This window comes from Lynx canadensis, chromosome F1, assembly GCF_007474595.2.
Source record: "Lynx canadensis isolate LIC74 chromosome F1, mLynCan4.pri.v2, whole genome shotgun sequence".
NCBI classification, from domain to species: domain Eukaryota; kingdom Metazoa; phylum Chordata; class Mammalia; order Carnivora; family Felidae; genus Lynx; species Lynx canadensis.
Genome location: NC_044319.2, coordinates 28,066,661 through 28,138,749, shown reverse-complemented (window position 1 = coordinate 28,138,749; position 72,089 = coordinate 28,066,661).

Genomic DNA, 72,089 nt, shown 5'->3' with positions numbered 1-72,089 from the left:
AGTTTCCCAGACAAACAAAAGATAAAGGAGTTTATCACCATTAAACCAGTGCTACAAGAAATGTTAAAGGGACTTCTTTAAGTGGAAAAGAAATGGCCATAATTAGACATAAGGAAAGTATAAACAAAAAGATGTAAAGTATGACAACATATACATAAAAGGTAGAAAAAGAGTCAAAAGGGGAGGGGAGCAAAGAAAAAAAAAGTTATTTCCTTTTTCTGATTTTTTTTTTCATTTTTTTGGGGATGTGTTTCAACTTAAATGACTATGCAATCAATGCAGACTGCTATTCACTTAGGATGTTACTTACAAACCTCATGGTAACCACAAACCCAAAACCTATGATAGATACACAAAAAATAAAGAGAAAGAAAGCCAAGCAACACACTATAGATACTCATCAATCACAAAGAGACACTATAGATACTCATCAATCACAAAGAGAGCAAGAGAAGAAGAAACAAAGAACTACAAAACAACCAGAAAACAAATTTTTTAAATGGCAATAAGTACATACCTATTAATAATTACTTTGAATGTAAGTGGCCTAAATGCTCCAATCAAAACACACAGAGTGGCAGAATGAATAACAAAAAAAAATGCAAGACCCATCTATATGCTGGAGGCAAAAGACTCACGTCAAACCAAGAGGCCTGCAAACTTCAAGCCTACAAAAAAGTAAAGGGATGGAACACATTTACCATGCAAATAGAAGTGAAAAAAATAGCAATACTTAACATCAGATAAAAATAGACTTTAAAACAAGAACTAACAAGAGACAAAGAAGGGCATTATATGATGACGAAGGGATCAATCCAACAAGAGAATGTAACAATCGTAAACATCTATACACCCAACGTTGCACTTGATCTTAGCCAAAAGGCCAAGAAGTGATTTTGTACCCAACATTGGAGCACCTACATGCATAAAGCAAGTATTAACAGACAAAAAGAGAGAAACTGATGGTAATACAATAATAGTAAGGGACTTTAACACTCCACTTACATCAATAGATAGATCATCCAGACAGAAAATCAATAAGGAAACAATGTCTGTGAATGACATATTGGACCAAATGGATATAACAGACATATACAGAACATTCCATCCAAAAATAAGAGAGTACACATTCTTTTCAAGTGCACATGGAAACATTCTCCAGAATAGATCACACACTAAGCCATAACACAAACCTAAGTAAATTTAGGAAGATTAAAATCATACCATGCATCTTTCCCAACCACAAGGGTATGAAACTAGAAATCACAAGAAAAAAAATGGAAAAAAACACTAATACATAGAGACTAAACAACATTATTAGAAATTATAAAGAGCAGAGCAGAAATAAATGGTATAGAGGATAAAAGAATAATATTAAAAAAAAATCAATGAAACCAAAAGCTGGTTATTTGAAAAGATAAACAAAATTGACAAGCCCTTAGCCAGACTCATCAGGAAAAAAAGGGAAAGGACCCCAATAAGTAAAATAAAAAATGAGAGAGAAATAACAACTAATACCACAGAAATACAAAGGATTATAAGAGAATACTATGAAAAATTATATGCCAACAAACTGGACAACCTAGAAGAAATGTAAAAATTCCTAGAAATACTCAATATTACAAAACTGAACCAGGAAGAATTAGAAAATCTGAATAGACCAATTACAAGTAACCAAATCGAATCAGTAATAATAAAAAAAAAAAAAAACACTAAAAAATAAAAGTCCAGGACCAGATGAATTCACAAATGAATGCTACCAGGCATTTAAAGAAGATTTAATACCTATTCTCCTCAAACTATTCAAAAATAAATAAATAAATAAAAATAGAAGAGGAAGGAAAGTTTTCAAATACATTCTATGAAGCCAGCATTACTCTGATACCAACACCAGACAAAGATACCACAAAAAAAGAAAACTACAGGACAATATCTCTGATGCACACAGATACAAAAATCCTCAACAAAATATTAGCAAACCACATATAGTAATACATTAAAAAGATCATTCACCACAATTAGATGGGATTTATTCCTGGGATGTCAGGATGATTCAATATTCACAAATCAATCATGTCATACACCACATCAACAAAACAAAGGATAAAAATCATACGGTCATCTCAATAGATGCAGAAAAAGCATATGACAAGATTCAGTAGCCATTCATGATGAAACCTCAAAACAACAGAAATTAGAGAGACCATACCTCAACATAATTAAGGCCATATTATAAAAACCCATAGCTAACATCAGCCTCAATGGTGAAAAACAGAGTTTTCCCTCTAAGGTCAGGAACAAAACAAGGATGTCCACCCTTACCATTTTTATTCAACACAGTACTGGAAGTCCTAGCCACAGCTATTGAATAAGAAAAAAAAGAAGAGGCATCCATATTGGTAAAGAAGAAGTTAAACTGTCACCATTCACAGATGACATAATCTTATTCATAAAAAATCATAAAGATTCCACCAAAAAACTATTAGAATAAACAAATTCAATAAAGTGACAATATACAAAATTAATATCCGGTAGCATTTTTATACATAAAACAATGAAGAATCAGAAAGAGAAATTTGAAAAACAACGCCATTTACAACTGCACCAAAAAGAATAAAATACCTAGGAATAAACTTAACCGAAGAGGTGAAAGACCTGTACTCTGAAAACTATAAAATGCTGATGAAAAAATTAAGAATGACACAAACAAATGGGAAGATATTCCATGCTCATGAACTGGAAGAATTAATACCAACAAAATGTCCATATTACCTACAGATTCAATGCAATCCCTATCAAGATCCCAATAGCATTTTTCTCAAAACTAGAACAAATAATACCAACATTTGTATGGAACTACAAAAGACCCTGAATAGCCAAATAAATCCTGAGAAACAACAAAGCTGGAGGTATCACAATTCCGTATTTCAAGATATACTTCAAAGATACAGTAATCAAAACAGTAGGAGACTGACATAAAAATAAACATAGAGCAGTGGAAGAGAATAGAGACCCCAGAAATAAACCGACATATATACGGTCAATTACCATATGACACAGGAGGCAAGAATACACAGCGGGGAAAAAACAGTCTTTTCAATAACTGGTGCAGAGAAAATCGGACAGTTACATGTAAAAGAATGAAACTGGACCACTTTTTAACACCATACACAAAAATAAACTCAAAATGGATTAAAAACCTAAATGTGAGACCCAAAACCATAAAAATCCTAGAAGAGAACACAGACAGTAATTTTTCTGACATTAGCCATAGCAACAATTTTCTAGATACATCTCCCAAGGCAAGGGGAAAAAAAGCAAAAATAAACTAGTGGGACTACATCAAAATTAAAAGCTCCTGCACAGCAAAGGAAACAATCAAAAAAACTAAAAGGCAACCTACTGAAGATATTTGCAAATGATATATGTATATGATAGGGGTTAATATCCGAAATATATTTCAAAAGTTCATACAACGCAACACCAAAAGTCAAACAATCCAATTTAAAAATGAGCAGACGAGGGACACCTGGGTGGCTCATTCAGTTAAGCATCCAACTTCGGCTCAGATCGTGATTTCATGATGAGTTCTCTCGTGAGTTTGAGCCCCAAATCAGGCTCTCTGCTTTTAGTACAGACCCCCTTTGGATCTTCTCTCCCCTCTCTCTCTGCCCCTCCCCCATTCTCTCTCTCTCTCTCTCTCTCTCTCTCTCTCTCTCTCTCTCTCTCAAAAATAACATATATTTTTAAAAATGGGCACAGGACCTGAACAGGCATTTTTCCAAAGAAGACATACAGATGGCCAACAAACACATGAAAAGATGTTCAACATCACTCATCATCAGAGAAAGGCAAATCAAAACCACAGTGAGGTATCACCTCACACTGTCACAATAGCTAAAATCAAAAACACAAGCAACAAGTGTTGACGTGGATATGGAGAAAAAGGAACCCTTGTGTACTGTTGGCCGGCATGCAAACTGGTGCAGCCACTATGGAGGACAGTATGGAGTTTCCTCAAAAAATTCAAAATAGAAATACCATATGACCCAATAATTCCACTACTGGGTATTTACCAAAGGAAAATGCAAACACCAATTTGAAAAGCTACATGCAGCCCTGTATTTATCTCAGCATTATTTACAATAGCCAAGACATGGAAACAACCTAAGTGTCCACAACAGACAAATGAATAAGGAAATATATGTGTATGTATATATGTGGACTATTACACAGCCATAAAGAAGGGTGAGATCATGCCATTTGAGACAACATGAATGGACCTAGAGGGCATTATGTTTATTGAAGAAAACCAGACTGAGAAAGACAAATACCATATGATTCTACTCATGTAGAAACTAAAAACAAAAAACAAAACAAACAAAAAAACGGAGGGGAGGGAGGAGGGGGACAGACAACAAAGAGCAGAATCAGAACTATAAATACAGAGAACAAACTGATAGTTGCCAAAGGGGAAAGAGGTGGGAGACTGGGGAAAATGGGTGAAGGGAAGAGGAAGATACAGGATTTCAGTTATGAAATGAGTAAATCAACAGGAATAAAAAGCAAATGTAAGCAACATAGTCAATGGTATTATAATAGTGATGTAATGGGACAAGTGGTAGCTATACTTGTGGTGAACATAGCATGAGGTATAAACTTGTTAAGTCACCTAAGTTGTACACCTCAAACTAATGTAACACTGTACATCAACCATACTCAAATAAAAAGGGGAAAAAATCCAGTGATAACTTACAACCAAGGAAATTTTAATTTGAGAAAAAAACCATGCTTTGTCATTGTAAGTATTCCAAGAGATAAAATATCCTCACTAAAGAAAAATAAATCATTTGAAAGTAACAAAAATATAAGTGCCTATGTAAATATGAAACACACTCTAATTCTGATGGACCTATTAAGTGATTCAACGAATATAAAAAAGGATTATTGAAAAATAGCAAGTAGGGCACCTGGGTGGTTCAGTTCAGCTGCCCGACTGCAGCTCAGGTCATGATCTCAGTTTGTGAGTTCAAGTCCTCTGTCGGGCTCTGTGCTGACAGCTCAGAGCCTGGAGCCTACTTCAGATTCTGTGTCTCCCTCTCTCTCTGCCCCTCCTCTGTTCACCCTCTGTCTCTCTCTCTCTCTCTCAAAAAAAATAAACATTTTTTTTTTTAAGTAGCAAGCTAAATACTAACATAAGCTAATGTAATAAATACTAAAAATCTTAAAATGAAACATTATTTCAGCTGTTTTTTTAAACAATGCACCCCTTAGGGGCTCCTGGGTGGCTCAGTCAGTTGAGCACCTGACTTCGGCTCAGGTCATGATCTCAAGGTTCATGGGTTCAAGCCCCAAGTCAGGCTCTGTGCTGACAGCTTAGCGCCTGGAGCCTGCTTCAGATTCTGTGTCTCTGTCTCTCTCTGCCCCTCCCCTGCTTGCGCTCTCTCTCTCTCTCTCTCTCTCTCAAAAATAAACACTAAGAAAATTAATTAATTAAAATAAAATTAAAAACCTAACCTTAAAAGACAAAGTGCAACAAGCATGCAATTTCTGCTATTTTGTGCAAAATATTTTAGCTTCAGTTAAAAATTCTGATTCTTGGGGCGCCTGGGTGGCGCAGCCGGTTAAGCGTCCGACTTCAGCCAGGTCACGATCTCGCGGTCCGTGAGTTCGAGCCCCGCGTCAGGCTCTGGGCTGATGGCTCAGAGCCTGGAGCCTGCTTCCGATTCTGTGTCTCCCTCTCTCTCTGCCCCTCCCCCGTTCATGCTCTGTCACTCTCTTCCCAAAAATAAATAAACGTTGAAAAAAAAAAAAAAATTTAAAAAAAAAAAAAAAAAAATTCTGATTCTTTGCCCTGTAAGTAAAATGCTGGGGAGACAGAGTTATGTCAATTCAAACATTTACCTCTCTTTCATCTTCAAATAATCCTATATCTTGTCATAGTTTTAAAGAAATCCTTTTGAAGACTTTTACCTGGCGGGGAAGGGAAATAGACTGAAATCTTTATACTGAGAGTCAAATGTTCTTGTTTAAAGAAAGCATTTCTAGGGGCGCCTGGGTGGCGCAGTCGGTTAAGCGTCCGACTTCAGCCAGGTCACGATCTCGCGGTCCGTGAGTTCGAGCCCCGCGTCAGGCTCTGGGCTGATGGCTCAGAGCCTGGAGCCTGTTTCCGATTCTGTGTCTCCTTCTCTCTCTGCCCCTCCCCCGTTCATGCTCTGTCTCTCTCTGTCCCAAAAATAAATAAACGTTGAAAAAAAAAAAAAAAAAGAAAGAAAGCATTTCTAGGGGCGTCTGGGTGGCTCAGCTGGTTGAGTGTCTGACTCTTGATGTCAGATCAGGTCGTGATCTCATGGTTGGTGAGATCCAGCCCTGCATGGAGCTCTGTGCTGACAGCCAGAGATTGTCTCTTCCTCCCCCCCCCACCCCCCCTTCCTTGCATTCTCTCAAAATAAATAAACATTTTTTTTAAAAAAGGATTTCCAGTTGGTCTTCCTCTTCTTTAGCAGCATTACATATAGATGGAGAATCTCACTTACAATTACCTGTATCAACTTTGATACTATGATATTTCATTTGTTTGAAAGGTTTTCTAAAATAAAACTTATCCTTCCTTTTTTCTTTTTTGTTTTTTTTTTTTTTGGAGAAAGAGAGCACAACAGAGGGGCAGAGGAAGAGAGAGAAAATCTCAAGCAGACTCCATGCCCAGCAGAGCCCGGCGAGTGGCTCAATCTCACCAACTGTGACATCATGACCTGAGCCAAAATCAAAAGTTGGACACTCAACTAATGAAGCCACCCAGGCGCCCCCACTGCAACCACTTTTGTCTTCACACATGTCTCTTTTCATTCTTCTTTTTTTCCCCCTCTTGTTCCTGGGGGAAAAGCGCTTTTGCTTCTCACCTGCTTCCAACTCCTTTTCTTCTGCCTCCTGGAAGCATCATCCCATTAATGCTCCATCCCCCTTCCCAATTTCCCGTCATCTCTAATTTGTATTTCCAAATACGTTAGTTCTCATATTTTAAAAATTACCCCTGACTCTGTCGTTTCCTCTCCATCTTCTTTTTCTCTTCCAGAAGCAGTCCTGGTGGTCCTGAGTACATAGCCTGCTGCCCATCTCCCCAGGCTCGCAGCCCAGCTCCACTACCTACTAGCTGTGTGACCTCCGGCAGATTCCTTAATCTGAGTGTAAAATGCTGTGACCCTGCTGTTTTTATTAGCTGTTTACATTATTCTTATGTTTAGAAAGATTAACCGTATTTCCTTTTCTTCTGTGGTCTCTCTTCCTTACCAAGTATAGAAAGTTTGAAATGTGAAGCCACAACACAGGCAAAAATGCGACTTGATTTTCTTGTAAGTGAATGTAACTTGCTCATGAGCCCCATCTTTACGCCACAGTAGATAACACTAAAATTATCCCGGGAGGAAAACGAGGCGCAGCTAATTTTAAAGGTTGTCTGATGCATCAAAGCTCAATTTAAGCCTCCTCCATTTTGTGTCTAATTATAGAACCTTCTTGGTGAAAAAGCGTGAAGCGGGCTTAGCCTTAGAATCAGAGACTGAAATCTTTATCCTACTGCTCAATTTCAATTTCACTGACAAAGGCAATGAGGTATAGGATGTGAGGGGATGGTTTTTTGACCATAGCATTATATCTGAGAAAATAATTTCCCTGTGCAACTACTGTGTCTATCTTCCCGAAGGGTGGAGAACAGGAAGAGTATTGGGAACAGTATTTCATTGTTTTAATTTTTTTAGCTGAATGACCATTCTGTAATATTCTCTACTATACATTACTGTAACATTCATCTAGAAAAAACACACACACACATATTGACTAAAACAAAAAGCTTAGAATTTTTCAATAAAAATTCTTCAGGGAATTGTGGTATTAAGGAAGCTTTAGTTATTAAATGCACTCTACACAGTAGATGCTAACTAAATTGACCCACACCAAAAGAACAGAAAAACAATCTTGGAGAGTTACTTCCCGACTGTCTGGCCTTTTCGAACAATGAGGTGTGAAGGGACCAAAGATTGCATTCCTCTGACCCTGCTTTTTCTGATGCATCAAGTCTTTCTCTTGCAACACTGGTGCAATGCCTATTTGAGCCTGAATTGCAGGAGGAAAAGTCACTTAAATTAGAGAGATCAGTCTGATTAGGTGAGACTTCTCACCAAATCCATCAAGTCTAAATTAGACTGAGGTTCTAGAGTGAACGGGGGAGGTAACTAAGCAGACTGTGGATGGAAGATTATTTCTACTCCAAGGAAAAATGTACTTCAGAAATTTCTTCCCTCCTAAGGTTAGCCAAAACTCAACTCCCTTCCTCTTCACTTTTTCCTATTACTTTCTACAGAAAACAGTATTCACAACTACCAATTACATAATTATTTAATTATACGGATGGCCAACTTCCCTGAACAGAATAACAGTAGCAGGTGCTGAGTCAGAGTGCAGATTATGCATGATTATCGTGCATATCCAGATTATCCTCTGGGTCACTGTGACACAGAACTCAGATTCGGGAACTGTGCATACCTCGACACCAAGGCAAACTGATGCGTCAGCCAATAAACCACAACTGAGAAAAGACAGCATTTTAGAATTGAGTTGTGATTATTGCATTTTCCTGTGGGCATCTGAAAAGAAACAAATGTGAAGTAACCTATTCCTGACAAAAGAATGGAAAATAAACGAACAATACACGTACTAAAAAAAAATTGCTATCCAGATGGCCAACAGGCACATGAAAAGATGTTCAGCGTCGCTCCTTATCAGGGAAATACAAATCAAAACCACACTCAGGTATCACCTCACGCCAGTCAGAGTGGCCAAAATGAACAAATCAGGAGACTATAGATGCTGGAGAGGATGTGGAGAAACGGGAACCCTCTTGCACTGTTGGTGGGAATGCAAATTGGTGCAGCCGCTCTGGAAAGCAGTGTGGAGGTTCCTCAGAAAATTAAAAATAGACCTACCCTATGACCCAGCAATAGCACTGCTAGGAATTTATCCAAGGGATACAGGAGTACTGATGCATAGGGGCACTTGTACCCCAATGTTCATAGCAGCACTCTCAACAATAGCCAAATTATGGAAAGAGCCTAAATGTCCATCAACTGATGAATGGATAAAGAAATTGTGGTATATATACACAATGGAATACTACGTGGCAAGGAGAAAAAATGAAATATGGCCTTTTGTAGCAACGTGGATGGAACTGGAGAGTGTAATGCTAAGTGAAATAAGCCATACAGAGAAAGACAGATACCATATGGTTTCACTCTTATGTGGATCCTGAGAAACTTAACAGGAACCCATGGGGGAGGGGAAGGAAAAAAAAAAAAAAGAGGTTAGAGTGGGAGAGAGCCAAAGCATAAGAGACTGTTAAAAACTGAGAACAAACTGAGGGTTGATGGGGGGTGGGAGGGAGGGGAGGGTGGGTGATGGGTATTGAGGAGGGCACCTTTTGGGATGAGCACTGGGTGTTGTATGGAAACCAATTTGTCAATAAATTTCATAAAAAAAAAAATTGCTCCCTTTATTATTGGAAAAAATATGTCCATTGCACTAAATAATTCACTACATTATCTCTCTGATGAATATTCTAATGAGATAGATTTATTAGTATCTTAAAGTATGACACAAATTCTCAAATGCATTACCAATTCTCAATACATTAACAAAGTCCACTTGTTTATTTATACAAATGCTGAACATTTTTCATTACAAATAGAAATTAATAGGGCAGGGCACCTGGGTGACTCAGTCCGTTAAGTGTCCGAGTTCAGCTCAGGTCATGATCTCACTGCTTGTGAGTTCAAACCCCATGTCTGGGCTCTGTGCTGAGAGCTCAGAGCCTGAAGCCTGCTTCAGGTCTGTGTCTCCCTCTCCCTCTGCCACTCCCCCTCTCGCGCTCAGTCTCTCTCTCTCGAAAATAAACAAACATTTAAAAAAAATTTTAATAAAAAGAAAAGAAATTAATAGGGTAAGACTATCCTATGAGCATGGCTAACACGAGATGTTAGAAAGTATACCCTACTTATCTTTTTAAGGTTTTTTTTTTTAAGTGTAACATACATGCAGGGAAATGCACAGAGTACACAGCTCAAAAAGATTTTGCAGAAGGAAACACACCCAGCCAACTACTACACGGGTTAAGATATGGAATATTACCAGCATCCCAGGACTCTCCTTTGTGCTACATCCCAGTAACTACCACTCCAAAGAGATCTGCTTATCTGATTATAACTGTCATCGACTCGATTTCACTGTTTTAGAACTTGAAATAAGTAGGATCATACAAAGTGCACACACATGTGCTCCTAGGTGTTTTGAGTTCTTTCACTCAATAGTCTGTAAGATTTATCCACGGAATCACAGTTTTCATTGTTGAATAGCTCCCTTGTGGAAATAGATCCAAATTTATTCATCCATCCCATTTTTGGGCATGTGAGTTGCATGGGGCTATTATGAACAGTGGTGCTCTGTACATTCTAGTACATGTCTTCTGGATCACATATTGGGATAAACACATACTGTGTTTATATTGGGAACAAACATAGGAGTAGAACTGAGTCATTGGTTAGGTGCACTGTCAGTTTTCCAAAGTGGATTTGTAAATTTAAATTCCCTCCAACAGTATACAAAAGTTCCAGGTGTTCTAACATCCCCACCAATCTTGGTATTGTCAGATTTTTAATTTTTGCCATTCTGGTAGATGTGTAGTAACATTTCATTCTAGTTTCACTTACGTTTCCCCGATGACTCTGAGCTTGCTCTCTGTCTTTTATTGTTTTTTTAACTGCTTTGGTCATTTAAATACACTCCTTTCAGAAGTTTTGGTCTAAGACTTTTCCTATCTATTAATTCAATTGTTCTTACTCTTATTGGTGTGTTAGACATGTTAAGTAATTTGTAGAAGCAATTTATTGTGTATACTATATACTGCAAAAATCTCCTATGGTTTTCTTTCATTCTCTTCATGGTAATTTTTATAAAGAGGAGTTCCTAATTTTAATTAAGTTTATTAAACTTATGGTTATTGTTACTTGTTTTCTGCTTATCAAACCTTTAACAAAACTTTGTCGTAAAAATATTCCCCCTCCTATACTACCTTCTAGAAACTTTATTGTTTTTAATTTTCTCAGTTTCACCTGAATTTGATTTTTGTGGCTGGTCTGAGGTAAGGATCAAGTTCTTTTTTTTTTTTTTTTCCACATGGACATCCAGTTGATCAAGCACCATCTGTATGAGACCATCTGCTGCAGTAATATTTTCCAATTATGTGTGGATTTGTTTCTGAATTACTCTGTTTTATTCACGTAGTTGTCTATCCTTGGGCCAGTATCATACCCTTGATCATTATAATTCTTAATAAGACTTAATATGTAGTAATCTAAGTCTTCCAGCTTTGTTCACATAGATTACCTTATCTATTCTCAATTCCTTGTTCTTTGATATAAATTTTAGGATCAGCTTTATATCTCCTCTAAAAAAAAAACTACTACTTGGCACAAAAACAGACACATAGACCAATGGAATAGAATAGAAACCCCAGAACTAGACCCACAAATGTATGACCAACTAATCTTTGACAAAGCAGGAAAGAACATCCAATGGAAAAAAGACAGTCTCTTTAATAAATGGTGCTGGGAGAACTGGACAGCAACATGCAGAAGGTTGAAACTAGACCACTTTCTGACACCATTCACAAAAATAAACTCAAAATGGATAAAGGACCTGAATGTGAGACAGGAAACCATCAAAACCCTAGAGGAGAAAGCAGGAAAAGACCTCTCTGACCTCAACCGTAGCAATCTCTTACTCGACACATCCCCAAAGGCAAGGGAATTAAAAGCAAAAATGAATTACTGGGACCTTATGAAGATTAAAAGCTTCTGCACAGCAAAGGAAACAACCAACAAAACTAAAAGGCAACCAACGGAATGGGAAAAGATATTTGCAAATGACATATCGGACAAAGGGCTAATATCCAAAATCTATAAAGAGCTCACCAAACTCCACACCCGAAAAACAAATAACCCAGTGAAGAAATGGGCAGAAAACATGAATAGACACTTCTCTAAAGAAGACATCCGGATGGCCAACAGGCACATAAAAAGATGCTCAACGTCGCTCCTCATCAGGGAAATACAAATCAAAACCACACTCAGATATCACCTCACGCCAGTCAGAGTGGCCAAAATGAACAAATCAGGAGACTATAGATGCTGGCGAGGATGTGGAGAAACGGGAACCCTCTTGCACTGTTGGTGGGAATGCAAACTGGTGCAGCTGCTCTGGGAAACAGTGTGGCGGTTCCTCAGAAAATTAAAAATAGACCTACCCTATGACCCAGCAATAGCACTGTTAGGAATTTACCCAAGGGATACAGGAGTACTGATGCACAGGGGCACTTGTACCCCAATGTTTATAGCAGCACTCTCAACAATAGCCAAATTATGGAAAGAGCCTAAATGTCCATCAACTGACGAATGGATAAAGAAATTGTGGTTTATATACACAATGGAGTACTACATGGCAATGAGAAAGAACGAAATATGGCCCTTTGTAGCAACGTGGATGGAACTGGAGAGTGTAATGCTAAGTGAAATAAGCCATACAGAGAAAGACAGATACCATATGGTTTCACTCTTATGTGGATCCTGAGAAACTTAACAGAAACCCGTGGGGGAGGGGAAGGAAAAAAAAAAAAAAAGAGGTTAGAGTGGGAGAGAGCCAAAGCATAAGAGACTCTTAAAAACTGAGAACAAACTGAGGGTTGATGGGGGGTGGGAGGGAGGGGAGGGTGGGTGATGGGTATTGAGGAGGGCATCTTTTGGGATGAACACTGGGTGTTGTATGGAAACCAATTTGACAATAAATTTCATATACTGAAAAAAATAAAAAATAAAAAAAAATAAAATGCATATGTTCTCAGGCTCTAAAAAAAAAAAACTACTACTTTAACTGGAATTTACAGAATACAGAGACAATATATTATTATATTTAATAATTTCCAATGTTTAATAATTTTATCCATGAAGACAACATATTATTCCATATACTTAGGTCTTTAATTTCTCTAATATTTCAAGTCTTCCGTGTTCTTTTCAATATGAAATTCTTGTCAAACTGGTTTCCATACAACACCCAGTGCTCATCCCAACAGGTGCCCTCCTCAATGCCCATCACCCACTTTCCCCTCCCCCTACCCCCCCATCAACCCTCAGTTTGTTCTCAGTTTTTAAGAGTCTCTTATGGTTTGCCTCCCTCCCTAACTTTTTTTTCAAGTCTTCTGAGTTCTTGTTCTTTCATTAAATTTATTCCTCAGTCTTTAGTATTTAAATTTTTCATTTAAAAAATCAAATTTGTAATTAAAAATTTTTTTAACTTCATTACTAATATATAGACATATCACTGATTCTGAATATCAATTTTGTATCACTGACCTTTCTAAGTTCACTTAATAATTCCAATAACTCACTTATAAATTATTTTGAATTGTCTACATATATAATCCTAACAAAAAAATGATAATGTATTTTATTTCTTTTTTTACTTTACCTTTGATTTCCTTTTCTTACTTTATTCAACTATCCAGGACTTCCATTAAAATGTTGAATAGGAGGTATAGTAGCAAATATCCTTGTATTATAGATCTCATAGGAAAATCTTTTAATAAATGAATGTGAAGTTGCTGCATGTATTTGCAGATATCTTTTACCAGGTTGAAGAAGATATTTTCTATTCTTAATTTTCCAAGAATCTTATTTGTAATGAGTAACTGTTATGGGTAAATGTTATCAACTGTCTATATATATATGGTTGGATGACCATATGGTTTCCTTCTTTAGTCTCAATATAGCAAATGGCATTGATTGATTTTCATATGTTAAACCAACTTTGCATTCGTGGAATAAACCACCTGGATAATGATGTATTATCTTTATAATATGTCAGCAGATACTACTTGCTAATATTTGATTCAATATATTTTCATCCGTGTTCCTGAGATTTTCTTGTAATTTGATTTTCTTATCATTTTCTTATCAGATACTGGTATCAAGATTATGATAGCCTTGTTAAAACAAGCTGGGCATTGTTTCATATTTCTTTATTCTATTGTCTGGAGGAATTCGTACAAGATCAGTGCCATTTCTGTCTTAAGTGTTTGGGGTTATTTACCAGTAAAGCTTTCTGGGTTGAATGGTTTTTTTGTGGGAGGTTCTTACTCATGGGCTCGGATTCATTAATAGATATTAAATTATTCAGGCTTTAAATTTTTTCTTATGTAAACGTTTGTATATTATGTTTGCAAAGAATTTTGTCTACTTTAAGTAAATTGTCAAGTTTATTGGCAAGGTGTTGTTTAAAATAACTTTTATTTTAAAATTTTCTGTAGAATCCATAGTGATCTCCCCTTTACCACACCTGATATTGGTAATTTATACCTTTTCTCTTTTATTTCTGAATAATTGTCTAGGATTTATGATTTAAATTTTTTGAACTTTGTTGAAACGTATTTTGTGGGCACTTGAAAAATGTATATTCTGCAGTGGTTTTGGTTTTGGTTTTTGTTTAACTAGGTTCTATGCCCAATGTGGGGCTTGAACTCACAACGCTGAGATCGAGAGTCTCATGCTCCACCAACTGAGCCAGCCAGATGCAGTTTTAGTACAACATTCCATATATGTCACTTACCATTAAGTTTTAACGTTTAGTTGTTTAAATCTTCAATCTCCTATATTCATCTGACACTGTGGTGGGGGGAGGTTTATATATTTGTTACTGAGAAAAGTGTGTTAGCTCTCCAACTCTAATAAGTGGATTTGTATATTTCTATTTTTCTTTTTACCTCGATGTCATATACATATTCTTAGCTCTATATCTACACAGACAGAGAGAGACAGACAGACAGGGAGAGAAGGGAGAGGAAAGCAATAAGCAACATGTTCTGGATACAAAGGTGAAGTTTGTTGTATCTTCTTGATAACTGACACTTTATCACTATCAAATGTTTTTCTTTGTCCTGAGTTAACATTTTCTGTCAATATTTACTTCATCTACATTTAGCATGCCTAAACCAAATTCATTTTTGCTAATGTTTGTATGATATATATTTTCCACCTGCTTTTCTTTCAACATTTCTGTGTCCTTATTTTAAAATGTGTCTCATAAGCAGTAAATACTTAAATTTTGTTCTTTAATCCAATCTGAACAGCTTTGCCGTTTTATTGCATTATTGACTCAATTTACATTTAATGGTGCAAGTGCTCTACTTGAGTTTGTATCTTACATTTTATTATTTGTTTTCTACTTGACCTACATGTTTTATGCTTCCTATTTGAAAAATGTCTTACATCGCTTAATGAAGTATTTCTTTTTTAATTGCTATTAACTTCGTAATGACCTATGTTTATGTTATTCTTTAGTGTTTACCTTACAGATCATAAGAGGCATCCTCTACTTAATCTTCTTAAATTTTACTTTCACCCATTTTTCCCACTCTCAAACTGTTATAGTTTTCATATATTTAAATTTTACATATATTTGAAACCACATGAGACCAAGTTTAATCATCTTAGAAAGTCAATATTCATATAGATTTACTAACATATTTACATTTCCCAGCGTTCTTCACTCCTTCCTGCACTGCCATGACTCCCTTGGGGGATCACTTTCCTTTAGTATTTCTTTTACTATGTTTCCTTTAGTATTTCTTTTACTATGTTTCTTTTACTATGTTTCTACTATTCCTTCAGGGTTATTTGTTTATTTCACCTTCATTTTTGAAAAATGTGTGTATGGGTCAACACTTTTTAAGGACTTTTAAAAGTTATTTCTGTTGACTTCAAGCTTTGATAATTTGTGCTGAGAAGACTTCTCTCAGTCTTATTATGTTCCTGTGACAATGTATCTTTGTTTTCTTTGGAATGGATGCTTTTAAATTTTTCTTTTCTTTTTTAGTGATGTGCTTTGGTGTGCTTCTCTTTGATTTCGTTCCCTGTGGAATCTGTAGAGTTTTTTCAGTCTGTCTTGACATTTATATCAGGTTTAGAATCCTAAACCATTACCTATTCAAATTTGGGTATGTCTCATTTTTCTTTTGTGGGACTCTTGATATGTTAGATCTTTTCACCATATCCCATTTGTCCTTCATTTTTCCTGATGCTTCAATATGGATATTTTCTATAAACCTATTCTCCAATTCACTAATCATTTCTTTTGCTATGTCTACTAAATCCATCTACTAAATTTTTAATTTCAGTTATTATAAGTTCTAAAATTTTTATTGATTCTTTTTTTATAGTTTCCAGCTTTCTGGCTATAGTTTCAATATTTCCCCTATCTCTATGAACATACTGATTACCATTATTTAAAGACCATCAGGTGGGGCGCCTGGGTGGCGCAGTCAGTTAAGCGTCCGACTTCAGCCAGGTCACGATCTCGCGGTCCGTGAGTTCGAGCCCCGCGTCGGGCTCTGGGCTGATGGCTCAGAGCCTGGAGCCTGCTTCCGATTCTGTGTCTCCCTCTCTCTCTGCCCCTCCCCCGTTCATGCTCTGTCTCTCTCTGTCCCAAAAATAAATAAACGTTGAAAAAAAAAAAAAATTTAAAGACCATCAGGTAATTCCAATATCTGGATCACTTATGAGTCTATTTCTACTATATTTTTTCACTTGGCTTTCATTCATTTGTCCTGTTTTCTGACGCACCTATCAATTTTGGATGGGGACACTTTATGTAAAACTTTCAGGCATTACTACCCCCAGCGAGGGTTTAATTTTCTTCTGGAAATCAAACAGATCATGGGTAGGTTACTTTGATCCAATCAGGAGTGAGATGATTCAAAGTGGTAGTTCAGATTTTGTGAGGGCTCTTCTATTTACGTTTTCCCTTACATTCCAGGGTCCAGCGCTTCAGACATCTCAACTGAATACCTGGGGTGCTTGTCAGGCTCTTCCTTCTCCAGCAGCCCTGAGGTCAGATGTCTCCTCAGCAACATGAGACTTCAACAATAACAACAAAACTCTGCTTAGAGGTTTTAGCCCCTTAGCAGTAACTGTGCTTGTTTCTTGACCTCTCACCTCACATGCACAACCTAAGAATTGGTACATTCCTTGAAGGGAGACTTTATGTAGAATATTGAGCTTACTGATCTACAGGTCCCTTACTTCAAGGCTTAGTTGCCTTGATAGCCTTAAACTCCAGTGATTGCCTTTCCAGACCAACTAGTTCATCACAAGCTCTAGGCCACCATTTCCTACTCTGCTTCTATATTCCTCAATATCAACTGGCAAATAATTTGATGACAGAAGCCCCTAGGGCTTAAAGGCTTATTTCAGTATCTTTTCCTTCTCTCCAAAATCTTCACTGCACAAGTTCTCTCTGTTCACTTGTTCTATAAGACATTTAAAGAGCTGGGATGTTGCTTATGATTTTGTATTCCTTTTATGAATTTTATCTATCTGTTGTAGTTATTCTAGGTGGGAGGCTTGGTCTTATCCAACCTATTCTCCGTAGTCAAAATCTATAATTAACTCAATATGCCCTCTTTCCCACAATATCTTTAATAGTAATAGATACTTACTGAGAAATAAATTCCATATTTATTTTTAGAGAATATTTTAGTACTGCACATGAAAACCCCTATGTTGTTCAAATCAAATAATCAAATATTTGGTTTTTCTATTGGATCACATAGCAGAGATAGAATATCAGTGGATCTGGAATGAGAGTCTATCTCATTTTGATATCAATGCAAGTAATAATTTTCTATTCATTTATAATATTAACTATTAAACAGAAATATTCTTAGGATGAAAATACAGTTAGGTTGAATATCTGCTGATGTGGAAATCATAAAAGGAAACCAATTAAATGATCACAAAAATCTCTGCCTTAAATTTTCTGTAACTTTCTTGGGGTGACAGGCACTAAAGAAAAACAAATGAATGAAATCTTCTATTGCTTATAATTTTCGTGGAGAAGCAGAAAAGTTGCACATGAAAAAAATCTCAAGCAAGTCTTAAAAGCAACATAAAATGTAGTAGAAATTAACATATTGCAAAAGGAATCTGAACACCATTAAGAAGAGTGAGTAATATGTAACATCTTTATGGAATGCAAACAATTTCACCTATACTATCTTCTCAGATTCTGGCAACAACCCTCAGAGCAAGGTATCCTCAACACTATTATAGATGAGGAAACTATCACTGACACAGCCAATGAGCAGAGAGACCTGGGCTCAAATACAGGTCGTTTTCTACATTCACTCAATCTCCCAATATTTAATGACTATTTACCAATGGTAGGTATTAGCTGTGACAGGAGGCATAATGAAGAAAATAAAACTGACGTAGGTGCTGCTTTCATGGAGCTTATGAATCATGACGGAGGCAGAAAACAAATCAAACAGTCACAATACACAGTGATAAAGTCTATAATGGGGGCAGCATGGGGCCAGATGAAAAATTAGGGAAACAAAAATCAGATCTGAAACACAGAGAGAAGGTCAGGGAAGTCTTTTCAGAGAAAGAAATTTCTAAGATGAATGAAATAAAACTTACAGATGGGAAAGGATAGCCTGTCTGAGCAGCTGAAAGGAGATCACCGTGGCTGCAATATAGAATGTAAGGGCCTGGTGGCCATGGATAAAGTCAGACATTTCCAAGTCTGTATTGTTCCTCTATACTACAGAATTAGTAAAAATAAAAAATAAAAATAAAAAAACTACCAATCATTACAAGTGTTTAAAAGATCTGTAAGAATGCTAGTAAGTATATTAGATTGTATTAATCAGTTGTAGTTCTAAAGGAAGATCTACTTAATTTCTAAATACAAGCTTGTTGATAAAAATTCTAAAAAGGCTGCTTAACTCAGATGTGTTGGATGTCCTGCAGAGATTAGCAGAGATGTGGTGGGTTCTTGATATGTATTTGTGATGTTGAATTATCAGAGGTTTCAAATGAGCACAAGAAGTAGGAGATGGAACATATGACACACCCTTGAACGATCGGGTGAGGCTCAGAATTGGCACAGTTGGAGCATGTAGCAAGCACATTTCTAGAACACTATCTCAATCCGTCAATGGGAAGCTAACCATGCAAGCATCAAAACTCAAATTCCAGGAAGCAAGACTGAAGTTGAAAAAATTAAGACTCGGACAACAACGAGAGGCAGACGTTGAAACAAGGACAGCTCTCTGCCTCTTTATAACAAAGCTGCACAATGCCCAAAATACCTGCAACCCCTTTAAGAGATTGCTTCGGATTCAAAGACAGTTTGCCCTTGGCATGTAGACTCTGTTTCTAAGGCACAAAATATCCAAAGCTTTTTTGCCCATTTTCAGTCATGTTGCCAGCCCAGAGAACTCTTCCGGTCAAAGCGTGCTCCTGGGAGCAGAAATGGTCCCTTTAAGTGGGCAGCTGTGGAAGTGCATTATGCTGGCCTACCTGGGCCACTTTAACCTGAATTTCATTAATAACCCCGAGTGAGCAAGCAGGGCCTTGTGGGAGGAAGACAGACTGTTCCCAAGGCAGAGAAAGAAAACCATCAGCCAAGCCCGTGTTTTAAATCCTGTTCATTTACTTTAAATTCATAATCTATTATCAGTTTCCATTGCTGAATAGAGCTCATTGTGATTTTTCAATTATCTTCCAGGAAATCTATACTGAACTTCTTCCATCATCATCCTTCCAGCTTCCCAGAATGGGTGCAAATGTCACTGGCAATATTCATTTTATTCCATTCCAAAGTCTTACTTTAAATGTTACTTCTGAAATTTACTATGAAATAATGCATGGCTTGGGTTTAGAAAATATAACCTATTAGAACAAATATAACTTTGGATCTACAATTTCAGACCCTGAAGGTGATCTTAATAAATCAAGATAATAAATGTTTTCCAAAACTTTAATTCAGCCTCAAATCCATGACTTGGTAAATCTCTCACTGTCATGCAATATATGCTTACATCCTCAAAGGAATCAGGATAGTTCCAAAAATGATAATTTAAGCAATGCAACTGCTCACACAGTGGAAGTTTCATATCACTTAATTCCCTCATCACTGGTTTTCACATCAGGGAGGCTGTACCTGAATGATACCTAAACAAACAACCATTCAAATCGCTTAATATCATGAACCCAGATTGTTAAAAACTGGTGAGTTGACTTCTCCATAACAGTTAGTTCACTGGCTCACTTGCTCCATTTTTAAACCTTGTTAAAACTCTTTTGGTGTCTCTGTGAAGGTACTGAGTGCACATGCATTGACAGATTGCTATCACTGGACATAGGTAGTGTGACGTGAAGGGCACTGACAGGCAAGCTGATTTAAAGTCTCCAAGACAGCTGACGTGATTAAGTGCCTTAGGTCTCTCCCATCACATTACTCTAGTGTAGATCAGCATGGAGTCCAACAGATCAGATCTGAACCTGGTTCTGCCCCTTACTAGCTGTTCAACCTTGATAAATTACTTCACCTCTAGGAGTCTGCTACTTTATCTATGAAATAACAGTGATCTCAGTAAGTACTTGATAGAATACTGAGTGGATTAAATGAGACACTTGTGAGTGCTCCAACAAAGTATTTGGTTACAAGACAGACAATATATACTACTATTTTCTGTCAATGCCTAGAATCTCTATCCTAATCTCTCCTCTTGATGCTTTTTCCACCTCCCTTGCCTTAAATACAACAAGCATTCTCACTTGAATGCTTATTCCTACTTATTCCCATATAATCAAATAAAGAGAAGAAACCATTTTCCCACCTTTTTTTAAGTTTATTTTGAGAGGGACAGAGAGAGAGCATGCAAGCCAGGGAGGGGCAGAGAGACTGGGGATAGAGGATCCAAAGCAGGCTCTGTGCTGAGAGCACAAGAACTCCAGCACAAAGAGCACAAAGCGGGCTCGAACTCACAAACAGCAAAGCCAGGGAGCCAGCACAGAGAAGAAACCCTATAACATTTAGTTTTGAAAATGAGAGAGGCCTAATTTCATGAGTTCTTACAACCCACAGGTCTTAAAACCTGGAATTGTAAAAATCAGTGGGCTCAGCTCTAAGAGTTGGGAAGATAAGAGGAAACAGATTCCTTGCCCTTGAGGGAACAGCACACAGAGACACGACATAGAAGGAGCAGTTTGAAAATTGCCTGGGGCATATGGGAAGGAGTGTTGTGAGAGATCATTGGACAATTCCTCTAGAAACAAAGGATCTGACAGGCACTGTTTCCCTCCCCCCACCCACAGACCACCTGAGGGAACCAGCACAGCTCTGACACTCCTACATAACTGGTTAACACTGCGTCCTGCCACCCCAACCCCCTACTTGTTGGGAGATGTGCCGTCTCCAGCCAGACCTGCCTCAGTCCTGGCACTGCAGGTCTCCTCCGGCAAAAGACCAGAGCAAACCTTGCTAATACCTGGCCTCCCTCCACCCCACACCTTGTGGATCCACCACCTCCAACCCAACCAGCCTGAGTCATAGCAGCAGCAGGTCCCCTCTACAGGAAACAGATGCACAAAACTTGCTAACATTGCATGTTATGGATCCATCCCATCCAATATGCTCTGAGCCAGAGCCCATCCAAAGCAATGCCATAAGACTAGCAGTGTGCGGGCAGACCTAACAGAAGCCAGGACCATTCCAAAGTGATTCCTGCTCCAGGGAGAGGGAAAGATAACCATAAACCCAGTCAGACTGTGGCCCCAGCAGTGGGCTCAGAGTAGACAGTATGACCAACTGCCGGCCTATAGTCTGGTGCTACTGCATCTCTGGCAAACACCTGGTCTGACTCAACTCAAGCCCAAGTTGGCCCCAGACTGGCCCACAACAACGCAGGGACCAAATACTGCCCACAAGAAGCAAAGAAAGCCACTGCAGATGACTTGAATGAAGGAAAAGTGACGCAGCCACAACAGTAGGACACACACAACCCATACAGGAGAAGCCTCTTAAGTACCAGGTTCCAATGAACAGTGACATTGCACTACAAGGCACTATAGTACCTCTTCTTCATAAGGCCACTACTTTCAAGAGCAGGATAAGTAGCTGACATTCTTAACACACAGAAACAGACACAGAGAGTTAGACAAAATGATAAGACAAAGGAATATGTCTCAAAGGAAGTAACAGGACAAAATCACAGAAAGAGACCTAAATGAAATGAAGATAAGTAATATGGCTGATAGAGAATTTAAAGTAATGGTCATAAAAATACTCACTGGACTTGAGAAAAGAGTGGAGGACATCAATGAGACCCTTAGCAAAGAAATAAAAAAGAACAAATCAGAGATGGAGAAAACAAAAAATGAAAATGAAAATACATGAAAAGAATAAACAGCAAACTAGAGGAAGCAGAATAAATCAGTGACCTAGAGGACAGAGTACTGGAAAGTAATCAAGCAGAGCAGGTAAGAGAAAAAAAAAAAAAGTTACACAAAATGATAATAGACCTAGGGAACTCAGCAACATTATCAAGCTTAAGAACATTCATATTATAGGCATCCCAGAAGGAGAAGAGACAAAAGAGGGCAAAAAAATTATTTGAAGAAATAATAGCTGAAAACTTCCCAAATCTAAGGAAGAAAAAAGATATCCAGATCTAGAGGGCACAGAAATCTCCCAACAAAATCAACCCAATAAGGGACACACCAAGACACATACTAATTAAAATGGCAAAAATAGGGATAAAGAGAATTTTAAAAGCAGCAAAAAGGAAAAAAAAATTACAACAAGGGAAACCCCATAAGGCTATCATCTGATTTATTAATAGAAACTTTACAGGCCTGAAGGGAATGGCACGATATATTCAAAGCTCTGAAAGGAAAAAAAAAAAAGATAAGAATACTCTACCCAGCATGGCTATCATTCAGAATAGAAGGAAAGATAGTTCCCCAAACAAAAGTTAAAGGAATTCATGACCACCAACCTAGCCCTCTAAGAAATGTTAAAGGGGAGTATTTGAGTGGAAAGGAAAGACCATAAGTAAGAGTAATAAAAGTAGGAAGCAGAAAAGCAGTAAATATATCTGCAAAAAATAGGCAAAGGGCTCACAAAATAAAAGGAAGTAAAGTATGACACCATGTATCTAAAACATAGGAAGGAAAAGGAAAGAAAAAGGAAGGGAAACAATGGGTTCAAACTTAAGTGACCATCAACTTAAGATAGACTGCTATATGCAGATATATAGCAGTGTATATGGTTATATACAAACCCAATGTAGCAACAAATCAAAACCAGTAATAGATATACAAAAAAAGAGAAAGGAATCCAAGTACATAACTAAAGAAAGCCAACTAATCCTAAGAAAAGAAAGCAAGAGAAGAAAGGAACAGAGAAGAACTACAAAACAACTATAAACAAGTAACAAATGGCAATAAATACATAGCTATCAACAATTACTTTGAATGTAAATGGACTAAATGTTCCAAACAAAAGACAAAAGGTGGGAAAAAAAAAAAAAAAGACATAGGGTGACGGAATGGATGAAAAAGCAAGACCTATTTCTATGCTGCCTACAAGAGATTCATTTCAGACCTAAAGACACACACAGATTGAAACTGAAGGGATGAAGAAGGATTTGTCATGAAAATTGAAGTGAAAAGAAATCCAGGATAGTAATACTTATATAAGACAAAATAGGCTTTTTTAAATTTTTATTTTTAATCAAGTTATCTCTACACCCAACATGGGGCTTGATCTTACAAACCTAAGATCAAGAGTCACATGCTCTACTGACTGAGACAGCCAAGTGTCCCTCAAACAAAATAGACTTTAAAACAAAGACTACAAAAAGAGACTAGGACATTATATGATCATAAACTAAACAATCTAACAAAAAGATATAACAATTCTTTTTTTTATGTATTTATTTTGAGATAAAGAGAGAGTGCACATAAGCAGCGGAGGGACAGGGAGAGGGAGAGAGAGGATCCCAAGCAGGCTCCATGCTATCAGCACAGAGCCCAACACGGGGCTTGAAATTCACAATCCATGAGATCATGACCTGAGCTGAAACCAAGAGTCAGACACTTAACCAACTGAGCCCCTCAGGCACCCCAAAAATATATATAACAATTGTAACAAACAAAAAATATATATAACAATTGTAACAAACAATTGTAACAAACGCATCTAACATGGGAGTACCCAAATACATAAAGCATTTAATAACAAACATAAAGGAAGTAATCAATAGTAATACAATAATCATAGGGGATTTTTTAACAACCCACTTACATCAGTGGGTAGATTATACAGAAAATCAACCAGCCAACAGTGGCTTTGAATGACACACTGGACCAGATGGATCTAACAGATATATTCAGAACATTCCACCCAAAAACAGCAGATTACACATTCTTTCCAAGTGCACATTGAACGTTCTCCAAAACAGATTACATATTAGGCCACAAAACAAGTCTCAACAAATTCAAAAAGATCAAAGTCACACTATGAATTGTTTCTGACCACAACACTAGGAAACTAGAAATAAATGAAAAAATCTGGAAACAGCACAAAAAATATGGAGGTTAAATAACTTGCTACTAAACAATGAATGGGTCAATCAAGAAATCAAAGAGGAAATCAAAAAATACATGGAGACATATGAAAATGAAAACACAACTTTCCCAAACTTTTAGGATGCAGCAAATGCTCTGAGACCAGAGGTTACAGTAATACAGGCTTATCTCAAGAAGTAAGAAAAATCTCAAATAAATGACCTAACCATATACCTACAAGAGCTAGAAAAAGAACAACAAACAAAACCCAAAATCAGTAGAAGGAAAAACATAATAAACATTAGAGCAGAAATAAGCAAAATAGAAACTAAAAATAATTTTATATTTTTAGAGAACAGATCAATGAAACCAGGAGCTTGTTCTTTGAAAACATCAACAAAATTAACAAATATTAAGCCAGATTCATCAAAAAAAAGGGGGGAGGGGGCCTCAAATAAAATCAGAAATGAAAGAGGAGAAAAAAAACAACAAACAGTACAGAAACGCAAACAATTGCAAGAAAATATTATGAAAAATTAAATGCCAACAAACTGGACAATCACCTATAAGAAATGCATAAATTCCTAGAAACATATAAGTTCCCACAACTGAATCAGAAAGAAATAGGAAAAAAATTTATGTCTTACTTATTTTTTGAGAAACAGAGCATAAGCGGGCAAGGGGCAAAGCGAGGGGGGACAGAGGATCCAAAGCAGGCTCTGCACTGACAGGCTGACAAGCCCCGATGTGGGGCTTGAACTCACAAACTCATGATCTGAGCTAAAGTCGGACGCTCAACCGACTGAGTCACCCAGGTGCCCCAAGAAATAGAAAATCTAAATACACCAGTTACCAGCAACAATATTGAATCAGTAATCAAATCACTCCCAACAACAAAAGTCCAAGAGAAGACAGCTTCACAGGTGAATTCCACCAAACATTAAAGGGGACTTAATACCTATTTCTCTCAAACTATTCTAAATTATAAACAGAGGAAGGAAAACTGCTAAATTCATTCTATGAGACCAGCATTACCCAGATACCATAACCAGGTAAGACACTAAAAAATAGGGTACTATAAGCCAACATTTCTGGTAAAAACATATGCAAAAATCCTCAAAAAAAAATAAGCAAACCAAATCCAACAATACATTAAAAAATCATTCACCACAATCAAGTGGGATTTATTCCAGGGATGCAAGACTGGTTCAATATTTGCAAATCAATTGACGTGATACGCCTCGTCAACAAGAGAAAGGATAAAAAACATACGATCACTTCAATTATTGCAGAAAAGGCATTTCACAAAGTACATCCATTCACAATAAAAACCCTCAACAAAGTAGAGATAGAGTGAACATACCTTAACATTATAAAGGTTATATCTGATAAACCCACAGCTAACATCATACTCAATGGTGATAAACTGAGAGCTTTTCCCCTAAGGTCAAGAACAAGACAAGGATGTCCACTCTCGCCACTTTTATTTAACATAGTCCTGTAAGTCTTAGCCACAACAATGAGACAAGGAAAAGGAATAAAAGGCATCGAAATTGGTAAGGAAGAAGTTAAACTTTCACTATTTGCAGATCACACAGAAAACCCTGAGGACTCCACCAAAAAACTACTAGAAGTAATAAATGGATTCTGTAAGTTAACAGATATAAAATCAATGTACAGAGAAATCCATTGCATGTCTATACATTAATAATGAAGCAGTAGAAAGAGAAATTAAGAAAACAATCCCATTTACAATTGCATCAAAAATAATAAAGTACCTCAGGATAAACTTAACCAAGGAAGTGAAAGATCTGTGCCCTGAAAACTGTAAAATATGGATGAAAAAAGTGAAGATGACATAAACAAATGGGAAGATATTCCATGCTCATGGATTGGAAGGACAAATATTGTTAAAATGTCCATACCACCCAAAGCAATCTACACATCTAATGCAATCTCTATCAAAATGCCAATAGCATTTTTCACAGAATTGAAACAAAAAATCCTAAAACTTGTATAGAATCACAAAAGACCCCACATAGCCAAAGCAATCTTGAAAAAGAAAAACAAAGCTGGAGGTATCACAATTATGATTTCAAGTTATACTACATAGCTGAAGTAATCAAAACAGTATAGTACTGGCACAAAAAGAGACATAAAAATCAGTGGGACAGAATAAAAAACCCAGAATTAAACCCATGATTAAAATGAAAACCCACAAGGAGCGCCTGGGTGGTTTAGTCAGTTAAGCATCCAACTTTGGCTCAGGTCATGATATCACAGTTTGTATGTTTGAGCCCCGCATCCAGCTCTGTGCTGACAGCTCAGAGCCTGGAGCCTGCTTTAGATTCTGTGTCTCCCTCGTTCTCTCTGCCCCTCCCCTGCTCACACTCTGTCTGCCTGTCTCTCTCTCAAAAATAAACATTAATAAATTTTCTTAATATATATATGAGAAAACTGGACAGCTCTATGCAAAAGAATTAAACTGGACTTCCTAAATATGAGATCTGAAACCATAAAAATCCTAGGAGAGAGCACAGACAGTAATGGGTCTGGCATCAGCTGTAACAACTATCTAGATGTCTTCTGAGGCAACGGAAACAAAAGCAAAAATGAACTATTGGGACTACATCAAAATAAAAAGCTTATGCACACTTAAGAAAACAATCAACAAAACTATAGGCAACCTACTGCATGGGAGAAGATATTTGCAAATGACATAGCTGATAAAGGGTTAGTATCCAAAATAGAGGAAGAATTATACAACTCAACATGCAAAAAAAAAAAAAAAAAAAAAATTCCATTTTGAAATGGGCAGAAGACATAAACAGACATTTCTCCAAGGAAGACACAGATGGCCAACAGACACACGAAAAGATGTTCAACATCACTCAACATAAGAGAAATGCAAATCAAAACCACAATGGCTAAAATTTTAAAATTTTAAAAAGAAACGAAAAGTGCTGGTGAGGATGTGGATAAAAAGGAAAACTCATGTACTGTTGGTGGCAAGCTGATGCAGCCACTGTGATTAACACTGTGGAGGTTCCTCTAAAAATTAAAAATAGAATTACCATATGATCTAGTAATTCCACTATTTGGTATTTACCCAAAGAATATGAAAACACTATATCAAAAGGATATATATTTACTGCAGCATCATTTACAATTGCCAAATTATGGAAGCAGTCCAACTGCCTGTCAATAGACAAATAAGCAAAGAAGAACTGGTATAAATATATACGATGGGATATTATTCAGCCATGAAAAAGAATGAAACCTTGCCATTTGCAACAATATGCATAGATCTAGAAGGTATGATGCTAAGCAAAATAAGTCAGTCAGAGAAAGAGAAATACTATATGATTTCACTCACATGTGGTATTTAAGAAACAAACAAACAAACAACAAACCACAGGGAGGAAAAAAAAAGAGACAAACCAAAAACAGACTCTTAACTATAGAGAACTGATGGTTACCAGAGGGGAGGTGCCTAAGAGTATGGGTGAAATAATTGAAGGGGATTAAGAGTACATTTATTGTGATGTAAGCACTGGATGTTGAAGAGAATTGTTGAATCACTATATTGTAACTCTGAAACTAATATACCTCTTGTTAACTATAGTGGAATTAAAATTGCTTAAAAGTGATGAGTGGACATCCTTGTCTTGTTTCTGCTCTTAGAAAAAAAGCTTTCACCTTTTCACTGTTGAGTATAATACTGGCTGTGGGTTTGTCATATATCCCCCTTATTATGTAGAGGTATGTTTTCTATATACTCACTTTTACTCACTTTGTTGAAAGTTTTTACCATAAATGCATGTTGAATTTTGTCAAAAGTTTTTTCTGCAACTATTTTTATCCTTCATGTGGTATATCACATTAATTGATTTGTAGATATTGAACCATCCTTGCATCCCTGGAATATATCCCACTTGCTATGGTCAGTGACTCATTTAATGTATTGTTCAATTTGGTTTCGTAATATTTTGTTGAGGATTTTTCCATCTATGTTATTGGCTTATAATTTGTGTGCACATGTGTGTGGTGTCCTTGTTTGGGTTTGCTATCAGGGTAAGGATACCCTCATAAAATGAGTCTGGGAGTATTTCCTGGTCTTCAGATTTTTAGAAGAATCTAAGAAAGATAGGTATTAAATCTTCTTTGAATGGTAGAATTCACCAGTGAAGCCATCTGGCCCTAGACTTTTGTTTGTTGGGAAGTTTTTTACTACTGATTCAATTTCCTTACTAGTAATCTGTTTATTCAGATTTTCTATTTTTTCATGATTCAGTCTTGGAAGATTAAAAGTTTCTAGGACTTGATCCATTTTCTAGATTGTCCAATTTTGTCATTGTATAATTGTTCGTGGTAGTCTCTTACAATCTTTTCTATATCTATGGTATCAGTTGTGACTTCTCTTTCCTATCTGAATTTTTAAATTTGAGCCCTCTTTTTTTCTTGAGTATAGCTGAAGCTTTGTCAATTTTTTTAATCTCTTCAAAAAAATCAGCTCTTCGTTGTATTGATCTTTTCCATTGTTTTTAAATCTTTATTCCTTTTCTAAGCTTTATTATTTCCTTTATTCCTCTTTTTCTAGTTCCTTTAGATGTAAAGTTAAATTGTTTGAGATTTCTCATTTCTTGTTTCTTGGAGTAGGCCTACATTGCTATGAACCCTCTTAGAACTGCTTTTAATGCATCCTATAATTTTGGGGATAAAATTTTTTGTTTTCTGTATATATCTATTAAATCCATTTGGTCTAGGGGTACCTGGATGGCTCAGTCAGTTAGGCCTCTGAGTTTGGCTCAAGTCACGCTCTCGCAGTCCAGGAGATCAAGCCTCACGTTGGGCTCTGTGACAACAGCTTGGAGCCTGGAGCCTGCTTCAGATTCTGTATCACCCTCTCTGCCCCTCCCCCACTCATGCTCTCTCTCTCTCTCTCTCTCTCTCTCTATCTCTATCTCTCTCTCTCTCTCAAAAATAAACATTAAAAGAATAAAATTTAAATCCATTTGGTTTAATGTGTCATTTAAGACCTATGTTTCCTTACTGATTTGGATGATCTAGCCTTGATATAAGTAGGGTCTTAAAGTCCCTGTTATTATTTTGCTGTCAATTTTCCCTTTAGGTCTGTTAATATTTGCTTGGTACATGTTGGTGCTCCTGTGTTTGGTGCCTATATATTTATAAATATTTTCTTGATTGTCCCCTGTGCCCCTCTGTCTTTTATTATAGTCTTGTTTTAAACTCTTTTGTCTGATATGAGGATAGCTATACCAGCTTTCTTCTCATTTACATTTGTATGAACATCTTTTTCCATCCCTTCATTTTCAGTCTATATGTATCCTTTTGAAGTGAGTCTCTTATAGGCAGTATATAGATATGTTGTGTGTATTTTTAGCAGTTCAGCCACTCTTTAAATTTTTTTTTACATTTTATTTATTTTTGATAGACAGAGAGAGACACAGCACAAGTGGGGGAGGGGCAGAGAGAGACAGAGACACAGAATCCAAAGCAGACTCCAGGCTCCGAGCTGTCAGCACAGAGCCCGACTCGGGGCTCGAACTCACAAACCGCGAGATCATGACCTGAGTCCAAGTTGGACGCTTAACAGACTGAGGCACCCACGTGCCCCCAGCCATTCTTTTGATGAGAGAATTTAGTCCATTTATATTTAAAGTGAATATTGATAGGTATATATTGATTCTCATTTTGTTAATTGTTTTCTGGTTATTTTTATAGTTGCTTTCTGTTCCTTTCTTCTACCCTTTCTCTCTCCCCTTATAGTTTGATGATTTTCTTTAACCTTATGGTTAGATACCTTTCTCACTCTCTTTGTGTATTTACCAGAAGTGTCTGTTTTGTGGTTACTGTGAGGTTTACATATATCATCCTGTGTAAATAACAGTCTTATTTTTAAGTTGGTAGTAACTTCAACTTGAACACATTCCAAAACTCTACATTTTTATTCCCCTCCCCCATATTTTTTGTTTTTGTTTTCACACTTTATATTTTATGTATCCTTTAATAATTATCTTAATTTTAGTTAATTTACTACTATTGCCTTTTAACTTTCATAGTAGCTTTATAGTGATTAATCTACCACTTTTACTTTAAATTTGCCTTTTCCAGTGAGATTTTTACTTTTGTATATTTTTGTGCTGTTAATTAGGGATTTATTTTCAGCTTAAAGATGTCCCTTTGGGGTGCCTGCCTGGCTCAGTCAGTTAAGCATCTGACTTTTGATTTCGGCTCAGGTCATGGTGTCATAGTTTGTGAGATTGAAACCCACATGGGGCTCTGTGCTGACAGCACAGAGCCTGCTTGGGATTCTCTCTCTCTCCCTCTCTCTCTGCCCCTCCTCTGCTCATGCTTGCTCTATCTCTCTCAAAATAAATAAATACTAAAAAAAAGTTTTTAAAGATGTCCCCTTAACACTTCCTTTAAGGCCAGTTTAGTGGTGATAAACTCCTTTAGCTTCTGCTTGTCTGAAAAATTCTTTATCTCTCCTTCCATTCTGAATGATAATCTTGCCAGATAGAATATTTTTGTTTTTTGTTTTTATTTTTTTATTTGAGTATAGTTGGCACACAATGTTACATTAGTTTCAAGTATACAACATAATGATGCAACTTCTCTACATGTTATGCTATGGTCACAGCAAGTGTAGCTGCATCTGTCCCCATACAATTCTATCACAGTAACACTGTCCATATTCACTATGTTGTACCTTTTATTCCAATGCCTTATTCATTTCATAATTGGAAACTTATATGTCCCACTCCCCTTTACCCATTTTGCCCATCCCCACACCCCACCTTCCCTCTGGCAGCCATCAGTTTTTCCTCTGTATTTATAGGGAAATAAATTTTGTTTATTTATTCATTTTTTTTTTGAACTCCATATATGAGTGAAATCATATGTATTTGTTTTTTTCAATCTGACTCATTTCACTTACCACACACACACACACACACACACTCACAGTATCACATCAGGTAGAGTATTTGGGGTTGGAAGCTTTTTCCTTTACGCACTTTGTATTTATCATGTCATTCTCTTCTGCCATGCAAAGTTTCTGCTGAGAAATCTGCCGGTAGCCTTATGGAGTTTCCCCTGTATGTAACAATTTGTTGTATGTAACAATTTGTTTTTCTCTTGCTGCTTTTAAGAAATTTTCTTTAGGGGCGCCTGGGTGGCGCAGTCGGTTAAGCGTCTGACTTCAGCCAGGTCACGATCTCGCGGTCCGTGAGTTCGAGCCCCGCGTCGGGCTCTGGGCTGATGGTTCAGAGCCTGGAGCCTGTTTCCGATTCTGTGTCTCCCTCTCTCTCTGCCCCTCCCCCGTTCATGCTCTGTCTCTCTCTGTCCCAAAAATAAATAAACGTTGAAAAAAAAAAATTAAAAAAAAAAAAAAAGAATTTTTCTTTAGGGGCACCTGGGTAGTTCAGTTGGTTAAGTGACTTCAGCTCAGGTCATGATCTCATGGCTCATGAGTTTAAGCCCCACATGAGGCTCTTTGCTGTCAGCACAAAGCTCACTCAGATCCTCTGTCTCCTCCTCTTCCCTCTCTCCCTCTCTCTCTCTCTCAAAAATAAATATTAAAAAAGGGATCTTTCTTTATATTTAACTTTTGACATCTTATTTATAATGTGTCTTGGGGTGGATTGCTTTGGGCTCATCTTATTTGGAACTCTGTACCCAATTGTCTATCTCCTTCCCTAGGTTAAAGAAGTTTTCAGCCATTATTTCTTCAAATACGCTTTCTGCCCTTTTCTCTCTCTTTGCTCCTGGGACCCCCTGTAACACAAATGATATTCCACTTGATGTTGTCCTACAGATCCTTTAAATTATCTTTATTTTTTTAATTCATTTTTCTTTTTCCTGTTCTGTATAGGTGAGTTCCATTGCTTTGTCTTCCAGCTCACTGATCTATTTTTCTGTTTCATCTAGTGTGCTGTTGAAAACCACCCCCAACCTCAGCATTTTTTTCAGTTCAGTGAATTCATTCTTCAGTTCTGTGACTTCAGTTTGGTACTTTCTTATATTTCCTATTTCTTTGTTGAAGATCTCACAGTGTTTATCCATTCTTCTCCCAAGTTCAGTGAACATCTTTATGACTATTATTTTGAATTCGTTGTAAGATAGATTACTTATCTCCATATCATTAAGGTCTATTTCTGAGGTTTTATCCTTTTGTTTGTTTGGAATGAATTTCTCCATTTCCTTATTTTGCTTTGCTCTGTGTTTGCTTCTATGTATTAGGTGAAACAGTTACCTCTCTCAGTCTTGAATGAGTGGTATTGAATAGATGATGAAACTTCTTTAAACCTCACCCTAGCTCTTGGTTGTCTCTCCAAACTTTGTATCATACAAACAGCCTGATTTATTCTATCAAGGATTCTTTTTTTTTTTCATTTTTTCAATGTTTATTTATTTTTGATAGAACACAAGGAGGGGAGGAGAAGAGTGAGAGGGAGACACAGGATCCAAAGCAGGCTCCAGGCTCGGAGCTGTCAACACAGAGCCTGACGCAGGGCTAAAACCCACAGACCATCAGATCATGACCCTGAGCTAAAGTCAGTCGCCCAACCGACTGAGCCACCCAGGCGCCCCAAGAGTTCTATTATCGATAGAATAAATCACTGTTGAGGATGTGCCAGGTTATGTCAGTGTTCCGATGTGAGGAATCTTATTTAGCACCCAGTTTCAGACTAACTGGAAAACTTACCCTCAGGCAGAAGCTTTTAAAATATGCAAATACAGTAAAACCCTGGATTGTAAGTAACTTATTCTGCAAGTGTTGCAAAAAGAAGCAAGCATTTCTAAAAACTTTAACTTGATAAACGAGCAATGTCTGTCTTACAATACGAGTAGTACATGATGCCAACTGTTATATATTCACAACTGAGCCAATGGTTCCCCTCTCTCTCTCTCTCTCTCTGTCTCTCTCTCTCTCTCACTTGCTGTGGCGTTGTGGGTGATCTTCTCTCAAGCCGTGGTGTTTGGCAGAAATCAGTGATTTTTCAGAATGTTGGAAGGTGCCCACAACTGGCGTGAGTGTATTTTTTGTCACTTCAAAGCACCTATGGACAGTCCTCTGCTTTTCCATACAAGGCTTAGGAATGCTTTGCTTCATCCTAGGTCAGGCTGCCTACAGATAGAGACCCTTTCCTCTGCTGCCTTATTGCCCGTTACATTCAATACAGTAAATGACAAGTTTATTAATACCGTACTGTAGTCAACATCTGTGCAAGCATATACAATGGCCCCCAAACAGAAAAAGGTTGAAAAGAAAGGCAGTAAGGAGGAGATGATTACAGAGGAAGTTAAGAAGGAAATCACTGAGAAGTATGAATGAGGTATGCAAGTGGCTGAAATTGCAAGATTTTATAAGAAGTCTATATCTGCATCTCATCTACAAAGGAGGAGGAGAAAAAGGCAGAGGAACCCCTCACTTCAAATGAGATTAGGGAGATGTGTAAGATGCGGGAAACAGTGCAGAATTTTGTAGAAAAACACCACCCAAATAAGGCTGTAGCAGTGTAAGTGATGAATCTGCTTAACGACCATGCAACGTCACATTTCCCCAAAATCCTCAAAAGGAGGCAGGAGCAAGTGTCATTGGATTGGTTCCTTGTTAAAGTTGCACAAAAAGAAAAAAATTCCATTGAGTCAATAGGTATCAGTGATTCCATTAGTGATAATGAAAGTTATCCTACCCAATAACTCTTCTTTCTCTTCTCTCCCTCACACCAGCCACAAAGGTTTTCAAAGGTAAGTGCAAGTTAATTTATTTTTCTTTATATTTTGTATTTTCTTTATTTTTGAGTTGTGGAATGAATCATCTGAGTTTCCATTATCTCTTAAAGGGAAATTTGCTTTAATATACAAGTGCTTTGGATTACAAGCATGTTTCTGGAACGAATTATGCTTGCAAACCAAGGTTTTAGTGTATATTCAGGCCTGTGAGACCACAATTATGATCCCTACTAGCCTCCAGACAAGATCTGAGAGCATCCCCTTGCGTGGCAGTTTCAAAAATCAGGGCTCCTGACAAGTACATAAGCTCATTTCTGAGAGGTTTTGCTGAGCTGTGGCCAAGAGGGTATCATGAATAGCGTTTTCCTGCTAACATTCCCTGGGGGTGCCTCTGTAGCCTCTAGTTGTGTGGAAAACCTGAAGCCTATCCCTCAAGCCAAAGTGCCAGGCTTAGTAAACAGGCCTTTTCCACAAGAAGACTGGGTTGTGTTTCAGTCCACTTCCGTGCAGGGCCATATCGTGGCCTGTCAAGAACTGTCTTTCCAATTGTTACATTCCCATGGAACTCAGAAAGGCCTGCCCCAGTCTCTCTTGTTCCCATCCCTCTCGATGTGGTCTTTTTATCCTTTGTTTTGCAAAAGCAGTTCACCTAGTTCTCAGATATTTTTCAGAGGGAAATGACCATATGTAGCTGTAGATCTAGTGTGTCCAGGGACAGAGGTGAGTTCAGGATCTTCCTACACTACCATCTTGCCAAAATCCACCCCACTCCCCATCTTCCACATTTCTATACACCTTACAAGTGACTTACTGTCTGCCCTTTATTCTAGACTATTATTTCAAGATCTTTGTCTAGCAAACAACCTTGGAAGGTAGAGATAATGTCTTCCTCCAGAGCTAAGCAAAGTTTTGCTCACAGCCTAATAAGATAGAGATAACGCTCTGAAGCAAAGGGCAGGCATGACTAATATTCAGCATTAATAAAGGTAGTATCTGGGGCGCCTGGGTAGACTGAGTCCGTTAAGCAACCAACATCGACCCAGGTCATGATCCCACAGTTTGTGGGTTCAAGCCCGGCGTTGGGCTCTGTGCTGACAGCTCAGAACCTGGAACCTGCTTCAAATTCTGTGTGTGTGTGTGTGTGTGTGTGTGTGTATGTGTGTGTCTGCCCCTTCCCTGCTTGTGCTCTGTCTCTCTCTGTCTCTCAAAAATAAATAAAAGCATTTAAAAAAAATTTTAAAGGTAATATCTAACTTGAGATCAAAAGTGAAGCATCCTTACTGCCTTTTCTAAAAGATTCAAGGGCCTAAAGTTTAGGATTCCTCTCCTATAATGCAACCGACTGGATGTGTACGTGTCATTTGGCTCTCTTCACATTACTCTATGGGAATAGGGCCTCAGGAAATCAGCACAAAAATGCAGATACCTTGGCTACTGCTACTGCTATGAGTAATAAAGGGGATTTCATCTCTGACCCAGGAGTCTCATGTCTTCTGCCAGCATCCATGGAGCTGTACCAGGTCAATTTGTGAGCTTATAAGTAGAGTAAAATCTCAGACCCTTCACAGTTCTTGACAACTCTCTCCAGTAAAAATGTGCATTTTTGTTCTGTGTGCATTTTGCTGTTAGCTTACTTTGTTTTGCATGACCTTTGTACATAAAGCTAAAAATCCAGCTCCAAAAACAAAATGGTTTGCAAATCTCTGCTGTTCTTGATTCTTGTTTTGCAGATAACTATAAAAGCAGTTTCCTGTATTTATTTACCAAAAAATACCCATCTTGTTATTGATATAAAAAAATTGTCATGCTGCTGACAATTATATATTTTTGAGGTCTAGTAAAAGCTGTTGATGTCATTATTACCCTCTTGCTAAAGTTACAAAGGTTCCTGTTCACAAAAGGCATTAGCAGACATTCTGATTAGAATGATCTAACACACAAGAAGGTCTGTTATACATGGCATGCTCCAAGCAGTTTGGAATGTTTCAGAATGTCTTTCCGCCTCCCCTTTGTTCCGGTGAACAAAATCTTTGCTAGAGTGCAGGTGTGTTCCTGAGATGGTCGTCCTTGAAGTGAACAAGAACTGTGCCAGAAGCCAGTGGAAGCATTTTTCCAATTTCCCAAAGGAAAAATCAAATGGAATGGTAAATCGTTTCTAAAGCCAGATAAAAGTAATGCATTAATGCATGGACTTGTACCATTCCTTGTTCTCTTAGACGCCCACTAATTTGTCTTTTACCACAAACTGCCCGCTGGAGCACTAGAGTCAAGACAATAAATACATATTTCTAAAGAATCAAATGAGTTTCCATTGGCTGACAATGATGAATAGTCAGTCTCTAAGGAGTTCTTCAAAACGAATTCTTCCACATTGATTCTCCCAGAACCTTATAGAGTAAAGTCTTTCTCTGCAGTCCTGGTAAAAATGGAAAGTTTCAAGCTGTTACCTGAGAAAGCAGAAGAGGGATGATGTTGTTCCCTCTGAGCCACTAGTGAGGAAGACTAAACAGTGATTTATGTTATAGTTATTTGTGTGTAATAGAAAAACAATTTCCTTCCGCTTAATGGAAGATTTTTAATGGATTCATCTACTTGTTAATTTCCAGCAATAGCAATGTTGTTTTCCTAAAGGAAATTGGATCAAAGTAGCCATAAAACCTAGGATTTGGAGGTTATAAAAAGCTTTTTTTCTATTAATTTAAAATAGGAACATACATCTGTAATGTCCTAAAAGAGTCTCAGAAACAAACAAGTAGCTTAATTTTTCACAGGTTAAGTTTCTTAAGATGGTGTAAGAACTCATGTTTTTATCAACTACTTTTGATGGTTCAAGGCACCAAAAAGTTTATAATACACAAGTAATACAGACAAGCTATAGTGTTTGATCTCTGAGTTTACTCTTTGAAAACTAATCAAGATTAATCCATATGCATACGCATAAGCATACTGATCTTTCACAGCAAGAATCTTTTACAAGCTGAATACTATCTCCGTCATGTTCTTGCTCTGTGGTTTGGACCAGGATGCCAGCACGCCTGCCTGGTTCCTCACTTAACTACTGAAAGACAATCACATTGTTATATTACTCAAGGATGCTACTTAGTAAATAATTATAAAATTGTGTTAAGATGTCTAAGCAAAACGCTTGCTGCTTCCTGCATAGCGCTTCTTCTCTTCCAGGATGACCATCTGAGGAATACATGTGCATTCTAGCAAAGATTTTGTTCACTGGAACAAAGGGGAGGCAGAAAGACATTCTCAAACATTCCTTCCCACTCTCCTGTTTGCACAAGTGCACTCTCTGAGACCTGACTGGGAACAGCGTGTTGATATGTGACGGGGGATGGAGGGCAGGAAATAGGTCTTCACACATATTCTCCTAAGGCCCAGAAGATACAGAAAACCACTCACTGGTTCTTTGTGCTCTTTATAGCTACCACTCAGTACAAATTATTTTGGGGGTCATTTATTTACTTATATAACAAATACATACTTATTATACGACGTAAAAACACATAGAAGTAAAACTATCTGACACCCTCCTCAGATCATTTGATTATTGTGTTGGCATAATAAGAGTAGTTATGGGGCGCCTGCGTGACTTAGTCAGTTAAGCGTCCCAATTCAGCCCGGGTCATGAACTCACGGTTCGTGAGTTCGAGTCCCACATCAGGCTCTGAGCTGTCAGCCTGCTTCGGATTCTGCGTCTTTTTCTCTCTGCCCCTCTCCCGCTCATGCTGTCTCTCTGTCTCTCAAAAATAAATAAATAAATAAATAAATTACTAAATAAGTAAGAGCTCTATAGTTAGTTTGGGCTGCAGAATACCAAAGACTGGCTGGCTTTTAAATAATAGAAACTGATTTCTCACCATTCTGGAGGCTAAAAGTCTGAGATTGGGATGCCAGCATAGTTGGGTTCTGGTAAGGGTCCTCTACTAAGGTTGCAAAAAGCCATTTCCTCACTGTATCCTCACATGACAGAAGGAGCAAGGGAGCTCTCTGGAATGTGTTTTATAAGGGCACTAATCCCATTCCTGAGGGCTCCACCCTCAACCTAATCACCTCCCAAAGGCCTTGCTTCTTAATACTCACACACTGCAGAGTAGGCTTTAGTTATGAATTCTGGAGGAACCCATTCGGTCCCTAGCAATGAGTAATCAAATCTTATGTGGTTACAGAGTGGCAACAGCCGCATACTCCAGAAAATTCCAGGCCCCACTGAAAACACACTTCTCTACTTACACATTCTTCCGATTTTCCTTTTTATTTCCACAACCCCTCAGGAACAAAGGGGGAAAATGTCAGGGAAATATCATCCTGCTGACCATGTTTAGGGAGAGCTGCATGGAGCAAAAGTCTGTCCTTTAATATGGATCCCACCTGGAGATGAGAGAACCAGGCTCCTCCTCTGTGGTTAAGTGAATGGACACTCCCCTGCCATTTTTATAAGTTCAAGATTTCCCTCTGCTCAGAGATTTGATAGAACAGAAGCCAGACTTAAATGGGTGACTGAAATTCAAGAATTTGCTTCCTGCCTCAAATTCCCTCCTGTTAGCTATGGACAGGTGAATACCAAATGATACACCAACCACTGTGCCCTACAGCATGTTTGGCTCAGAGCAGATGGTGGTGCCAGACAGGGGAGATGACTAGGTTGAACTAATCCCCTCTGGCTTCTGGGTTAGAGTCCAGTGAAGCTTCTCTTTCCATCATGACTCTCATTCTATGCCAGGTATATGTGCCTGATTCTAAAATACCTCTTTTATGAGCCCCTTCTTGCTACCCTTTCGATACACCCTCATTTCTCACCCCCTACTCCTTCCGGGGACATTGTTTCAGCTCATAGAACTAAACCAGGAGTTTCTCGCCAGCACACAGAGCCAGAAAATCAATTTGGTTTAGGACAAGCTGAGCTGGACTCAGCACCACCCTCCGCCACTCTGTGGCTCTGCATTTTCCATCAAAGCACAAATGACGATGGCCTTGCCTGTTTAAACAATGCTTCCTGGCCAGGCTGCCCAGCTTTCAACATCACTGACCTCTGACCAAAGACATGCACCCTCTCCATCTTTGCTTCTGTCTCTTTGGTTCCGTCTTCAGGTCCCAGAATATCTTCCCCGGTGATAACATGTGTTGATTTTTCCTTACAAATTAGCAGCAGCAAAGGTAACACATCGCCCTGCTCCACCTCATCACAAGCTTTGTTTGGAGCAGCTCCCGTTACAGTGGCAAAGTTACTGTGCCAGGAAGGCAGGAGACGATGTCAGGGAGTCGGAGTCCTGGACTGAGCCATCTGCCACTTTGAGGCCAAAGTCACTGCGGGGGCAACATGCGGTTCTCTCCTGCTAGTATTCAACACAAGGTGCTCACACTCTAGGCCCGGTCGGGTATTATTCAAAGAAAAATGCATTCCAACTTAAAAATTCTACCTATGGAACGTGGTCTTGTCTTTAGAAAATGTTACCTGTTCTTGTTGATGTCTCTAACAATGCCTCTAACAATGCATGCATCACCAACACGTCTGTCTACTATAATAATTGGTCTGAATGAGGCATGTTTGTGCAACTCCACCTTAAATACAATCATCAAGACTGGTAGAATGCTCTGGCAGTTTAAACAGACCCCAAAATGTAGCTCTTTCATGTGAATACTAGAACAGATTTCGAAACAGACAAGCCCAGATTTGGATATCAGCTCTGCCACTTCGTTCCTGGACCTTGGGCGAGTTTCAGATTCAATGCGACATCTCTAAAATGGGGATGAGGAAAATAACCACAACTAATAAGCACAAAGTCCTACTGCATCCCAAATACAATGGTAAGTGTCTTAGACCCGTCATGCCATTTAATCCCCCTAGTAAGCCCGTTAGTTGGACAGCTATCCCACCCATTTTACAAAGGAGGACACAGAGGCTCAGAAACATTAAGTGTCCTCCCATAGTGGACGCGAGGATTAGGTGAAGTGAGCCATGTGATGTGCTTCACACACACTCTAATCCTTACTCCCTCACAGCTCAGCTCACTGAGTTTTTCATCTCTCTTTCTCTGCGAAACTTCCCTGAGTTGCTTGGGGGCAAGACAATCAATGTCTATAAAACAAAAATATAACATATATTCTTCAGCTTCACATTCTTCAAATAAAAGTCATCTTCTCTCTTAATTGAATGTATGGTAGGTAGGGAAACACTTAAGCGATTATGGAGACAATCACTGTTAATATAATGTAACATATTATATCCCTTCATCTTTTCTCTCTATATATACTAATCTATTATTGCTATTATTTATTTATACACAAACACACAAGTGTAAATGTACTTCATTCTTTTTAACAACTGTTTAGTGTTCTACGGTGTGACTACACCTAATAATACATGTAATTATCATGAATTGCCTCTAAGGAGGCCAAGTATCTCTGGAACTCATGTGTACATGGGCGCACACGTGCACACACACACACACACACACACACACACACACACACTCACTCACTCACAGATGAAACCTGTCACCCCAGAAACCTGTGACTGCTGCTGGAGAACTCTACTGTCATTTCTTTGTTATGAAAATGCCTTATTTCTGGATGTATTCTATTCAAATGCTGGTACCCTACTTAGGTGCTCTGAATCAATAACTCAATAAATGACACCCTTAGAGCTTGATGCCTGGGTAAACTGAGAAAAAAGAAGCAGAAAATGGAAGTGGAATGTGCAAAAGAGAAAGCTTTGCCATTACAGTTTGTTTTCTGAGTGGTTGCCGTCACTGGTGTTATATTATCTCTTTTGTGTCATCAGCCCTAAAACACATCACATGGCACCTTCTACAACCATCTTAGTGCGTCACTCAGCAGTTGCTGCCACTCGCTTACATGCTGTCTTGAGGAAAGTTTCCTTGGGTGTCACAGGGACCTCGCAACCCTGGTGAATATGTACTGCCTTTTGTAAATGAATGGATGCTACTTATATACCTAAAACACAGCCTGAGTATCCATCGTTCAGAAAGAAGCTCTAAAAGGTACTAGGGAATAAAGGCATTGCCTTGATCTCTGGAGCACTACTGTCTATGCAAATGTCTATGCTTGGCCCGAGCTCTTTAAAAGAAGTCCAGAGAACAAACTGAGGGTTGATGGGGGGTGGGAGGGAGGGGAGGGTGGGTGACGGGTATTGAGGAGGGCACCTGTTGGGATGAGCACTGGGTGTTGTATGGAAACCAATTTGACAATAAACTTCATAAAAAAAAAAATAAAAAATAATAATAATAAAAAAATAAAAGAAGTCCAGGTCTATTATTTTACACCCCTTGTCTCAGCAAGATAGGTTAATAGGAGAAATGTCTCTATTGCAGAAGATAAAAGGACAGACCAAAGCCAGGATGCTCACAATTTTCCAGACCTAAGAACCATATAGGATGCTTTTAAAATTGGATTTCTAGATCCAATTTGGGAGTAGACCCCAAAAAGCTGCATTTAATAGGTTATTACTCAAGAGATAAAGATGTAGGTAATTTGTGGACCATACTTGGAGAATCACTACAGGGTATGTGCTCAAAAAAAAATAATTTTAATACCCTACATTACAAACCTGTGTTGCTCTCTGATTCTGCCAATGTGAAGTGACTATAATTATATTTAATCTTCCCCATGTAAACACTTGAAAAACTAGACAAAATATGTTAAACAACCTTTTTCTTTTTCATACAATGAACAGTGTAGTACAGACAGCACAAGAACAAAGAAACCAGTGAGGCGAGCCCTATGATCATCCCAGCTTTCTTCCCGGAAGCTATTCCTGGATCACAATACCAGAAGAGGTACCCCATACAAAAAATAATTGTCTTGGGGCACCTAGGTGCCTCAGTCGGTTAAGCTTCCAACTTCAGCTCAGTTCATGATCTCGCGGTTTGTGAGTTCGAGCCCTGCATCGGGCTCTGTGCTGACAGCTCAGAGCCTGGAGCCTGCTTCAGATTCTGTGTCTCCCTCCCTCTTTGCCCCTTCTCTGCTCATATTCTGTCTCTCTCTCTCAAAAAAAATAAACATTAAAAAAACTTTAATAATAATAATTGTCTTAATGGGTTGAAAAGAAGAGATTGAAGTGACTGAATTTGCAGGGAGGAAGGCATCCTCAACAAAATGCTCCCTAAGTCTGCACAGCATTCCCCTTGGGCCTGCTGCTAGAGCCCAAGTCATGGATGAGTAGAATAAAATTCAAGAAGGATGGGCAAAGCTCATCCCAGCTCAGGGCTGGGAGGAATTTGAGCAGAGGGGTTTTCAGTGAACCCTGAAACATTCAGTACAAACTCCAAAAGAGTTATGTCTTAGTAGGAAGACTAAACTAGCCCTAGAGGAAAAACCTATCCAAACAAAACATGAAAGTATCAAGCTGATCCACAAGTAACTAAACTGCCTGAATAGTAAAGTCCAATATACTTTTAAGAAAGACAATGTATTATGCGGAGGGAAATAAGTCAGTCAGGGAAAGACAAATACCATATGATTTCACTCCTATGTGGAATTTAAGAAACAAAACAAACAAGCGAAGGGGAAAAAAGAGAGAAAGAGGCAAACCAAGAAACAGACTCTTAATTATAGAGAACTGATGGTTACCAGAGTGTAGGTGGGTCGGGGGCTGGGTGAGTGCACTTGTGATGAGAACCGGTTGTTGTATCAAAGTGTCGAGTCACTAAATTGTACACCTAAAACCAATGTTACACTATATGTCAACTGGAATTTAAATAAAAACTTATAAATAAAAAAAGACAACAAATTTCAGCTCTCAATAATGTAACATTCGCAGTGTCCAATATGCAATTTGAAAAAATGACTAGATAAGCTAAGAAATAAGAAATAGAAAATGTATCATCCACACCCAGGAGAAAAATCAATCAAGACAGACAGATCCAGGAATGATGGCAATGATAGAAATCGCAGACAGGGGCGCCTGGGTGGCGCAGTCGGTTAAGCGTCCGACTTCAGCCAGGTCACGATCTCGCGGTCCGTGAGTTCGAGCCCCGCGTCGGGCTCTGGGCTGATGGCTCGGAGCCTGGAGCCTGTTTCCGATTCTGTGTCTCCCTCTCTCTCTGCCCCTCCCCGTTCATGCTCTGTCTCTCTCTGTCCCAAAAATAAATAAACGTTGAAAAAAAAAAAAAAATTTAAAAAAAAAAAAAAAGAAATCGCAGACAAAAATATTAAATTAGTTATTATAAATACACTTAACTAGTAAAAGAAAACATGAACATAATACAGAGAGGTGTGAAAGATAAAAAAAAAAAGCAGATGAAAATTCCAGGGATGAAAAAATACAATAAACAAGTTGGATGGGGAAAACAGATTAGACACTATGAAAAAAAATTGGAGAACCTGAAGATACAGCAATAGAAAATACCCAAAATAAAGCACAAAGGAAAAATGACTGAATAAAAAGAACAGAGACTCATATGACACACTATCAAGCAGTCACAGAGATAGGTATCTGAAGTCCTAGAAAAGGGAGGGGATAAAAATCACTTTCAAAATGGATTCTAAAATTTATTTTTTTTTTAATTTTTTTAACGTTTTTTATTTATTTTTGAGACAGAGAGAGACAGAGCATGAACGGGGGAGGGGCAGAGAGAGAGGGAGACACAGAATTGGAAGCAGGCTCCAGGCTCTGAGCCATCAGCCCAGAGCCTGATGCGGGGCTCGAACTCACGGACCGCGAAATCATGACCTGAGCTGAAGTCGGACGCTCAACCGACTGAGCCACCCAGGCGCCCCTAAAATGGATTCTAAAACTTATATGAATATTCAAAAGACCTAGAATAGACAAAACAACTTTGAAAGAGAGAAAAAAGACTTAACCTACCTTATTCCAACACTTATTATAAAGCTATGTTAATCAGGACAGTATCATAGTAGTATAAGGGGACACATAAAGATCATTGAGTCCAGGAATTGACCGACACTTATGTTTTCAATTCATTTTCAACAAAGGTGCCAAAGTAATTCAATGAGGAATGAGGAGTAAAGAGGAGAATGCAAAACTGAACAAAATAGGGGAGGCTATCAAACTGCAACATACACCTGGAAGTCTCTGTCAACCCAGCACAGAAATCTGAGCAAAGGTTTTCATTGGTGGAGTCTTATGTTGAGTGGAAATACCTACATCACTTTGGTAAGTCATTGGCTAAGAGATCGTCTTAAGAGCATGGCCCTGACTCTCACTGCCTAACTCAATTATTAGCCAATAAATAGTTGGAGAATAAGATATTCTTGGAGGAAAAAAAATGAACTTCAATCCTTACCTCACACCATACACAAACATTAAAACAAATGACTCACAATTCTTAATATATAAACTGTAACTATAAAGTCTCTAGAAGAAAACATAAAAGAAAATCAAAACCTTGGAGAAAGGTTTCTTAGACCACAGAAACTACAAACCATAAAGGACAAGTAGAACTGACTTCATCAAAGTTAAACCTTTTACTCTCTGAGTGACACTGTTAAGACAATGAAAATATTGCATATGTGGCAAAAGACTTGATGCAGATTACATGAAAAACTATACCACTCAGTAATAAGAAAACAAATCAATTTTAAAATGGGCAAATGATTTGAACACTTCAGTAAAGAGACAAATGGCCAATAAAGCACATAAATAGCTGATTAATACCATCAGCCATTAGAGACATTCACATTCACATCACAAACCACAGTAAGATACCACTATACTCCCATTAGAATGGCTAAAAATAGGAAGACTGAAATATGATGTACTGTCAAAGATGTAGAATGTAAACTAGTAGAACCACTTTGAAAAACAGATGGCAGTTTCCTTTAAACTCAAACAAGTACTTACTAAGATCCAAGAATCCTACTCCTATGTATTTAACCAAGAGAAATGAAAGCATATGTCCACCCAAATACTTCTATGCAAATGTTCATAGCAGCCTTTTAAATAATATCCAAAAATTTTTAACAAACTAAATCAACAAGTGGATGGATATAAATAGTGGCATATTGATATAGAATATTATTCAGCAATAAGTAGGAAAGAACAAATATTGCAAAAAATATGGATAACTCTCAAAATCATTATGCTATGGAAAGACATGAGATAAAAGGAATATATATTTTCATTAATCCATTTACATGAAATTCTGGAAAAGTAAAAACTAGTCTATAATTATACAAAGCATATCAATGGTTACCTCGGGTCAGGGTGCAAGAGAATGACTTCAAAGGGGCGTGAGGGAACTTTTTGGAGTGAGGAAAGTGCTGTATACCTCGACTGGTGTAGTGGTTATAGAAGCAGTTATACATTTGTCAAAATTTATCTACTAGTTTACTTAAAATGGATCTATTTAATTGCATGTAAATAATAATTTGATAAAAAAAATTTTTTTGAGTGATGTGTTCTCTGTAATTTTCTCATCCATCCTGGGCTCATCTTGTCTTTGTTGTCTATAACTATGTAAGTCAGGGGCTGCTTTATAAACCTTTTTAAAAAGATATTTTTATAACTTCAAATGTTTGTCAATAATGACTTTTCTCCTCTGTGGGCCCACTCACCATTTCCATATACTTCTCTACGAACAAATTCACACACAGCATTTCTCTCTGTAATCAATCACCTAATGACCAGTAGTTCTTTACCTTAGAATGTGGTCTTAGGATTGATCTCTCCCCACATCAGTCATGAGCATTAACATACTTGTCCTTGGCAATTAGGCAACATATCCTGTTTACAAGAAGTGAACATTTCTTTGTTTGACAGAGAAGCTGAATGTGCTTTCCCCTAGGCTTTCTGAATATTTGGAAACTGCTCTTTGTATATTAGTCCCCATGTGACTTTAATTGAGATTGCCTTAAATTTATCATTTTATTCAGGAAGGATTGCCAGCTTTTCAGTTTTAACATATTTAGGCTTCCCATCTGGGAATCTGGTTTGTCTTTCTCCTCAAGCTTTCTTTTATGTGACTTGGAAATTTTTCATTAGCTTTCTTAAGTACTTTCAGAAGTATTTCTAAGTACTGTATATTTCTTACTGCTATTGTACTTGAGGATTTTTTCTATTATACTTTTGAATTGAATGTTGCTAATATGGAAGAAACTATTGTTTTATGACAATATATTTCTTGTAATTATTGATGTTTTTGTTAGGATTGGTTTTCATATTATCTGCAAATAATATAATAATAATAATAAAATAATAAAATTTCCATTTACCCCTCCAGCATTTTTGCCTCTTATTTAATCTGCTTATAACATTAGCTAGAATTTCCAAAACAGTATTAAATAAAAGTGGTGATGTCATTGCCTTGCCTCTGACTATAATGGTAATCAATACCTAGAGTGTTTACCATTAAATAAATGTTAGCCATTGATTTGGAGTTATTTTCCTTACCAAAACAACTTAATGCCTTACAAAGCCATTTTATCATAATTGAGGTTTTAGAAATACTGTCAGCACTGAAGCAGATAACAGTTTCACCCGCGTGCCAAAACAGCTCTAGTACCTTCCCAGGATAACTGAGAAGAAAATCCCAAATTATTTACCAGGGTCTATCCAACCTGAAGCATTCTAGTCCCTGATAAGCCCTCCAAACTTACCAATCCCTCTGACTCTGACTCATTACCTCTATCTTATTGACTTATTTCTGTTCATAGAACATGCCAAATTTGTTCTTACCTCAAGGCCTTTACACCTACTACTCTCTCTGCCTAAAGCAAATTACCTCCAGATTATTTCATCCCTGAATCTCCCTCTTCATTTAGATCTTGCCTCTAACACCCTCTCCTTGGAAACAACCAAATACAGCAACAAACCCTGGTCTCTTTAACACATTATCTAGTTTTATTTAAGTCACCTGACACAATCTGATATTATCTTATTTATCCACATTTTTTCTGCCCCAACAACTTCCCAACTCATCCCAACTAAAATATAAGTTCTGTGGTCTGGTCCAGGGTTTGGCAAATATTTTTTAGAAAAGGCCAGATAGATTTTGTAGTAGTGTGGGCCATGCGGTCTCTGTTGCAACTAGTTAACCCTGCCCTTGTAGAATGAAAGAAACCAACAAACAATACATAAATGAACAGTCATGGTAGTGTTCCAATAAAACTTTATTCAAAAAAACAGACGGTAGAACAGATATATCCCATGCACCACACACAGTTTGCCAACTCCTGTCCTGTCAGTCTTGTTCTCTGCTTCATTCCCAAAGCCTAGAAAAGTACCTGGCTTACAGCAGGTAATCAATAGCAGGTAACCATGAGAAGCATGAATGCTTCCCATAAATTTCTAATTTTATACAGTTACTTCATCTTGCAAAATCTGGTATGTTTACCATTTTTATTTTTAATTAATTTTTTTTATTTTGGAGAGAAAAAGCACGAGTGGGGGAGAGGCAAAGAGGGAGAGACAGAGAGAGACAGAATCTCAAGCAAGCTCTATACTCAGCACAGAGCCTGACACAAGGCTCAATTCCACAACCCTAAGTCAAAATCAAGAGTCAGAAGCTCAACCAACTGAGCCACCCAGGTTCCCCTAATTAATTTTATTTTTTAAAGTATAATTTTAACATTTTTTTACTTGAAAATTCTATTATTGTGAAAAAAATGTATTTTACATTTAATTTCAATAAAAATTTTTATTTATTTATTTAGTTTTTAATTTAAATTCAAGTCAGTTAACATATGGTATAGTCTTGACTTCAGGAGTAGAACCTGTGACTCATCTCTTACATATGACACCCAGTGCTCATCCCAAAAAGTGCCCTCCTTAATGCCCATTACCCATTTAACCCATCCCTCCACCCATCTCCCTTCCAGCCACCCTCAGTTTGTTCTCTGTATTTAAGAGTATCTTATGGTTTGGGGCTCCTGGGTGACTCAGTCGGTTAAGCGTCCAACTTCATGTCAGGTCATGATCTCGCAGTTAGTGAGTTCGAGCTCCGCGTTGGGCTCTTGCTGACTGCTCAGAGCCTGGAAACTGCTTCAGATTCCGTGTCTCCCTCTCTCTCTGCCCCTCCCCTGCTGGCACTCTCTCTCCCTCTCTCTCTCAAAAATAAGTAATAAACAGGGGCGCCTGGGTGGCGCAGTCGGTTAGGCGTCCGACTTCAGCCAGGTCACGATCTCGCGGTCCGGGAGTTCGAGCCCCGCGTCGGGCTCTGGGCTGACCGCTCAGAGCCTGGAGCCTGTTTCCGATTCTGTGTCTCCCTCTCTCTCTGCCCCTCCCCCATTCATGCTCTGTCTCTCTCTGTCCCAAAAATAAATAAACGTTGAAAAAAAAAAATTTAAAAAAAAAAAAAATAAGTAATAAACATTAAAAAAAATTTTAAGAGTCTCTTATGGTTTGCCTCCCTGTTTTAATCTTATTTTTCCTTCTCTTCCCCTATGTTCATCTGCTGAGTTTCTCCAACTCCACACAAGTTAAATCATATGATATCATCTTTCTCTGACTGCCTCGCTTCGCTTAGCATAATACCCTCTAGTTCCATCTACATTGTTGCAAAAGGAAAAATTTCATTCTTTTTCATCACTGACTAGTATTCCATTGTGTGTATGTATGTATATATATATATATATATATATATATATATATCACATCTTCTTTAATAAAAGTTTTTAAAAAACAATGCCACTGTGCTAAGAAAATTTGATAAAAGCAAAAGCACTTAAGCAGTGTTTAGTTGTTTACAGATTTAGCTGCTTACAGCTTATTTTGTACAGAATTGTGCAAAATCACTGATGGAATATTTTTGAATGAAGACAACAATAACTGTTATTAATATTAATTATAATAATTACAGCTCAAAATAGTTTATTGTGCTCATTGTGTTACACCCCGTACTAACCAATTACAAGTCTATCATTTTACTATAATTTGTTAAAAGCTCTTAAGAAATAAAAAATCAAATTTGATGAATATATCCCAGTGTGGATTTTATCTGTTAGGCTATCTTCTTTCAAGTATACCTGTTACAAATGTAGTTGAAATTGCCTCTACTCTAATAATTCTTGGAGGATAGAAAAAATAAAATATAAATCAATATAAATTTAGCTATCCTACTGTTACCATTTCATAAAAATTAAATACTAAAATAAGTTAAGTGGCCATTCTACTTAAGACAAACACTGAGTGTGCAGTTTGTGGATTATCCAGGTCCATTATCCCCTCCCTCCCTTCCTTTCTTCTTTCTACCTTCCTTCCCTCTTCCTTCTCTCTTTCTTTCTCTCTCTCTCCCCTTGCCCCAACCCTTCCCTTTTATTTCGCTGCTGGAATTGATCAGAAGATGTAAAACATGTGAAGAGAATACGAGATACTTGTCAATATGCAGGTAGTCCTGACAAGACAGTAGGTAGGCAGAGGCCTCAATAAGGCCTTAAATGAAATTTTATTTGCATGTATTCCCACTATCTAATGTGCATTTCCATTATCTCATCTGACTCTCCATTATGAGTTGATATGTGAGGCCACAAGGCAAGAAAACTATGTAATACCATATATATCAAAATAAATTTTTAAAATTAAGCATATTTTTTTTCACATTTTAATCTTGAAATTTATCAAGAGAAAAAAATACTGTTAGAAAGTAAAACTAACCTGAGTAACCTTCATAATGTGACAAAGGAACAACGGGCATGAGTCAGATTAGCTACATTTGTTACTAATAAAAATTTTTTTTAATTTTTTTTTAGCATTTATTCATCTTTGAGAGAGAGAGAGAGCACAAGCAGGGGAGGGGCAGAGAGAGAGGGAGACACAGAATCCGAAGCAGGCTCCAGGCTCTGAGCCGCCAGCACAGAGCCCGACACGGGGCTCGAATTCACGGACTGCAAGATCATGACCTGAGCCGAAGTCAGAAGCTTAACTGACTGAGCCACCCAGGCGCCCCACTAATGAAATACTTTTATTTTTATTTTTTTTTACTAATGAAATATTTTTAATTATATATTTAAAGTAACTAACTTAAGAGTATATAATATAGCCTCTTTTATAATGTATGTATATTTTGCAAAATTTTCTCCCTAAAATAATTTTTATATACTTGTATATGAACAGCAATCCTACTCCTAAATATTTACATAGGAAAAATAAAAACTTGCTTCCATTCAAAAACCTGTGTATGAATGTTTATAGTGGCTTTATTCATAATCACCAAAAACTAAAAACAACGAAAATGTCTTTCAATGGGTGAATGAATGGCAAATAAACAACTGAGTTACATGCACATAATATTGCTTAGCAATTAAAATAAACAAATTGCTAATATACTTAACAACATAGATGAATCATTAATGTGTTTTGCTAAGTAAAAAAAAGCCAGATTCAAAAGGCTAAGTACTGCATGGTTCCACTTACATGACAAAAATATTTGGACATAGATTCAATGTCATCCTAACCAAAATCCTAGCATGTTTTTCCGTGGATATCAACAAATTGATTCTAAAGTTTCTATGGGGAGGCAAAAGACTCAGAATAGCCAACACAGTACTGAAAAAGAAAAACAAAGTTGAAGAACAGACACTATCCAAGTTCGAGATTTATTATAATGCTACAGTAGTCAAGACAATATGGTACTGGTGACAAAGAGACAACTAAATCAATGGAACACAACAGACAGCTCAGAAATAGAGTCAATTGACCTTTGACAAAGGAGCAAAAGCAATATAATGAAGCAAAGACAGTCTTTTCAACGTATGATTCTGGAACATGTGGACAGCCACAGCACACACACATGCATGCAAAATCGATCAACCAATCTAAGCACAGACCTTACTCAAAGTGAATTACAGACCTAAATGCAAACATAAAACTGTAAAACTCCTACATGATAACATATGAGAAAGCCTAGATGACCTTGGATGGTGATGACTTTTAGATAAGACACCAAAGACTCAATCTATGAAAGAAATAATTGGTAAACAAGACTTCATTAAAATTCAAAACCTCCGTTCTGCAAAAGACAATGACAAGAGAATGAGAAGACAAGCCACAACCAGGAGAAAATATCTGCAAAAGCCACATCTGATAGAAGACTATTACCAAAAATATATGAAGAACTCTTAAAACTCAACAATCAGAAAACAAACAACGAGATTGAAAAATGGGCTACAGATCTTAATGGACACTTCACCAAAGAAGATACACAGATGGCAAATAAGCATATGAAAAGATGCTTCACATCATATGTCACCAATCAAATGCAAATTGAAACAGCAACAAAATACCACTATTAGAATGGCCAAAATCCAAAACACTGACAACACCATATGCTGGCAAAGACGCGGAGCAACAGTTACTCTCATTCACTGCTGGTGGGAATGCAAAATGGAACAGCCACTTTGCAAGACAGTTGGGCAGTTTCTCACAAAACGAAACCATTTGATCCAGCAATCGCACCCTTTGGTATTTACACAAAGGACCTGAAAACTTATGTCTGTGCAAAAACCTGCACATGGATATTTATAGCAGCTTTATTCATACTCACCCCAACTTGGAAGCAGCCAAGATGTCTTTCAGCAGATGAATACATCAATAAATGGCACATTCAGACAACAGAATATTATTCAGCACTAAAGAGAAAATGAGCTTTCAAGCCATGAAAAGACGTGGGAGAACCTTAAATGCATAGTACTAAGTTAAAGAAGCTAATCTGGAAAGGCTACAAAGTCTCTAATTCCCATTGTATGACATTCTAGAAAAGGCCAAACTATGGAGACAGTCAACAGATCAGGTGTTGAGGGGGAAGGGAGAGGGGTGAATAGGCAGAGCATAGAGGGTTATTTAGGGCAGTGAAAATATTCTGTACAATATCATAATGATGGATACAAATCATTATACATTTGTCTAAAACCACAGATACACCACACCAGCAGTGAACCATAATGTAAACTACGGACTTGGGTGGCTATGGCCGGTCAATGTAGGTTTGTCATGTGGTGCTCTGGTGAGGGATGTTGACAATGGAAGGCCATGCCTGTGTAGCAGCAGAAGGTAGATGGTAAATCTGTACCTTCCTTCAATTTTGCTGTGAAGCTAAAACTGCTCTAAGAAATTAATGTCTTAATTTAATACATACATATATACATATGTATACATATACATATACATATACATATACATATACATATACATATACGTATACATGGACAGAAAACAAATCAGTGGTTGCCATGGGTTAGGAGTGGGTAGATGATGATTACAAAGAAGCAGAAGGGAATTTGGGGGTGTGATGGGATTGTTTGATACCTTGATTATGGTGGTAAATGTCTGTATGCTTTTGTCAGACTCAGAACCATCACTAAAAGAGCAAATTATACTGCATGTAAATTATACATAAAGCTAAGTAAAAAAGTCATCAGAAATTATTAATTAAATAATAGGAAAAAAAGAAATAAAAGTAAGGCTTAGTTTTCCTTCACATATTAGTTGTTTATAACTTTGAGAGTTATGTTTTGATTATAAAACATATTCATTTGCTTAATTTCTGGTTTTCATGAATATATTTCTGTAATTTCTAGACTGTTTAGAAAGCAACATCAAATATCTCTTCTCTACAAATATTAAACAAGCATAAAACCCAGAATAAGTCTATTTATCTGAGTAGTAAGTAGTGAAATGAGAAACTATTTCCACTGTCAATTATAATACATAGGTGTTATTGGTTTGAGTCTTCAACCAAAGATGAATGGCGATTCTTCCCTTTGTGGACTGACATACCCCTACACTCAGCTGTGTATGAGTTCCTCAGTGCTTCTGGACCCACAAACAACTGACAGCAATTCTCCACTATTAAAAATTCCCTGAGGCGCCTGGGTGGCTCAGTCAGTTGAGCATATGACTCTCAATTTCGGCTCAGGTCATGATCCCAGGCTTGTGGAACCAAGCCCAGCACTGAGCTCTGCGCCAAGCGTAAAGTCTGCTTAAGATTCTCTTTCTCTCTCTCTCTCTGTCTCTCTCTCTCTCCTTCTGCCCCTCTCCCCTGCTCACACTCTCTCTCTCTATGATAAAATTAAAAAAAAAAAAAAAAAATTCCCCAAAGACAGAGTTTAGTGGAAAGGAAAGCAAACTATTTCCAGCAGCACAAATTACTCGCACTTTCCCAATGCCGTGCGTTTTTTTGCACCAATAATTCTAACTACAACTGTATGTTTTGGCCAAAAAAAAAAAAGTATTATTATTATCACAGCCACTGATATAATCAACTTTTACACTTTTATCACCCAATCTCAGTTGCTAAGAAAGATTGATTTCAATGGTTAAATTTGCTAATATTATAGGATTCATCTTTTAAGTCATAGAGACAACGTAAGACCAATTTAAGACTGACAATTTCACACTATCAAATAACTCTGGTGCCTAAATATTGTGGAGCCGTGGTGCCCCCATGATATTTCTTTCCAGTCTTCTTTTTACTACTACTGTATTAGCCCTGTTCCTGTTTCACTGAGAAAAACTAAAGTGCCCTGACATTCTATTTGGAATGTTTGAATTAAACATATATCAAATGCATTATAAATTTCTTCAAACAGCACTAAAGAATTTCTGAATAATACATAAAGCTGTGATTTCGAGGGGCGCCTGGGTGGCGCAGTCGGTTAAGCGTCCAACTTCAGCCAGGTCACGATCTCGCGGTCCGTGAGTTCGAGCCCCGCGTCGGGCTCTGGGCTGATGGCTCAGAGCTTGGAGCCTGTTTCGGATTCTGTGTCTCCCTCTCTCTCTGCCCCCTCCCCCATTCATGCTCTGTCTCTCTCTGTCCCAAAAATAAATAAACATTGAAAAAAAAAAAAAGCTGTGATATCGAGATAATGTTCTTAATTCTGTAGATATGTTTGCCTTTATTAGCACATTTAGATTATAATGTATGACAAACCGTCTGTTGTTGGGGGGGGGGGTTGTTTTTAAGGAACACCAAAGCCAACTACGTCTTTAAGTCTTTAACACATGACACCAAAGCCAGCTTCATAAATGAACTGAACTAATTATCACTCGGATATGGAGCCATGCTTACAGGTTGATGGTGCATGTACAGCAGGAAAATGCCACCTGGCTCAAAGGAAGCACCCAGAGGACAAATGGGTATTATTCATCTACCAGGCAAGAACTAGGGCTCCAGCCAATGATAATTAATAGCAGCACAGGCATGGCTTAGACTAAAAATATGCACAATGCTGTGGCACACCAGTGCCTAAATGGATGTCTAAAAACATAAAACATGGACCCCAAGTCACGTTCAACAAGAGACTTATTTCTAAGTAGTTAACTTGAGATTCTTTTTTGCTCTCAGTTTTGTGGCCATATTGTTCATGGCTTTGCAAGGTGATTTGCAGCGGCTCCTAGAAACCCAGAGATTCGCCGTCCTAAACTGCTCTCACGAAATGATGAGATGTTGAAACCAACTTGCAAAGAAACTCATATATTTATAAACTTAGCCCTGTTATGCTCCCAGTCTCATGCTGTGTGAGATAATAACTGAGGCCAATTTTTGCTCCCTGTTTCTAGTTGTTCAATGAGAGTTTCTTTATGATGACAATGAATAAATGAGAACAAATAGGAAACTTTCATATCTTACAGACATTTCACATACCCCAGGTGTTATAGTCAACAAAAAAAATTCTAGATTCAGGATGCATGTTATAATGCCAAAATTTTTGTTAACTTACTTTTGTAACTTTTTTCTAGTTACAAAAATAACTAGAAATAACCATCAGATTGGCTGAAAGGGCAGTCAAGATTTTAAAAAATATGTTAGTAACGTATCAGTTTATAACTATCAGTATTTAAGAATATTCTGATGGAGGGGCACCTGCGTGGCTCAGTCGGTTAAGCTTCTGACTTCAGCTCAGGTCATGATCTCATGGCTCATGAGTTTGAGCCCCATGTCAGCTCCATGTTGACAGCTCAGAGCCTGGAGCCTACTTCAAATTCTGTCTTCCTCTCTTTCTGCCCCTCCCCATTTGTGCTCTTTCTCTCTCTCTTTTAAAATTAAATAAACATTAAAAATTTTTACAAAGAAGAATATACTGATGGAGACTTATTTTTCCTTCAGCTACTCCATAAACGTAGCCGATGATGTACATCTTCTACTAACATAAAGAAAGCCAGCAAAGATCATGGTGGGGCTACCTTGGAGGACAATAAAGCATTCACTTGGTGATCTGTTTAAGAGCTGGCATAATTTACATTCTGGCAAAGTTAAAATCAAACAGCTTTTCCAAACTCCATCTAAGGTCAGGTTTTCAGAGTTAGAATCCTCTTGTATTCTAGGACTTCCTACTATGTTACTAAAATATTTTTTTTTTAATTTTGGCTGCCTTTTCAGTTAATACAATGGTTATTTCTAGTTATTTTGCCATTTTTGTTTTTTGACATTATAACATGCATCCTGAATCACCTATAGAATTTTTTTACTGAGTGACTATTTTTAAGAATAGTGTAGTAAAAGGTCTAGCAAGGTCTAGCAGTTTATTCAAAACATAACACAGAAGGCGTGAAGAAGGACTAGAAACCTGTCCACTAGGGAAAGACTAAAATGGAGCCATGCCCACACCATGGTGGGTGAGGCGTATTTCCATATGGTCTTGGCAACCTCCTATCACAATTTGGGCAAAGAGTGACCTCCTAGGAGTCCATCTGGCTTCTGACGGGGGACAGCAATGAAGAACCTAAAATGGAGGCCAACAGAGAAACTTATCCTTGTGAACTTGGTTTAGGACAAGGCTCCAACTTCGGTCTTAGATGTAGGAGCATTGAAAATAAAATAGAAATATTGCATAGGTCTGGGGATTTGGGCAGTTGGAAGGGAGACTGGCAGTTATGTGCAGGGTGGGGAATGACAAAGGATGGCAATGATGAGCTCTGGGTCAGTCTCTCCGTGACAATTACCTCACTGGTAAGATTCAGTAAACAGCATTTATTCTGTACCAAAACTCATTTCTGATTTTTTTGGTCGGTAATAAAGGGCACGATGGTATAATGAAAGGAGCACAGACTTTGTAGGCAGAAAACTTGGGTTCAAATTCTGAGTCTTCTACTTACTCACTATGACAAAAAATGCTGGCAATTCACCAAAATCCTCTTTTACCTGGACACTCAGCTAGGTTGCATTTCCCAGCTTCTCTTATAGTCATACTACATACAACTGAGTTCTAGCTAACAGAACGACAACGGAAGCAATGTAAGGGGTGCCTGGGTGGCTCATTCGGTTGTGCGTCTGACTCTCGATTTCAGCTCAGGTCATGATCTCACAGTCATTGGGTCAAGCCCCATATCAGGCTCCAGGCTGGGCATGGAGCCTGCTTGAGATTCTCTCTCTCCCTTCCCCTTTGCCCTTCTCCTACGCATGCACACTCACTCTCTCTCTTTTTCAAAAAAAAAAAAAAAAAAGGCAATGCTAATGTGATTTTTGACCAAACAAAGATGCTTAAGAGTTGTCTCAGAGGACAACTAGGCATTTGTCACCCCCATTGTATTATAGGGCATGCACTGTGCCCCTAGTCAAAAAAATAAAAAAGGAGCAACCCTCACAGCTCTCCTGAATTCTAGGTTCTCAGCCAAAAACAAACTGAGCACATGCTGCTAATCTCTCCTCCCACCATTAACTACCTAGAAAGAGAGATTTTCTTTTTAATATACAAATCCACAACAGGAAACAATAGGAGGGGGGTTTGCCCATTTTTAACTCACTGAAGGCACTCCTTGTCTGACATATGGAACAGAATTAAAGAAAACCAGAATTTCAAGCCCTCATAGAAGATGATGACTACTAAGAAAGAAACAGGTTCAAGGGCTTTCTGGTGATTAAGGTGGGTACTTCAGTAGAAATAGCCAAGCAGTTCAACTTGCCATCATCATGTCTACTCGCGGGCAAAAGAGAGCCGCACAGGTGTCTTCCCCAAGGAGGAACCAAGAATATGCACGGAAGGCTCGGAGAGGCACGACAGTCTCCTAAGTGTCTGGAGTATCCACTACGTTCAAAAGATCACAGAGCCCAATGCTTAAAGTTTCTCCCTGAGGCCACAGCAATCAAAAGCCAATGATACAGCTATAAAACACCAACCTGGGGGCACCTGGGTGGCTCAGTCGGTTAAGCCTCCGGCTTTACTCAGGTCATGATCTCACGGTTTGGGAGTTCAAGCTGCTTTGGATTCTGTGTCTGCCTCTCTCTCTGCTCTTCCCCCACTCACGCTTTCTCTCTCTCCCAAAAACATTAAAAAATGTAAAAAAAAAAAAAATTTAAAACACCAACCTGAACAGATTATTATGAACCAAGTCAACAACAATTTCCAAGTTTTATTTTAGGAAAAGCTAAACATGAACTTCATTAACTAATTAAAGGTATCCACAAAATGCCAAAAGTAAACAGGACATAATATTTGATAAAAATAATAAATAAGGCAACAATGGTTTCTTTGCTATCACTTCTTAATTAAAACAGTGCAATGAAGTGTTTTGCCAGAGCAATGAGACAATGAATGAAAAGTAGTTTTAAAACTCTCTAAAATAGAAATGAACTGAAAATATGGAAAACTTTTTTAAGGAAGCCATAAAATTATCCCAAATGACAGAAATAATAATCTGAATAAAGAAATTCATTATAATTCTCTAGAAGTCAGTCTTAAATTTAATATAATCCAAATCCAAATTCCAGTAGGATTTTTTTAATTTTTTTTAAGTTTTTTTTATTCATTTCAAGAGAGACAGAGAGACAGCAGGGGAGGGGCAGAGAGCAAGGGAGACAGAGAATCCCAAGCAGACTCCCCACCATCAGCGCAGAGGCCAATGTGGGGCCCGAACCCACAAAACATGAGATCATGATCTGAGTCAAGATCAAGAATCAGACACTTAACTCACTGAGCTCCTCCAGTGGGATCTTTGAAGGAATGTGACAGGCTGATTCAAAAATTAATCATAAGGATATCAAAAATATTTTTGAAAAAGAAGAACAAAGAGGATTATCAAAACATACTAACAACGTAAGGAAAATTAAACCTGACTATTAAAATAATGGGCACCCAGGTGGCTCAGTCGGTTAAGTATCCAACTTCAGCTTAGGTCATGATCTCACAGTTCATGGGGCTGAGCCCCACATCAGGCTCTGTGCTGACAGCTCAGAGCCTGGAGCCTGCTTCAGATCCTATGTCTCCCTCTCTCTCTGTCCCTTCCCCACTTGTGCTCTCTCTCTCTCTCTCTCTCTCTCTCTCTCAAAAATAAATAAACATACAATTTTTTTTAAATACCTCTCATGTATCATATTTGTATTCCTGCCGGGGAAATTTGCAGTGATATTATCTTGTTTCTGGTCATATTGTGGAAATTTCTTTTTTTAGTACTGTCTAGAATAAGCTCTCCTCAGTTCCAGCAGACATATATCTTACTTGCCAATTTGTTCATCTCTTTATCAGATATTGGTCTCACTGAGATTTAGAGCGAACATTGTACAACCCCTCCACAGGACAGTATTTCAACCTTCTAGACAGGCTACTGACATACAAGGTTACAGTGCTTCCACATGGCAAGAGGGAAATGGTCCTCAGCAAACTTTCGGCCAACTGAAATCGTTCTCAGTTATTCCATCTTCTTCAATAACAAGAACAAGAAAAGTATCGGGGAGCCTGGATGGCGCAGTCGGTTAAGCGTCCGACTTCAGCCAGGTCACGATCTCGCGGTCCGGGAGTTTGAGCCCCGCGTCGGGCTCTGAGCTGATGGCTCAGAGCCTGGAGCCTGTTTCCGATTCTGTGTCTCCATCTCTCTCTGCCCCTCACCCGTTCATGCTCTGTCTCTCTCTGTCCCAAAAATAAATAAATGTTGAAAAAAAAATTTAAAAAAAAAAAAAGAAAAAGAAAAGTATAATTTTTAAATACTTTTTTAGAGAAATTTTACATTCACAGCAACATAAAGAGGAAGGTACAAAGGGGCGCCTGGGTGGCTCAGTCAGTTAAGCATCCAACTTTTGATTTCAGCTTAGGTCATGATCTCACAGTTCGTGAGTTCGAGCCCCGCATCTGGCTCTGCGCTGACTGTGTGGAGCCTGCTTGGGATTCTCTCTCCCTCTCTCTGAGACCCTCCTTGCTTGTGTTCTCTCTCACTCTCAAACAAATATAAATAAATGTAAAAAAAAAGAGGAAGGTACAGAGAGTTCCCATAATATCCCCCCACACACACACACACATAGCCTCCCTCGTTATCAGCATCCCCCACCAGTGTATTTGTTATAACCTGTGAACCTACACAGACACATCATTATCCTCCTAAGTCCACTCTTAACGTTATACATTCTGTGGGTTTGGGCAAATGTATAATGACACGTACCCATCATTACAGCATCATACATCCAGTATTCTGCCCTAAAAATCTCTGCTCTGCCCAACGATTCCTCCCTCCCCTCCCGCCCCTGGCAACCACTGCTCTTTCTGCTGCCTCCACAGTTTTGCCAAGTATATCAGGAGAAAAAAAATTTAATGAAGAATGCCTTGAAAATCATGATTGATTTTAGCCTCTGTTAAAGTCAGACTGATCAACCAAATTCACCAGTTGTATTTTTTTCCACTGACAGTATTTTTCCATATCGTTATCTCATTTATTTTCCGTCATCAAAAAGCACTTAAAATACCAATGACCCCCTCCAGAACAAGTTCATGGATGAAAGCCCCTGACTGGCTACTAATGCATCAGGTTTATAACCTTTTTTTTTTTTTTAAGCACCATTTTCAAGTCCAAGAGTTTCTTTTTTTTTTTTTTTTTAATTTTTTTTTCAATGTTTATTTATTTTTGGGACAGAGAGAGACAGAGCATGAACGGGGGAGGGGCAGAGTGAGAGGGAGACACAGAATCGGAAATAGGCTCCAGGCTCCGAGCCATCAGCCCGGAGCCTGACGCGGGGCTCGAACTCACGGACCGCGAGATCGTGACCTGGCTGAAGTCGGACGCTTAACCGACTGCGCCACCCAGAGGCCCCAAGTCCAAGAGTTTCAAAAAGACTACTTTTTACAGAATAGTTTGGGAAGTCTGTAGGTGAGGGAAGCTATTTTTGAGAGAAGACTGAAGATAAGGACGGTAGAAGTTTAAGATAAAACTTTTCCATCAAGGGTTTTAGTCTATTATCATGAAATTGAAACAGAAGATGAATCGTCTTCCTTTCCACTTATGCTATGAATGTCATCTTTTCAATTTATAGCGTCTTATGGTCTTGAGAAAACTGCTCTGCTCATTGTCTCTCAGGCAGAAGTTGCCCCGAGCATGGAGAGAGCAGGGAGGTTATGAGGATACTAGAACAGAACAGCGGTCTGGAGAAACCAAGCCTTGAGGAAAGAATATTATTTTTTAAAAAATTTAAACGGTCCATATTATTTTCTATTCTCAAGATAATTAAATTTAATCATTGTGTTGAGCTCCCTAAATAGACAAGGTTTTTATTCACTCAGCCTCAGCATAAGCAGAAACGGAGAGCACACAGAGGCCAGGAAGACATAATTTGGAGTCAAGAGCATCAGATTTTGAATTCCATCTCTTCCAGGTCCTAGCTGATAACCTTGTACAGGTTTCATACCATTCTTTGTGACTGCATTTCCACATCTGTTAAATGGGATTGCAAATACGTCCTTCATTGGCTGTCATGAGTCTTACGTGAGATAATGTCTTCTTTGCACTGTCAGGCACATACTAATAAGAACTCAACAGATGACAACCGTTGCTATGCACTTTGTATTTTTTAAATCACAATGAAGATTCGGAAAATGTATCCCTGGGACTAATAAAATCCACTCACTCAGTTTAGGCCAATTTCTTCTTGCTTCAATCTCTGCAGTCCTGGATGGAATACACACTATGACACCTACAAATTACCCCAATTAGGCAAGAAGTAATTTAACCCAGAAGGCCAGGTCAGTCCATTTATTGACAGAATTTACTGAAACAGTTATTTTGGATTAGATGATGAATCTGAAAAAGGTACCCTTTATATATCACATTTCTCCAATAATGAAACACCCAAACTGAATTTCTATCAAGACTATAGACTGAGAAGCTAACATTAAATTCTGTTACTTAAGCTACCCTCTGTTCACTGAGGCACTTATCCTCAAAGGAAGGCATGAATCAAAAGAGACAGTAGAGTAGCACACTCCAGGCTAAAGTATGGGTGTATGAATAATTAGCTCCTTTTATCATTCATTCATTTAATCAGTAAGTATTTTTTGAGCACCTACTACCTGTCAGGCATAGTTTTAGGAGCTAGAAACAGAGCAGAGACTGAAACAAAGCCCCTTCCGTTAAACACACTAGAGATGGGCCATAAACAAATAAGCAAATATATGTATAGGTCATATAGGTCATAGGTCTCTAATATGTACTATTGTCCAAAATAACCCAAGATGGGGTTGATTAGGAATGCCAGCTTCAGAGTGGGGGTGGGAAGCCAGAGGCCTTTCTGAAACGATTACTGAGCAGAGATCTACAGTGGGTCATGCAGGCACCTAGAGACAGACAGCTCCTGGCTGAAATCCTTGGATGAACCACAACATCACAGCTAGTAGCTCAGTGATAATGACCCAGCTTCAACTAAAAATTTCCAGAGAAAGTAAAACAACATTCCGAATGTATACAATTCACGATTTTAAAAACACACTTCCAACGTCACAATTCAATGACAAAACCAAATCACCAAGAATGGAATCTCAGAACGTATATAATTCTCAGTACATTGCTGTAAAACCAATCTGCACTGAAGAGGGCAAAAAATCAGCTGCAGAGCAAGGCCCAATGAGCTGTTTTATTGTGGACCAAAGAGAAGTGATTCCAAGCTGGAGAACAGGGAATGCTTCACCATGGCGTGTGAAGAGATGACAAACTACAATGGGGACAGGACACTTGGTGGCAGCCTTGAGGAACCATATCGTCCCACTGGAGAAAAATCTTCAGGGCCAACCAAAAGGCAAAAAATCTTTTTCTTTTTTTAAGTTTATTTATTTCTTTTGAGAGAAAGAGAGAGAGTGCACGTGCACAAGTGGAATAAGGGCAGAGAGAAAGGGAGAAAGAGAATCCCAAGCAGGCTCCGCTCTGTCAGCACAAAGCCCAATGCAAGGCTCAAACTCACAAACCATGAGATCATGACCTGAGCTGAAATCAAGAGCTGGATGCTTAACCAACTGAGACACCCAGGTGCCCCAGTGCAAAAATCTTAGTCACAGCAGCTTTAGACAGGAGCCACAACTGGTCATCAAAAATGGACCTAACACGGATTCAATGAGAAAAGCCACAGCTGCACAATAATATACAAATGCCCTTTCAAAATGCCCAAACACACAAATTTATTCCATCACATAGGTCCTGGTCATGCACATGACAGGCATTCAAATATTGATGATGTAAGACGCTGCATAATACGAAACATTATGTTTAAGTTAGAAAAATGTGGTCTTAATCGCCATGCAGTTTTGTGACGGTCAGGCTCATCTTGAATCAGAAACATCCTATCTTAATATTCTCCGCCATCATGTGGCTTGAGAAGACCTCCGTGTCAGGTCCACCTTGGGCTTAGATTTGTATTTTTATGGGCTGTATTTTCAAAGGAATGCACATGGTTGCCAACCTATCAGACACATGCTGATCAGATAACAACACCTTAAGCAATCTGCCAGTGCAAAATTTAATGATATGACTGTGAAACTCTCACATGTTCATATTACAGAAGTTTTAGTTTTCTGGCTCTGTATTTTCTTTCCAGGACTAATAAAACATGTTGCCTCTTTATCCTGAGTTTCTTCCTATTCGTTTCCACAGAATTGTGGGCTTCCTGGGAAGGTTCTCTGGGCTCATTTTAACCACAGGAGCAATGCCAATTGTGTTGTGTTGGCTGTAGAGTGCCAGTTGTAGAAAGTGGTGCCGTATTTCTTAAGGTAGAAGTTACAAGGCAATCTATACATGACCAATCATACGTTAACTTGTAAAAGTCGCACCAACAAAGAGTCAGCCCTGGTGCTAGGTAAAGAACAGACAGAGAGGAAAAAAATTCCTAATCTTAGGTTGACTGTGTTGACTTAAACAGTTTAATAGATTCTAGCTTGTCAGTAACATCCTAGATGTAAGTTTAAATGTTCATATTTTAAAAAGCTAGGCCGTATTACAGGTTAGAATCTAATAAGGATACCAAATTGAAGATGAAGGGGAAAATCAACAGAATAAGGATCTTAGCTAACATACTGTGAGAATATAAGACAACCACCAACTTCAGATTATATTCCTCTATCAAGCTTCACAGCCATATTAAACAATGAAGAAAGGTTATCACTGAGGTCATCTTCCATCAAAAGCAATTTACTACAGATCTAAGCATTGTGTTTGAAATGACTAAGTTCCTACAAGTTGTTCTAGCATCACAGCCCTGAAATGGATAGTGAAATGATAGAAAGATAGGGCATAGGACATGTCATCAACTTTTAAAAGAGACAAACAAATTAGTGTTCTTAAAATACTAAGATTTCTCTTCAAACTTAAAGAACCTGAACCTGTGGACCAAACAGGATGAGGCATGTCTGAGTGATCAATTATGGAACACCTCAGACGGTCAGAGTCAAGATATCATTGCACCTGAGGAATTAATTGACCATTAAGACATGTCTGGCCAACCAATTTCAAAATGGATTTTTTTTTAATTCACTGAGGATCTTGGTATTGTAAAAGTCTTCAAGTAAAATCCAGTGTCTGTAAGTCCTACAGGATGGGATGATAAATTAAATGTGGGACTTGAGAAAACATACTTCCAAACTAGCCTTTTTTCTGTCTGGCAAAAAAAGGAAAGTGAATTTTAAAACTACAAACACATACATACACCAACACCAGTCTTTATTTTTACTTACTCAACCCATTAGCTTGAATTATATTTTTTAATTTCAAAAATATGCTAGCCCATATTTAAAGAGACTTCACAACCCGGAAAGATTAGGATCATACCAGATTAGTAGTGTTGGGAACTTAATCCAAGGCATCTCATTAATCCTCACAATAAACTGTAAGACATTATCATACCAGTCCTGTCAGATGGGTCATTCAGTGAAAACATGCTTGACTTGAACAGCATGAGTACTAATAAGTGTGGCAACGTGTGTCCAACTAGCAGATGGCCTCTTGTATCTAACTAGGAGCCCCTGCTAGATCGTAACCCAGATCGTATTTTTACAGTTCACAACTTGGTGAGGATGGTGTGTTCCAGCTGTCAATTACTTTCTAGGTTTCCTCTGGACATGTTTAATTTAAGCTCTAATATTCAAAACATTAGATTTAGACCAGGGAAGATCCAGCAATGTGAACAATAGACTGTAAGTCCGATGAAGACAGGGATTCACTCCTGTCTCCCAAATATCTAGGACAGTACCTGGTACAATGGAGTATGTACACTACAAATATTTGTCCCATGGATGAATAAATGACAATATACATTTAAAAGTAATGTTTGAATGGAAAGTGTTACAGTGCACATGTTTGGGACAAGAGTTCGTACTTTTCATCAGATTCTTGAAAGGGTCTTTGAGTTATGATCTGCTACTGGAAGAAATGAGGGAATCCCACGTTAAGTGGCAAGTGAAACCTCTTAGGACTGTCAAACTTTAACATTTGATCTCAGAAAACTTCTATTTTTATAATGCCACTACGTTTACACTTCAAAGTGCATCAGGCCTAAAAGCCCGACCTCTAACCATGAGACTGAAGGTTCTCTTCCTTATAAAGGAATTCTAAATTGTATTGAACCAGAAGGGAGTCAGATGCAATCCCCAAAACCTCTCATAGAGGGTAACTCCAGCTCTGCTAATAGAGGAACCCCACCCCACCCACCACCCCCGTCTGTTTTCTGTCAAGGTCAGGCCACCAAAACAGCCTCAGCAGCAATCCACCTGGTGTGAATTTCCAGGAGGGCAAGCGGATTTAATGTGTGGCAACCACATTTTCTAGACTATTGTTTCCTGAGACCAGTTACATTATCATGTATGCTTTCTAAGAAACTAATTAATGCCTAGAGTCTATACTTTTCTGACTTATATTTATATCAAAAGTCATATATTTAACAAAACCTCCTTATTGTAAAAGGAGGGTAGATTTGTGGTGACTGTAAATTCTAAATCCAAAATTTGGGATGCAAAACCTAAAAACAAATTTTGTTTTGTGAATTTACTATACTAGAAGTCATACTAAAGGGGCACATATGGCACAAAAACAGACACACAGACCAATGGAATAGAAGAGAAACCCCAGAACTAGACCCACAAACGTATGGCCAACTCATCTTTGACAAAGCAGGAAAGAACATCCAATGGAAAAAAGACAGCCTCTTTAACAAATGGTGCTGGGAGAACTGGACAGCAACATGCAGAAGGTTGAAACTAGACCACTTTCTCACACCATTCACAAAAATAAACTCAAAATGGATAAAGGACCTGAATGTGAGACAGGAAACCATCAAAACTTTAGAGGAGAAGGCAGGAAAAGACCTCTCTGACCTTAGCCGTAGCAATCTCTTACTCGACATATCCCCAAAGGCAAGGGAATTAAAAGCAAAAGTGAATTACTGGGACCTTATGAAGATAAAAAGCTTCTGCACAGCAAAGGAAACAACCAACAAAACTAAAAGGCAACCAACGGAATGGGAAAAGATATTTGCAAATGACATATCGGACAAAGGGCTATTATCTAAAACCTATAAAGAGCTCACCAAACTCCACACCCGAAAAACAAATAACCCAGTGAAGAAATGGGCAGAAAACATGAATACACACTTCTCTAAAGAAGACATCCAGATGGCTAACAGGCACATGAAAAGATGTTCAGCGTCACTCCTTATCAGGGAAATACAAATCAAAACCACACTCAGGTATCACCTCACGCCAGTCAGAGTGGCCAAAATGAACAAATCAGGAGACTATAGATGCTGGAGAGGATGTGGAGAAACGGGAACCCTCTTGCACTGTTGGTGGGAATGCAAATTGGTGCAGCCGCTCTGGAAAGCAGTGTGGAGGTTCCTCAGAAAATTAAAAATAGACCTACCCTATGACCCAGCAATAGCACTGCTAGGAATTTACCCAAGGGATACAGGAGTACTGATGCATAGGGGCACTTGTACCCCAATGTTCATAGCAGCACTCTCAACAATAGCCAAATTATGGAAAGAGCCTAAATGTCCATCAACTGATGAATGGATAAAGAAATTGTGGTATATATATACACAATGGAATACTACGTGGCAATGAGAAAAAATGAAATATGGCCTTTTGTAGCAACGTGGATGGAACTGGAGAGTGTGATGCTAAGTGAAATAAGCCATACAGAGAAAGACAGATACCATATGGTTTCACTCTTATGTGGATCCTGAGAAACTCAACAGGAACCCATGGGGGAGGGGAAGGAAAAAAAAAAAAAAAAGACGTTAGAGTGGGAGAGAGCCAAAGCATAAGAGACTGTTAAAAACTGAGAACAAACTGAGGGTTGATGGGGGGTGGGAGGGAGGGGAGGGTGGGTGATGGGTATTGAGGAGGGCACCTTTTGGGATGAGCACTGGGTGTTGTATGGAAACCAATTTGTCAATAAATTTCATATATATATATATAAAAAAAAAAGTAAAATAAAATGAAAAAAAAAAAAAGGGGGGCACATAGATGGCTCAGTCAATTAAGCATCTGGCTCTTGGTTTCAACTCAGGTCATGATCTCACAGTTTGTGAGTTCGAGCCCTGCCTCAGGCTCCGTGCTGACAGTACAAAGCCTGCTTGGGATTCTCTCTCTCCTCTCTCGCGCCTCTCCCACTCACGCACTCTCTCTCCCCCACTCTCAAAAATAAATGAATATTTTTTTAAAAGTATTTAAAAAAAAGAAATTCCTTTCTTAAAAAATGTCATATAAAATTCTAAAAATGAAACCATATTAAATTGTGTGTGCCACGGTTGACACGTAAAAAGGAGACATTACAGATTTATATATATATACATGTATCTGCAAATACACACAAACACACACACCTTCAAATTATCTGCATGTGCCTAACTCTGATTCCAATCTTCTATGAAAGCTAAGGGAAGAGAAAATAGCAGGAAGTCAGGAAATTGATATTTCTCTGAAGTCTCATTTGAAAAAAGCCAGAACAATGATCAGGACAGGAGGGAGGTATGGGATGTGGGGGATGGTTCCGCTAGATGAGCAAGAATTTCTCTGAATCCTCCAGGTCCAAGTTCCATCCCTCCCTAGGGACTGGTGGGGTTTCCACTGTCTCCTGGGTGATTCCCTTCCCTCCTACTTCATCCTTCCCCCTTAGTTCTTAAGGAAATTCTCCTAGCCTAGCATAAAGGTCTGTATTCACAGTGCAAGCTCAGTACATGCTGTTCAACTAAACAAAGTGGACACCATTTTAATCCTATTATGCAGTCCTAGGCTCAGGTTGTTACAAAGCATGTATCATTCCCACAGTGTGAGAGGACTGTTATCCTTGAACTTGGAGCTGCATAAAAGAAAATCAGGTGAAACTATTATGTCTCTCTGAGTGCCTCATTATCTCAGCCAAGGAAATGAATGTTTTCTGATTATTCTCTACTGTTCTCCAGCATGAAGTCTGGGTTTCATATTTATTGATACTTTTATAGTTGACCTTCAAGCTGGTTGACAGATTTCAACAGTGATGTTTAACAATGAGAAATAAATCACTCTCCCTACCAACACTGTGCTGTTGATGGTTCCCACTCCTCACTTTCTTAGCTCCATTATTTATTCTCAGTCTCCCAATATAAATAAACTGAAAGTGGATTAATATAATGTTGGCCCACGAACTGTATTAGAAAAAGTGTAACTTACTCAACATGACTAAAAAAAAAAAAAATAGGGCAAAACACTAAAGATAAGAAACTGCTTTTCTTAAAATAATAAAGTTTAAATCAGATGCTTCTGATTCTATATTTTGTGTTTACAGATCCGGGCATATATGGATCAACCTTACCAATAGAGGCTTTTCTAGGGCAATAGATTTTGTCATTTTTTTAAGAAAGCACATATACAGACAACAGGGTAAACTTCACTTTTCTTTTTTTAATATCCAGGTTCTCCCAATCTTATATCTTCTGCATGTATATACTAAATATACATATATGTATATGCATCATTCTTAACTGCATGTGTATATCTAGTGTATATATAAATTTTACACGTGATTTTAGCATATTTGTTGTTAGAACATTTACAGAAATGTGGGTGCTTAAAAAGCTTAAAACTATATTGAAAACTACCAGATGTTACTTAAATATTTGAAGGAAGTGGTCTTTGAGAACAGAAAAAAGCTGGGGGTATTTCAACTGCACATAATTTTGTGGAAATACTCATGAATTTGAGTCCTTTCCTATGGTCAGGATATCCTTATTGACAAATGTATTTGTGTAGAAGATAAAATCCACTAACCTGCCTTTATATACCTATTATAATGGGCAATTCTATTAAATTAAAATAATAATTAAAACATTTAATGAAAGCATAGTCTGTGGTTTCTGCGCATTTTGCCAGAAGAAGCAGAGAGTCGAGGAAAGTATCTGATTTGAAAATTCACCCAAAATAGTCTAAATGTTAAAAAGGAGGAATGTGAGAGACTTGAATGTCATGAAAGAGATTTAAAATTAACTAGAGCTATTATAGGTTTTAACTACACAGTTTCAATTTTAAAAATTCAAACCGTTGTTTGTTTTGTCTACCCAACTCCAGAGATGATATATATGAAAGCATTTTGAAAAACGTATTTGTGTGTCTATACAGAACTTTTCTGATTGTAAAAATTTTTAGACCTTGGGACAGGTTGCCAAGACAAAAACAGTGGAATTTCCTTCCCTGGATACTGTTTAAAGCAGAATAAAGAGCTGTCTGGACCCCTTCCTGAACAGAGGGTACTATTCTGCACAACTTTTGAGGTTCCTTTTCATTTCACCATTGTATAGAACTTTCTAAGGCTACAGGATTAATACTGACATTCTGCAAGCTCTCGTGACTTTGGACATTTATTTCCATTTTCTTTAGCCAGACAGGATTCAATCTAGGTAGTAAGTGATGACTTCAGGGCTTTAGTACTTAAAGATTTTTTCCTATTTCTTTACTGTCTATTGTAAGATGTGTAGCAATGTCTTATAGTAGGAAGCTCTGAGCTTCCCTGGAACAAATGGATCTTGCATGCTGTCTTTAGTATTCCCTTGATTATTGCCCACTTCTCCGATTATGCTTCATTAAAGCACAACATCACAGTGCATGCCCGACCCTTCTAAATTCAGTATGACTGTGATAGACAACCATGTAACCCAAATGTTCACGGGTTCCCTGACCATGATGTAGCAAAGTCTAGCCATTGTGCCCTCCACAGAGACATAATCTGCAGATGTGGTCTCACTAGGTTAATCAACACAAGGCAATTTTCACACATCAACCATCATTTTAATTCGGGTGAGAAATACTTAGAGAATAATGACCTTACGTGGCTGTCTGTTCGGTCAGTTCCCATAGACCACAATGACCATATAATTTACTGTCCAATTTAGGACCCTTTTGAGAGTAAAATGGAGGATGGAAGTGTTGGTAGTACAAACCCTGGGACCACAGATATAGACAAATATAGACAGGGATACAGACAGGGGCTGTCCCAGGAAAATGGGAATGCATGGTTGCCCTACTTTGAACCCAAGCCCAGGTGCAGCAGCAGACAAGAAGGATTGCTGATGGAAGTACAATGTTAGAGATGTTTTATCACTCCTAGTTATTTACTGAAAAGGAAAACTACTAAGTAGGAAGACAAAGTTCAAGTACATCCATCGTTTTTCTTATGCTCTGCGACCCCTTCTCTATTTTCATTAGATATAATATATAGCATTCTTAAATGTTAATTTCAATAATGCATTCATTTTCTACAATTAAGGCACCTCCATTTATTTTAATGCTTTTGATTTGAGTGGATCCAAGTCTATCATCCTGCACAACAAACTACCCCAAACATAGTAGTATCAAAGAGTAACCATTACTTCTTATGTCTTCCAGTTCTGGGAGGTGACTGGACAACTAAGTTGACTAAGCTATCGAAGTCTTGCTCCATGGACTTCCCTCAAGTTGCGGTCAGACAGTGTCTGGTACCAATGCCATCTCAAAGGAGTCCCACTTCATGAGTGGTAGTCTTTGCCGACTGTCAGCCAAGACCGCAGCTAAGCGTGTGAGCCAGAACCACCTACGCAAGACTTGTGCATGTGACCCAGGTGTCCTCATGACATGCAGTCTCATAGCATAGCTCTGGATTCCAAGGGCAAGTGTCCCAAGAGAAAGAGCCAGGAGGAAGCTATCTCTCCTTTTATGGCCTAGTCTTGGAAGTCCCACAGCATCACATTGACCCCAGATTATAGGAACAAAGATCCACCCAGTCTCAAGGGGAAGGGACAGTGACACCACCTCCTGATGGGGAGTAACGAGGACATACTATAGCAATAGCATGTGAACTGGGAGATATTTTCACAGCCACCATAGTGGAAAATACGCTATACCCAGAGGATATCCAAGAGATGCAGGAAGAAAACTTGAAAAGGCAAACATTTCTGAATAGACTAAACAATGAAGTGCATATTTTTCTTGACTCAAATTCATATGTTGTAACTTTCTCATTCTTTCTAAATGAGTTATTTGAGGTGAGACTGTTAATGGATTTTTTTCTGAAAACGAGAGAGAGGGAGAGCATGCATAAGTGGGGAAGGGGGAGAGACAGAACCTTAAGCAGGCTCCACACCCAGTGCCAAGTTCGATACAGGGCTCAATCTCACAACCATGAGATCATGACGTGAGTCGAAGTCAAGAGTCAAACACTTAATTGGCTGAGCCACTCAGGCCTCCCGGATTTTTGTTTGTTTGTTTGTTTAAGCAATGTAGTTCTCAGAAAAGGTGTACAACATCACACTAGCTCAAACTGCTATCCAAAAACCACAATACTGGCTACTCCACACCCTGTGTCCTTGATCGAATTCCTGCCGTTATCTCTTACAGGTTACCCTCACTTCAGTCTCTCTCTATAACCCATCTTTGACATTGAATGAGTTTTTTTCAAAACACAGAAAATTCAGGTCAGGAAATACAATAAATATTCCACCTAATGAAAGTTACTATTTAGCTTTTTGTATAACCAAAACAATAAATTAGAGACTGTTTCACTTCCCTTTAAGAGACATAAAACCCAAACAGAAGCTAAACTTGATTCCGCAGGCTTTTGCCATAACCTGTAATAACTTTATCTTCACACCTAAGGAGTTACCAACATAAGATCCAGTCTTTTTTTTTTTTTTAATGTTTTATTTATCTTTGAGAAAGAGACACAGTACTAGCAGGGGAAGGGCAGAGAGAGAGAGAGGGAGACACAATCCGAAGCAGGCTCCAGGTTCTGAGCTGTCAGCACAAGAGCCCGATGCAGGGCTGAACCCACAAACTGTGAGGTCATGACCTGAGCCAAAGTCAGATGCTTAACCGACTGAGCCACCCAGGTGCCCTAACAAAGGATCCATTCTTAAGTTTTCTCATGCACCCAACCCATCAGATTTAATGATTCATTTGAAAAGAAGAGCTAAGGAGAATACCTAGAGAGATTATATGAATTGTAACATCACTGTGCTTTGAAGAAGATGCAGTTATAAGAGAGAGATTGCTGCAGGTGGTATATTTCATCTTGCTCAAGAAAGATCACAGAAACAATACAATAATGTATTGGAGTCAGAATTCATGTTAATTGCTTTAGGGAAAACTTTGATTCTGGCAACTAGTTATAGATCTTGAAAAGCTCTATAATCTACACAAGTTATG